Source organism: Haliotis rubra, unplaced genomic scaffold (genome assembly GCF_003918875.1).
Source record: "Haliotis rubra isolate DU_JTF1 unplaced genomic scaffold, ASM391887v1 Scf95, whole genome shotgun sequence".
Classification (NCBI taxonomy): domain Eukaryota; kingdom Metazoa; phylum Mollusca; class Gastropoda; order Lepetellida; family Haliotidae; genus Haliotis; species Haliotis rubra.
Window position 1 is genome coordinate 2058820 of NW_025767690.1, and position 72089 is coordinate 2130908.

The window sequence follows — 72089 nt, forward strand, 5'->3', positions numbered from 1 at the left end:
CTAGTGGTTAAAGCGTTCGCTCGTCACGCGGAAGACTCAGGTTCGATTCCCCACATAGGTACAATGTGTGAAGCCCATTTCTGGTGTCCCGCGCCCTGATATTTCTGTAAAATTGCTAAAGGCGCCGTACAACCATACTCACTCACTCACTCGATTATTTACAGCCAGAGCAAACTCAATGGGCGTACCATTTCTGGAAACACGTGTAATGTTTTTCTATTTAGCAATAATTCAACGGACGTAATTAGCAATGACCTTGACGGGACACAGGATTAGCTGTAGAAAGAAGATCTTACTTGTTACTTCTATCAATGGTCATATAATCAAGGCGGTGCCGTTCGACCAGAGGATCAAAGTCGTAGTCTTCATCATTCCTCATGGACAGGGAAGTACGCTCAATCGTCTGCACTGTCATCCAAATAACCTCATTTCTCTCAATATCTAGCTCAAAGTGGTCGATCTTATTGCCTGTGAACATGCAGAGCGATATCAAAGTGTAGAAAGAGTTCGGTAAACGGTGGTGGAGGGTGGGAACGAAATAACCTCCTATCTCCCCAGATCTTGTTCAAAGTGGTCGATCTTATTGCCTGTGAACATACAGAGCGATATCAAGGTGTACAAAGTTTTCAGTAAACGTTGGAGTATAGTGGTGGAGGATAGAAACGAAATAACCTTATATCTCCCCAGATCTTGTTCAAAGTGGTCGACCTTAACTTAACGCCTGTGAACATACAGAGCGATATCAAGGTGTACAAAGTTTTCAGTAAACATTGGAGTATAATGGTGGTGGGTGGGAACCCCGACAAATTCAGGATTAGAAATTGTCACCAGTGGCACCTAAGTGGATGTGAGTGAGTGAGTTTAGTTTTACGCCGCTCTCAGCAATATTCCAGCTATATGACGGCGGTCTGTAAATAATCGGATTTGGAACAGACTATCCAGGGATCAAGAGCATGAGCATCGATCTACGCAACTGGTAAGTGGATGAGAGGGACAGGTAACATGGTTGACTGAATGTCATCGTGACCCAGCAAGGGTCAATGCCCATTACATCAATCTCTGATTTTACAAGCTAGTTTTACAAAGTTTTGTTGACGAACACACAAATACAGATGTAGGGAAACTAAATAACGACATCTCAGATTCATGCATAATAAAATGTTGGAAGTGATGCAAGAATATGGTATTTGGGAACCCCATGAACATGAAAACGTAAGCTAACGCCTTAGGTGAGGTGAGGTGAAATTGGGTTTTACGTCGTGCTTGAGAATATTTCGCTCATATGACGACGTGCATGCGTGTGTATGTGTATGTGCGGCTGCTTGTACTAGCCCAGATTTAAGCTGGTTTTATAGTGCTAGCCCACTGAGATACCATGCCGCAGTGAAGCATGAATACGCCACTCAGACACATTATACTGACTCCGAGCCGACCAGTCCTTGTTGTACCCATTAATGCCGAGCGCCAGACAGAGACCAACAAGTACCATATTTTAACGTCTTTTGGTATGACGCGGTCGGGGATCGAACCCGCGACCTTCCGCTCTCCGGGCGGACGCTCTAACCACTACACCACGAAGGCGGTCGCTAACACCTTAGACCCAGGTTCGAGACCCAGGTTCGAGACCACACATGGATACAGGGGCGTTGGGCTGACCTAATGGCTAACGCGTCCGCTCGTCAAGCCGAAGACCCGGGTTCGATTCCCCGCATGGTACAATGTTTGAAGTCGATATCTAGTGTCCCCTGTCGAGATAACGGTTGAATATTGCTAGAAGCGGCGTAAAAATAGACGCTCGCTATTCTGTTCAGAAAATCTTAGTGGTTAGCAGTACCTTTAAGCATTGTATGTTTTTCAGGGCCGATCTTTCCGAGCGATAGTTGAGTAGAGTGAAGGCCTTCAAGGCGATTTGTAACCCAGTACAGTGTTTCTGTTGACCGTATGTATCCAATGTCCACGACTAGTGAGCCAAGGAATCGTTGTTTTGCCACGTATTTCCTTGTATCTTTATCGTACCAATACAATACATTCCCATTACAGATCACAAATGACCCTGAAACAGAATACGATTGGTACATTGTTCCAAGAACCTCAAAATTATAAACAAACACAGAAATGTGTTTACATTTTTTGCGAACACCTAGTATCATCACTATTTCATAGTGATTCATAAACACATGCTCTGTCGTCGTATTGCATGGTGCCAATCACTGGATTGTCTGGTTCAGACTCGATTTGTTTACGATCAACATCGTACAGAGGTAATATTGCTAAAACATATACATGGTCATTTTTAGTCACAATTGTACAATCGACTATCGATGAGAGATGTCTTATGAATGTGGAAAGGGTTTTGTCGCTCTATTTACATTACTTGGCAAAATTAACCTGTGAAGATCCGGGTTGGAATTGATCTTCGGCAACCCAAGCTTGTCGTAAGAGGCGACTAATGGGATCAGGTGGTCAGGCTCGCTGACTTGGCTGACACATGTCATCATATCCCAGTTATGGATTGTCTGGTCCAGACTCGATTATTTACAGACCTACGCCATATAGCTGGAATATTGCTGAGTGCGGCGTAAAACAACAGACACAGAAACACAAACTTGTCAAAATGACATGTTAGCAACAAAAAACAAATTAATATTGATCATATCCAAGCTTGTTCCATACGTTACCGACTTGCCTTGTGGAGTTACCGACATGAGTCTACGCCGCTTTTAGAATCTGAGTCTTGTGGATCTGTTAAATATATACCAAGAACTGTTGGCATATTTCAGGATTTCACAGTTGTGATTTGGAATGGTAAACATCATGCTTTGGGAATAGACATTGTATTTAGAGAAGAGATAGGGTATTCACCAGTCACCATACTATTGGTGGCGTGTTGTCTCGTGCGCAGAGCCAAAATAACAAAACAGTTGAACTGAAGCAGCGTTTGTCACGGAGAGTCCTAAAATGGATGACCGTCTTTAGCAGCTTGACTCTTGAGAGGTTCTAGGACTTCTGTGACATGTGCCACATATGGTCTCACCTTAGGCAAGTGAGTTTGTTCAAAATTGTCCTGTTCACCCAGCAGATGGGTACCCGGTGGGATAATCAATATGACTATTTACCTTATAGCGCTTCACAGGCAGCTTGGGTTATCCTGGGCTAAAAAGGTCTGTTATGTGCGCCTTTGAGGCGTCGATTCCAGGGCCATATGAGTGGCCTTACTATTATGTTTACAGATTAGACTGGAAATGCAGGTGAGAGGATTCGGGTGATCCTCTCACAATCTAGCTGGCAAGGCTCATCATCAGCTCAGGGACCTTGCCCCCTCTACACGCAGCCCAGACAGCGAATGGTACTTCTTCCAGGCACCACTGCCTAGTCGAACCCACCAAGAGCTCCAGAATATGGAAACTCCCCAGCACTGCAGCCTTCTGCATTACCCAGAGTGTCAGAAGGGCTCTGCTCCCGGTGGAGAACCCAGGCACACGCCATTATTTCTCTACTCACAGGCGTGATAACCACTTTATCAATAATTTATTTCTTACAGGCACTATATCACATCAAACTTCTTTAAAAATAAATAATGCATTCCTCTCAATAATACCAGCCAACTATCAGCCCTCAGGGAAGCTACCGTATAATTTATTTCCCTCAAAATTACGTATTTAGATTTCAATATTAAATTAAAAAGTTCGAATGAATTAATGAACGTTATTTCAAGCGAAACCTATAGAGTCCCTTGGAGCGCCCTTTAGGAATATCCCACGCTAACTTGTGATTGAAACCAGTTTCTGCAAACACCGACAACACGGCGTGCGACAGTTTTCGGGTTAAGGCGCAATTGTTTACATTCCATATATGGCAAGTGTTCTCTGTTTGGAAGCTATTCTCTCGAAGTTTCAATTATCGTTTTCAGGCAAGTCGTAAGGTATAATAAGTCTTTAATTGCACGAATAGGAAGTTAAAGTGAGTACATATGCCCCAAAATGTATAATATAGGCCAACTTATTGTCGAAAATGTGTGACAATGTGCCTTTAATTGCTATTGTCAAACAAAAGTATCTGTTACGTCAAAAGGCCAGTGACAAGTCCACCGACAAGCTGTCAAAATAATTCAAACTAAAATTTGTTTTGCATACCTGTGTGGTCCTTTCTAGAGAATCCATCATGCTGCCCACTAGAGTGATTGCCTTTCGTCAAGTGGAAGCTACTTCTGATTTGTATCTTCCATAACTCGAAGGTTCCCTTCTCCAGAAATGCAATATCTACATCAGTTAAACACTGACAGCGTCCATGTTCAACATACAGTAACCCGTGATGGCTCTTGTTACCGCAGACCACAGCACACTCCAGCCTGCCGTTTACAGCAAAGTGTACTGCGCCTTTAAGTTGAACGTTGCCTCGAAGTTTCTCCAAGTGGATCTGATCAAACGTAGAAGCCACTACACAGACTATACTGAGAGCAACACACGTGGCGCTATTCATTATTCTGTCTGAGGTGGTCCCACGACGTTTATGAAAAACCTGAAGGTGATATGCTCTCAACTATACTTTGTGTTGAGCACATCGTTATTTGTGGAACTATAAATAATGTATGTGCACATGATAGATAGTTCATGGAAACCCGTAAATAGTGGTAAGTGTCAAGCATATTCATACATTATTCATGATAATAGATGTCTATTTGTGAGGAACAGTCATGGTTACTGAACACTGATATTTTAACATATATATGTACATATATGACTAAAACATACTACAGACTATTGTACGAGCTGAAAAGACAAACGGGGATTTGTAAAAAATGTACGTAAGTAAAATATATTTTGTTTGATACCGTCGTTTCAATCGACTCTCTTCAAGTCTAAATTCAGAGACCCAGTTTTAGGGTTACCCTTTGTCCGTTAAACAAATCGTTGCTGGTTTCTTTTTATGGCAAAGCTTTTATTCTATATTTGTTTCCATAGAAAAGATGTAATTTCGCAGTGAATATCTGCTTAATTGCTCATGCGGCTTAAAACAACATTTGCTCAAACCCTTTGGTATAGACTAACATCACCGAATTGTGTAACGCGATTTACAATTGATATATAATTGTATATGTGATTGATATATAATTTGAAATGAAAGTTCTTGCTCACCTGCTCTGTTGTATAACAACATATGGTCCGACTAAATAGCTTTACAGCACATGTGTGGGGGACATTTCAGTGTGTGGCACGTCATTGGATGTTGGGGCGCTAGGTTGATGGCGGTTGCGGCCTTTTGCATTAGATTACCGAACTGGACTCTGAGTCACAGAACGTTTGACGTCATGGCTATATTCATAACACAATGCCTGGTCATACTCACTCATTTGGTTGACAAATGTTATCGTATCCCAACTACGTAGATCGATACCCATGTTGTTGATCACTGGTCTGTCTAGACCGGTGATCTAGTCATCACGGACATGTCTCCGAAAATAACAGACACTTTGTTTACATGGGTACAACAGACCCGTTTACATCCATTTTGGGATTTCTGGTTAGTTCTGATCCAGAGGGGGCGGTGGGGTAGCGTAGATGTCTCTTCGTTCGTTCGTCTCGCCGAAGGCCTCCCAGCGGGCACACAACGTTGAATCAACGTTGAATCAACGTTGAATTTTGGTTGTTTGGTTGATCAACCTTTCATAAACGTTGATTCAACGTTTATCATGCGACCAAAGAAAGTTAGTCGAGATTCGTTTAGTTGTCAACGTTGTTTCAACGTAAGGAACCAACAAAAATGTCAACTAATTGTTTCCTTGGCAAATTTGATACATAAATCATATTGGAAATAGGTATCCAACTTAGCAACTATCATTTCGGAACATTATTTTCATAAAAGATCAAGATCGGGCTAGTGACAGATATAATCTTATATATTATTTGATTGTGCATCGATCAACGGACGGAAATATTACGAAAATCGCAGTTTTAGGTATAAAGTCATCAGTTATCAAATTGCATTACATTTGATATTTTCCCACAAAACTGTGAAAATTGTATAATTCCCGACTTTTTCTTTCAAACACAAGCCAGATGTTGACCTTTCGATCGCCTCGTTTGGCCATATCCGGACATGCGCACAATTATCGCGCGCGCAAAGGCAGCTGATCGTTGTCATTTCACTTTGGCGAAGTTCAACGCAATATCGTTCTATTTTCACCATCTTCACGGCATGCTGGTGTTTATTTGGTAAGTATGTCCTTAATGTATGATGAAAACGTAGGAATGCCGTTTAAATCTAGCAGTAGCAAGAAACTCCGAATTAGGGCTCATGTTTTATCTCACAAGGTTACCGGTATGTCACAGGTACATGTTTCTCAAAATTTAGTGGAAGCCCGTGATTTCCATGAACTTGTTTTGTTATTTTTCAATATATTTGCATGCACATATTTGGCATTTTATTATATAATCGAATAAGATTTCCTTTCGTACCCATCACCTGATTTGAATTTTGCAAATATACATTTTCAAATAATCAATGAATTACATCAATATAAGGAACCGTTCATAATTAAATATATGGCTGCGGGTGGGGGTGTTGATTGTAAGGGTTGGAGGGGTGGGGTGGGGTGTCACCCATTTTGTTCAGGGGAGCTAAGGGGTCAGCATTTTTCTACAAACGCACTATGTTTAGAAATTATGGGAAGGGGAGAGGGCGTCATAGATAATGTACATGACATGCAGGGTGGGCCGTCTCTTATTCTGTACATACTCATACACTTTTGGGTGGGGGTGGGGTGTAATTCACATTGTGCATAAAAATCAACACCACCCCAAAGCCATACATTATGAACGATCCCTAAGGGCAGCTATACAAAGTCGGATAGGATTAATCAACATTTTATATTGCATCCCATTATTATGAACATTTGTTCGGATGCATTGAGCACGCCCTGAACCCTGTCAACATATGTATATTGTTGGGGGGAGGGGGTGGTGGAGAATGGCGTAAGGAAATGCAACGAAAATTTTCACTTTAAAATGTCTTGTGAAAGTCTTTGTTAAGGATGAAATTGTATATAATTTATTTGAACTTTTATTTATTTACAAAAAGTGTAACTTCACTAATGATTCTTTGATGGGACAATTAACAAAACTGCACCCACAGACTTTCATTCTTACACTTGTTTGGAAGGGATATGATAATTCATGTCTCTTAAAGGTTAAAATCTTACATACAAAAGTAATTTTAATGTAAGGAACATTTAATTATGAAATAAGATTATTTTAATGGAATTTGCAGAAATCTCATCTTCGAAGACTGGGTGGCAGCAATTTTGTGGATCACATAAAAGGAGCAAGGCTAAGGTAACACGTTTTAACATTTCACTTGTTTCCAGTATATCCACCACAAAGTTTAAGAGAAAGATGATAATGCTCTTTCATTACCACCTGTTTTGAATATTTGTGATAATGTTTGGTCTTTTTGGTGATAATAGTTGGTCTTTATTTTCATTTATATATTAAGGTTGATCATTTAAGAGAAAAAATTGACAATGATTTCTCCCGGAGATGTTTAGTTTAATGAGCACTCCCTTGCTTGGCGCCATATTGTTTTCGCCGTAAACAGCTGGATGCAAGATAGCACGCGAGAGGACAGAAGTCATACATTTATAGATATATAGAGATGTTTATTGCTGGGAAACACACTCTTCAGGTATTTGGTCAGCTGTAGAATTTGAATATGATGTTTTTATTATTGTCAAAGGGTAGGTTTTCATTATTTGCAATCTAATATGTGTGCAATGAAACATACTGAGATTTGGAAGAGTCCATTATTTAAAGTACAGGTGTTGTTAGATATCAGCATTTTATGTACATGTTCCCTCGTTAAGATCATCTATCGAGTATATTAGAGAGAAGGTGTATATTTGTAGTGTTTTAAATCAGAGTTATTTTCAGTGTATGACCTACATTTCAATATGTTTTGGCCACCTGTCACCCCTTTAGTCAAATAGAGTAGGACTTCCATTTCTTGGAATTGAGAGTCAGAGATGCACTGTTTCCAAGAATTTGCGTGTGCCAGCGATGTTTGTTTACGAGTACATTTACGTCTTTTTGAGTGTAGATTGGAGCTGTAAGAGATGTTATTCAATGTCTTATTATTCATGGTATGATAGATTATTTCTGGCAATGTAGAGTTTAATCTCATTATTTTATTGTTCATGATTCAGAGAATCATAGTTATGACGTCGCAGATAATACGCACACATAATTCATTATATGAGAGATTTTCTAAGCGTTCCTATAAGAGATTAAGTGTAAACATTTATGAATTATAAAAAAGTTATTTATCTGAGTTTTATGGGTGTACAAATGACAAAGAGAGAGAGAGAGAGTAGATAATAGAGAATATATTGTATACTTATGAGAGCTCATTATTGTTTTCAGAACTCCATGATCCATACTTCCTTGTGTTTGGGAACAAATGGTGTTGGGAGACCTCCCACAATAGACTTGTTCTTTGACCTGTGAACCACCACCCATTTTGTTTTCTTATCATTTAATGTAAAATGGCTTTTGTTACAATTTATGACTCCTGGTAGCAAAATTGCTACATCAGTTCAACTCCTATTAATTTGAAATAATCATTTCCGAGAATCTCTAAAGAAAACTAAATCTGACAGAATAACAACAATCTTCCATTGTTTTGCAGGACAATGTCAAACAATTTGATGTCAAGAATGAATGTTGATGGGCAAAACGGCAAGTTTTCTTTTAAGAATACAAAGGTTGTATTCAATCATCTCTGGTAAGTTAATTACCAAGTGCAGCATTTTCATCATGACCATAGCAAATAATATATGACAGTAAAGCATCGTCTAATTCATCCTACCGGTAATTCATAGTCTAATTATATAATCAACTTGCAATTGAGGATTTTCTTTGAAAATGTTTAAGAAAACTTCCATTCCTTCGGTTGAAAATATAAATTGTTTACACTTTTAGGTCATATTTTGTATTGATGCTGTTCATATGTTCACATGCCAAGTTACAGCAGTGAAATGAACCTTTCAAGTGATTGATTAAACAAATACTTGAATCATATAAGACAATATATCTTCCATATGACTTATTCATGTATTTAAATATAAAATTTCAGAATGTGTCCTATCTCAAGGGAATGAGATGGGAATGCATCCGAAGCAAATTTCAAGAAAGAGTTAGGAACGTTTCTGAAGTATCCACCTGACCGCCAGGCAGGGAGTGGCAGAAAGAAGAGGAGCTGATAATTGTTTTTGGAGTTGTAATTGTGTTGAAAAATCTGAACTGTGGTATTGAAATTGGTAGTGTAAATGTCACTTTGATGCTATATGCAGATGATATTGTGTTATTAGCACAACAGAGATCACCTACAGACTATGTCATGTGTGATGTTTTACATTATGCATTAAACCACGTTTTCTGTGTGCGTGTGTGTTCATAAAGATTTCATGAAAAGTGACTTGTTTTATGTGCTGTCTTCAGGTATAGTTCCTGGTCATCTTGGATCCCTTTCATGGTGAAAGTAATTGCATTGTGTTTATTCAGGGGTCTGTCTTAGAGCTGAAATTCAGACAAAATGTCTTCTCGGGACAATTTTCACCTTTTCAAGGTAACAATACAACAGTAAATAGTTAATCCTAATTTGGAATACTCTTTTCTTCTAACTGGAATTATACGTCCAACTGACATAAAACTTAAATGAACATTATATTGAATGTGGAATTTTAACCAAGTATTTTATCAGGTAAATATTTTTACTGCAATTTTCTGTTTGAATACTGTTTATTGCAGGTAGCTTTTGGGTATTTTAGCTGGATGCAGGAGTTTGGTGCTACTTTATTGTAGTTTAAAGATGAAGTGCGAGTCTATTTACAGGAAAGCGTAATACCTCCCAGACACAACCACGGAACAACCCATTTTCAACGTTAATAATATGTCAGACTTCAACATTGATTCCACGTCGGATATCTACGTCAAAAAAACTTTCATATACAACCTATTTTCAATCTATTTTCAACGTTGAGGATCAACCTATTCTCAACGTTGATAATCGGTCAAAGTTCAACGTTGATTCCACGTCAGATATCTACGTCAAAAAAACTTTCATATACAACCTATTTTCAATCTATTTTCAACGTTGAGGATCAACCTTTTTTCAGCGTTGATAATCGGTCAAACTTCAACGTTGATTCCACGTCGGATATCTACGTCAAAAAAACTTTCATATACAACCTATTTTCAATCTATTTTCAACGTTGAGGATCAACCTATTCTCAACGTTGAAACAACGTTGATGTGCCTGCTGGGCTGGTTCGATCCCCCAAATAGATACAATGCGTGAAGCATTCTGGTATCCTCCGCCGTGATATTGTTGGAATATTGCTAAAAGCGGCTAAACCTCACTCACACATTCACCTTGGATGAATCGTTAGGTCGTGACTCACTCATTCACTCACTCATTGACTTGCCTTGCATGTGTTTGTGACAGGTGCCACCGGTGGGACAAGATACGCTCAATTCTTGGCGATTATCTGGTATTGTTACGTGATAGTTATGCATATTCACATGCTTATCCTAGTAGGATATAATGACTGGCTAGCTATTCTCGAAACGTTCGTAGCCCTACGAACTTCTTAAGCCCATTCTTAACACATTGGCTACGATCAAACTTTAAGATAAGAATTCTTAGGGCTACGAACGTTTCGAGAATAAGGGCCCTGTTTCTTAGGGCAACATGTTTTATTTCTGTGTTTCTCATTGCCTTACCGACTGAAAATTGGCCTTCGACCCGGTAATAAAAACAAAATGTATATCCTCCGGCTCGAACTCAGGCCCCACCGACTGCTCATTCAATTGATTCATTCCTATGTCAGTGCTGGGGTGAAGACTACAGGTAGCTTAGCGCTAGGTATTAACATTATTCTGTCTTACATTTAATTTATCAATACACTATCACGTATTAAATAATAAAGACTTTATGATGACCGAGGTAAAAGTCACATTTGGTTCAATCTATACTGAGACAAAAAAGAAACTTCACAAAATGTGATTTGAAAAATAATGAATAATTTTTCTCTGATGATACATCTATGTATCCGAAATGGGATCCCTATCTTTCGACTCTAGAAAACGTTAGCAAAACCCACTCAAACCCATCCATTCGTCGTGCAAATGACGTTAGTGCCAAATCAGGTTTTGCACGTGCAGTCGATCACGTGATCTTCGCATCGAAGTTTTCTTCATATGCACGTGTTTGCATTGGCCTCAAGAATTGAAAAAACACTTTTAAACCACAGTTCTAGCGGTACTTGAAATGCCACGATTGTCAAATGTGCAACGTGAACGTGCCGTTGGCATGTTGCAAGCGGGAAGATCAGATATTGACGTCGCAAGAGCAATGGGATGCAGCCGTCGTACTGTGTATGACTTGCGAGGTCGTCTACAACAAACTGGCACCACTTCTGATCACCCAAGGTCACGAGCAGAAGACCGTCAAATCGTCCTACGTCACCTACGTGACAGATTTCTGCCGGCTACACGAACCAGGGCTGAGATGTTTAGAGGTCGACTGACCATTCGAAATCGGTTGCGGGCTGCCAATCTCCATTCTCGACGTCCATATCGTGGGCCAGTATTGACGCCGTTTCATCAACGTCAACGTCTGCTGTTGGCCCAACGTCACCTCCGATGGACCCAGAGAGACTGGAATCGAGTCGTCTTTAGCGATGAATCCAGGTTTACCCTCAGATTCGCGGACGGCAGGCATAGAGTCTGGAGACGACGTCGTGAACGGTATGCCCAATGTTGTGTACAGGAAGTCGACAGATTCGGGGGCGGAAGTTGCATGGTGTGGGGTGCTTTCTGTGGGAACAACCGTTCCCGACTTCTGGTCATCCGTGGAAACCTCACAGCTGCTGCTTACCGCGACCAGGTGCTGACCCCTGAACTCGTTCCTTTCATAGCGGCTCATGGTCCAGTTCTACAGTTCCAGCATGACAATGCTCTGCCGCATACCGCGATGTTGACACGAAATTTCCTTCAAAACGCCTGACCTTAATCCAATATAGCACGTTTGGGATGCACTTGGGAGAAGGCTGCGTGGTCTTAGGAACCAACCTCAGAATTTGCAGGAACTTGGCGCTGCCTTGCAAGAGCAATGGCGCAGAATCCCCAACCACGTGTTCACAAGCATCAGGCAGTCGATGAGGAGACGGTGTTTGGCAGTGGTGAATGCGCGGGGCGGCCATACACGATATTGAACTGAGAAATTTCGCATTTTTATTCTTGTGACTTGACATTCTGTATACCCATGTTTTGGAACGGCGGTGTAGCCTAATGGAACTGATTATGGCACTGTCAGTGTATCGAGTACATCACAGCAATGAAATAATAACAATTTAACCATCTTACCATCTCTTGTTCTTTTATAGTGCCCTGAAGAAAGAATGTGAAGTTTCTTTTTTGACTCAGTATATCTTGATGTTCTCTGCTACAGTTGCTTGAAGTGCAATCTGTGTTATGGATTCAAAATCTGCAAATCTTGCTATGTATATTTCATATTTCCTGAATACTAAGAAACCCAGAATACATTAGTTTTTAAGACAGGTCTTTTGTTTTTTCCACCCGCAGATTTCCCATAGTCACTCCTAAACAGTCAAAACAAAGCAGAATCAAAGTTACAGATGGTTTATCGTCTTTTCAGAGGCAGATATGAACAAATCTAAGTTTTTAATATAATTGTTTTTATTGTAAACCGACCGACCGACCCAACTTTAGATCAGAGTTGCAACGTGAAACACAAAACCAAAAAATGAATAATATGCCCTGAAGAAGGAAGTTCAACACACGCTGGGCAATGACATTGTTCAGCCGAGTCATTGTGAATGGAGTTCAAACTGAATTCTTATTCCGATGTCTGATGTAGGTGCAGATGCATACAGACAAAACGAGTGAATGCTGTTAAAACCTATTCTCAACCAATACCATGAATCGCTGATAGTCATATCTATTGATATGTTCGCCTTTGGCAACACCACAAACCTATTATATTAACAAGTAGGCTTTGTATGGCAGCTGACTGGACAGAATGTGTTATTTCAATGACGTGTCCTCTTTTCAGGGGCGGTGGGGTAGCCTCGTGGTTAAAGCGTTGGCTCGTCACGCCGAAGACCCGGGTTCGATTCCCCACATGGGCACATTGTGTTAAGCCCATTTCTGGTATCCCCCGCCGTGATGTTGCTGGAATATTGCTAAAAGCAGCGTAAAACTAAAACTCAGTCAGTCAGTCAGTCCTCTTTTCAGTTTGTGTATTCCACCAATGACAATATCAGTCATTGACCTAACCAAATCCTGAACACATTCAATAAGAATGTAAATATACTTTAATATAAACAGAATAAAACATTAAGGTCGCTGCAATCTCAGTTAAATATCAGTTCAAAGGTTACACAATCTTAGTTTAAATTAGGATCTATATTTCACCATAGGCTCTGACTTCTCTTATGTGTGCTAAAATCTTCAACATAACACGTTCTGAAACTGTGACCTGCTGACACACACAGAGGACCAATATTGTTCTGAACATTTATGTGTTGGACTGGTCATGATTTGAGGCCTCGTGCTGAAAGCGTTTACACCACCATTACGAGATTTCGATAACTCTGAATGAGACTTACAAGTCTGTGCAAGATGTCTGCAAAACGCCAGTGCATGATATTATGAGGGGGAGTTGGGTTTTACGCCGCTTTTAGCAATATTCCAGCAATATCACGGCGGTGAACACCAGAAATGGGCTCCACACATTATACCCATGTGGGGAATCGAACCCGGGCCTTCAGCGTGACAAGCGGTCGCTTTAACTACTAGGCTACCCCAATGCCCCACTTTATATTACTCCAGGGCAGGGGGTAACCAGTGCATTTTCCTGGGTATGTTAAGCATCAACTGGTGCTTAACATGTGCTGCACAAGTGTATCCAAGTGTTAAATGCGTTCACACGCCGTGTCGTATGTTTCATAATCGCTTACCATGCTGACGATTACGTAAGTCAAGTTGACCAAGCCGCATGCAACAGCTGCTAACCAAAATCATATGCATTATTATATTGTATGTGTTAAGTATACCGGTGGCTTGTATATACTCTTGTCGACACTGTGCATGCAGAATTAGACCACAAACATAATTTAACATATCAGATTGTTATTCCCTTCTCTTTGTGAAGGTTCCAGAAAGACACCAGTATGTACGGGACGACTCTACATGTATCAAAGTAAGTATCTGTTCAATGTATGTATAACATATTAGATTGTTATTCCCGTCTCTTTGTATGTTATTCCCTACTCTTTGTGAAGGTTCCAGAACGACACCGATATGTACGAGACGATTTTACATATACCAAAGTAAGTGTGTGTTCAATATACAGCATATTAGATTGCTATTCCCTTCTCTGTGTCAAGGTTCCAGAACAACACAAATTTCAGAGGAACAGGACGACTCTACATATACCAAAGTACTTGTCTGTTAAATATATAACATATCTGATTGGTATTTCCTTCTCTGTGTGAAGGTTCTGTTATAGAGCAATTGTTTTTTTACAATTTTATACATTTTTATACTGTTAAAAAAAAGACAATTCATACATTTCATATGTTTGTATATCAAATGTTATTTTATAAAAGTCATTTGTTACATGGATATCTGGCAAAGGTAAACACAAAACTTACCTCAATACACACAAAACTTACCTCAAAACACACAACACCCCATGACCCAACACAACACAGGATGACACACATGGCACGTACCACTTTGACAAAATACTCAAGCGAAGAAGAAGACAACAGATAACCCAGTACAAGATGAAATGGTCTGATGGCTCAACATCACGTGAACCATCAGACAACATACCAGAACAGCATCGACACAACTTCAATGCAAACTACAATGCAAATGGACGCAAGAAGAAAAAGAGATTTTTTAGACCTTAAGATACAATACTCATATCACATGAACCACTCTTTATTCATTCCTATGTTGCACTACTGTTTATCGTTCTTTCATCTGCCATCTTTGTCCTCAACAATAACATGGCAACAGGTTGAGATAAGTCTCTCTACACACTGTGTATTCTTAGTGCTAGAAGGTTGAGTAGGGCCCACTCACTTTCATATTCCCCAGACTTATCTCAACCTAAACCATGTTCTGGACATTCTTATTCTCATGGTTCATGCTGATATCCAGTGCACTTGCCTCCTCACTCAATGCTGACGTCATACAACGCATCAATTATAACGTCATATTCCAGCCTATTGCTAAGGCACGCTTCTCAAACGAGTATTGGTTACACACATACCACATCTCCATCCCAACACCTTTCAAGCTGAAGACAGTTTCAGGCTGTCCCAACTACAATGACACATGTCAGCTTGCTAGAAAATTACACACTCAACTCAACTCGTTGAAAACACGAATTCAACAACTACTAAACAACACAATGCAACAAATCAACAACTTACTACCTACCCCAAGCCCCATTTCAGGAAGACATTCCAAACGGGCAATACTAGGGTTCATTGGCGATTTCTCAAAAAGCTTATTCGGCACAGCTACTACGGAGGATGTCAATGTTCTTGCTAAACACATTAACTCATTAACAAAGCATGCTATTTCTATTGCTAACACGGTAATAGAGCATGAACACAAACTTTCATCTTTGATGAAAAACACTGATACTAGGCTAACTAACGCCATTAATGGTATCAAACTTAACCATGAAGCACACATTAAGCATTACGTCTAATTTCAAAAGCTTTCAAATGGCATTTGCTTCTTTAACTTCAACTATGTTCTATCAAATAGAAAATGCTTCAACTTTGGAACATAAAATTGAATAATTTAGGCAAGGTGTTCTGGACATATTGAAGGGTAGACTGTCACCACTACTAATCCCTTCCCAAATTCTTAGGCAAACTATTCACCATATTCAAACTGTTTCTTTGTCTAAGTATCATGGCTTTACTCTCGTCCAAACGGACCCAAGTTTTTATTACAGCCATGGCAAATTTATTTTTACAAAAAAATCCAACCATCTATATTTTACACTGAAGTTTCCCATTGCATCCTACAAAACCGCTTTTAACCTTTACAAGATTATTTCACTACCCGTACCTATTAACGAAACTGTTCCACATGCTACACAACTCCTTAACATTGCACAATACCTAGCTGTAGACAACACTACTACTCTCTATTTAACCCTCACTTCTCAGCAAATATCTCAACGCTCTGGTTACAACAATTTGCATTGTTATCTGCATCCTACTTTAGCATCTACTGAGCTCTCTTCCTGTGAATTATCTCTCTTAAAAAATAACAAGCATGCTATTCTTTCTAACTTTGACTTTCGTGTTTTACTTAATAAACTAATCCCAACTAACTACACTCTCCCCCTTTAGGTACTTGTTCACAGCACACCTCTTATAACACTAAACTGTTTGTCAGGACGAAAGATGGTAACAGGATGCATATTTTACATCATTCAGGTACCCTGCCTTTCTTCTCTCAGCACTCAAACATTAGCTGTGCCAGCACATTTAGGCACCTGCCAACGCAACTCTACTGATAAAGTCACTTATCTCCACCCTGTCAACCTTTCACTTATAACACACTTTTTAAAAAGTTCTTTCCAGATGCTATTTCTGGAGACGCTCTGTACCAAAATGCTATTCAAGTCAAAATTCCAAAGTTCCATGTGTACTCACACCAGTTCCAGGCAATACTTGCTAATGATCAGAATGATCACTTAAGTCTCAAACGTATTGTACGAAGTGTCAGGAATTAACAGCACGATCTTCAAAACACTAACAGAATCACTCTTAGATGGCCAAATTGAGATTAAGACTAACCTTTTTGATGTTAAAACCATTCTTGTAATTGTTTCCTTAACCCTATCTACCTTATCCTTCTTTATCATCATCTGGCTAATCTGTAAACTTAAAACAATAACAGCAACCCTGCTACTATTTCAAAACCCTGTAAAAGCTGCGACTCTACCATCTTTTGAGTATCATTTCCCCACACCTCCAACTACTACTACCTTGAGTACCAACTTCCTAACCTAGCTGTACGAATATTTCCCAATTATCATATGTGCAGTGTTTCTCATTTTCTTTCTCATAATATATTTCAACTTGTGTAAATCAACTAGGGCAAATACGGTCATACAGTTGGAACTTAGTTCTGGGACAGAATGTCTGCTTGTGCCTGTTTTATACTTGAACCAATGTCCATCTTGTTTCCTAATAAAAACGTCTCAATCAATCAATCATGTATCTGTTGCTGGATGGTTATTTCCATGTTTAACAGTTGATTGGGCGGATCTCAAAATTATAAGCAAATTCACTGAAAAAACTGTTAAAATCCCTACGACTGTAAAAATTTCTGCTATTACTGCCAAACGTATCACCTCTGTGATATCACAACCCTTCAATGTCAACATTAAAATACATCACCACAATTTGTATTAAATGATTGAGCTTTCTGAAGCCACTGTTGTATGAAAATGTCCTTGTAGCTAATTGCCTAGTTACATACTTACCTAGTTACTCAAACCTTGTATATATCAATGTACTGAACAATTTATTTATTTCGAGGACGAAATATCTTTTTTTCAAAATGGAGGGGTATTGTTATAGAGCAACAACGTGGACTATGTTTTATACAATTTTATACATTTTTATACTGTTTCAAATAAAGACAATTCATACATTTAATATATTTGTATATTAAACGTTATTTTATAAAGTCATTTGTTACATGGATATCTGGCCAAGGTAAACACACCTCACAAACATAACATATATCCCATCACTTCTCTCTGTTTGTTAGAACTACCGCTGCATAAGCAGATAATTAGCATATCCGGCCATCACTTCATTGTCAGCATCCCGTTATCTTCCGGTTAGGCTTGTGAGATCACTGCTCACTTCATTGTTTGGGGTTTTTCCAAATTACCTTTGTCAGTCTCTGTGACGTTACACATGCCTACGGCGTAAATATGCCATGCTACTGTATTGTCTCAATTTTGCTGTTACCAAAGCGTCATTGTGAAACATTGCCGCGGGTCTTACCCCAACAGGTTTGACTGCATGTCCCTTGCTTATAAATACTGCGGTAGCATCCCAATAGCTTCACTCTTGAACTGCAGTCAGTCTTGTTGGTCATATTTTGTTATTGTTTAGTTAAGACCTTGCATTTTATTTTTCATGTATTACTTGACTTGTATTTAATGTATGAAAGGTTACTAAATTGATGTTGGACTTGTACCTTGATTATTTTGAACTTTCTATCACCATACTTACTCACTCTACATGAAAGCACAGGTCTCAAGCAGTTATAATCTAGTTTAGGTGTGTATGTATGCTTGAAGTGATGGTGGATCGAGATGAAAGAAAGAGCTAGTTTCACTTCCATACAGGCAGGTGTGGCAGTTTGTAAGGATAGCAGCAACTTTGTAGTATTTACCAACTGGCTGCAAATACAGTTTTTGGTTCTTCTTGAAATCTAGAAATGCAAATAGTGTGAGCAACTTGCCAAAAGTCCACTCAACACAGACTCTGACGGCTGACATCTTCTTGTTGAATAGAGCTTGATTAGCTGTTATCACGCCTCCCCTGTATGGCGCTATTATGTAAGGTGAAATTGGATACGCTGGGTCACCATATACACAAAACTCATCATTGTTTCGAGGTGTCATATTCTCTGACATGTCCTTTTCAACCCCGCTTTCTCTCAACATACCAGCATCATGGCGTCGGCCTTCAATGGGGCCATAAAAATTGGCTATCATTCTATTGGGTGTTACTATACTCTGGTACTTCAAACCATGTACACGTTTATGTCCATTGAAAACGATTTTTTGGTTTTGTTGAGGCCGCACAGTACCATCAATAAACTCCCAGCAGTTAGTGAGAGGTGAACCTTGGTTATGAATGGATCGAGACATATCTTCCAGATGATCATGTGATAGTCAAGGTTTGTCCAGATTGTCTAGTAAATGACTGTGCATGTCATAAATGTAATTTAAAACAGTATTACAAATGTGCCGCAATTCTGAAGTCGATCTGCCCAAAAGTGCTTTAAGTCTTCAAGCCGATTTGGATAAGAGAGTCTTCTAACGAGCATGCACAGACCATCAATGCCTGAACAAGTTGTACGATTCGAGCAATGGCATTGGTCAGTTAGCAGTAGGGTGTCTTTAAGTTTGAGTAAATCTTCTCTAGTAAATCTGAAGCACTTACGGCACTGATCGTCATGGAGTTCATGTAATTTGATATATCTGTCGGACAAAGTATCATCTTCTTTCAAAGCAGAAACAACAAAAGATCATCGTTATCTTCCACGGCAGCCAAAAGATTTATATTTATATTTATATTTATAGTTTTTTAGTCGGAAAATTTGACCAATCAAAAGTCGTTTTACATATACCAGCACATGTACCCGTACACATAAGATTTACTCACGGTCACTAAAGTTTGGTAGCGTGTACGTGTACGTGTACGTGTAAGCTACACGTAGGCGTACATGTACTCGTAGCGCTGCTCAACCTCTCAATTGTTTAGTTTTAAATAACTTGTGAGATACAGGGAAACGACCCGATCTCAGTTCCAGAGCTACACTATTATGAACGGGTCGACTCTATATATACCAAAGTAAGTGTCTGTTCAATTGTTTTACAAATGCAATGAATATTTCAGCTGTAACGGTTGAATAGGGCCCGTAAGTCTCGCGAGGCGCTACTTCCGCTACTAGATTTCCGGTGACAAGCGAGTTCTGGTGCCAAATTGCGCGACCGCCAAATATCACCTTACTAGACCGGACCAAGTGTACTACCAAGCTTGGCTGTCACAGCTGGCGACAGTCGGAATAACTGGATCATTTTGGGAAGATAAGATCGAAAAATTATTATTCCTTCAAGGTTTATCGGTTCCTTACTGACAACCGACAACCATGAGTCAATTCGAAACATATGAGTACCTTTCTTTAGCTATAATATATTTTTGACAACCAGTGCAGTTCTATCGCTAAACGTGTTTCTTTTCAGTATCGCGGACAGTGTTTGTCAGAAAATATATTTCGGGAATCAATGACATGGTTAACGTAAAATGTATTTGAGTAAACATTATTTATTGAATTAATAAAACTATTAATTAATACACTGCTATTCATAAAAGAGTCATATGTTACCAACTTTATCGAGTTGATGTTCTATTCATATTTGGCCACATTGACTCTGTCATTTCCATTTTCACTTAAAGTATGTAATTTCCAAATTAGAATATTTTTGTTTGTTTTATTTGTTATTTATTTTCGAAATACATTTGTTATGCTGCAGCAATATTTTCAGTAACTATTTCAAATTAAAAACTATTTTCTACATATCAATATTTATATTAGTTAGGAACTATTTAATAGATTTAATCAATGGAGACAATTGGCTTTTATATGCAATGTAAAATGCATGTGTAAACTAGTTGGTAGGCTTAACATACAATTTTACTCTCTTCCAAGTCTAAGGGATGACTGTATGCAAGTTCAGGTGACAGAATGACTCAAAGATACAAGAAATAAATTGTTTCTTGCTTTGCAAATGTGAAAGAAAATGCATTATAAATTTTACTTTGGATAGATGACAGGGATCTGCATGTGCCAAATTGTTTCTTTGCCATGCTGTAAATATATTGATAATGATATATTGAATAAATAACATTATTTAAAAAAAATATAAATATATGAAATATATGAATTATGTAAACATTATTTTAGTGGGGTGATATATAAAAACTGGTGGTTGGACAATAATAATTACACTTTGTACTAGATGTCTTGGATGTTGTGAATTATGTACTATGATCTACAGTACATGCGTGTTACTTAGTTCTTGGTTATGCGGGGGTGAGGTTATGCTGTGCTGTAAGCAAATTATGAAGCAGCACACAGCACCTTCAAGTCACAATTGGCCAAAATGCAAGACCAAACATACTCAAATATGGAGTAATCACTCAAAGACATTTCCTGTATTGTAACATATACTGACCAATACATGGGGAAACTAAATGTGCATATATACTATGTCATGACTGCAGATTCTGCAGACACTGGCTGATAGCAACATGATTACTTGTCATGAAACATAGGGTTTTTCACCCATTTTACGTAACTTATATATTCCAAATATTCTGCCAATGAGGTTGGTAACCCGGGTTCCATTCCCCACATGGGCACATTGTGTGAAGCTCATTTCTGGTGTCCCCCGCAGTGATATTGCTGGAATATTGCTAAAAGCGGCGTAAAACCCAACTTACTCACTCACTCACTCACTAACTTCTCACGGAATTATCTGAGAGTCCCAAGATGTCACAAGAAGTTCCACAACACCTTGCTGGTGACAAGCATTCCCTGTTCACGAAAGTGTCCAAAGGATGATGTGTAGGGCTTTAATATGTTTTATAACTGTACATACAACACTTCAATGACTTGATGTTTCTTCATTGGCAATGTATTCCTTGAACACCAGATGTTAAAGAAATCTGAAGATCTGTTTCAGTTTGTGTTGCTCTTGATGTCAATGGTAATTGTGGTGAGGTATTCCTCCTTCTTTCTCCCCTTAAAGATGTGCATCTGTTGCAACTGAAAAAATACATAACACATGTGAGACCAAGTATGATATACTTAAAAAAACAGTTCCTTACAGTGTTGACATCAAGATATTATTGATGAATAAAGCATGTGAATGTTATGTTTACCTGCAAATGCTGCACCATAAACAAATACTAAATAGGTTTGTAATAATCAAGCTCATATTACAGAATACATTTGTGAGAGACACCTATTGAGAGCTATTGGCATTAATCAAAGTGTGGATATAATCATCATTGTTTACACGCTATTAAATTATTATTTAATTCATTACATTTTTTTTTTAGAATTACACCTGGAATTTCATTGCGCATAAAGTTATCTCCTGGATAATTCCAACTGCAAGATACTTTATGTATTAACACAGTTCCCGATAAAATGTTTTATGCACAACTTTACAAAGATTAATGTCATTTTTTAATCAGTAGGACTTTCCTTTCCAAGAAAGGAGTATAATGGTATAAAAAGTTGGTTGTTGTTGAACTGAAAAACTCGAAGCAGATTTACTTTAGAATTACAGACCAGTGTCCAACTTGTCATTCATTTCAAAGGTGCTTGAAAGGATTGTTGCTGCACGACTACGTGATCATGTTCTTACGAGTGGAAATGCTGAAATCACGCAGTCTCCGTACAGGCGCTTTCATAGCACAGAGACTGCTTTTGTACGAGTTCCAAATGATATTTTGCATTCCGTACACAAAGGAGGAGCAGCGATTTTAGTGTTACTTGACCTCTCACCGGCATTTCACACTGTCGACCAGTCAATTCTAATGGCGCGACTGAAGCACAGGTTTGGTGTAACTTCAAGTGCTTATTCCTGGCTGCAATCGGAAGATATCAAGCAGAAGAAATCAATAACTGTCTTTCACAAAACGTGCAATTCAAATACGGCGTCCCTCAAGGTTCTCTTTTCGGACCGCTGCTATTTACAATATACACCTCACCTCTGGGTTATATTGCTAGATGCCATGAGTTATCTGCCCATTTCTACGTAGATGATACGCTGTTATATCTGGCATTCCAAGACAAGACTGAACTACTTGTGATACGTGCAAAATCAGTACAACACAAACTCAGTCTCCCAACCCTGAATATTGGATGAAATCCCATCAAGCCAAGTAAAGACGTGAGGGAACTTGGAGTTATTGTTTGATTCAACCTTCAGCTATGAGCTGCCAGAAACCTTACATAAGTATCAGAAATATCACCAGATCAGATGCATTGATAACAAAACTGCAGCAACGTTAGTCAAGTCCTGTGTCCTATCACACCTGCACTATTGCAGTCTCCCTAAATGTCTCCTCAACAAGCAACAGCATGCTCCTAATTCAGCCGCAAGACCCATTACAAGGACAAGAAAACTTGATAACATAAGCCCAATTCTCCGTCAACTCCATTGGTTGCCTGTATCCAGCAGGATTCGGTACATGATCCTCCTTGTGTTCAAAGCAAAGCGTGGTCTTGCACCACAGTATTTGCAAGGCCTTATAACCAGTTACATACAAGCAAGAACTCTTCGTTCGGGGGATCATAATCTTCTCTGTGTGCCAGCAACTACTCACAAAGCATTGTTTTGGAGACTGGTCCTTTGCAGCAGCAGCTAATCTTTGGAACAGTCTCCCCCATGACATCAGAGACATTCAAGATGTGGCCACTTTCCAGAAACATCTCAAGACATATATGTTCACCACAGATGGATACAGGACGTCACAGGTCAGAAAGGTACACAACCCATGTTTGTTCTAGTGCACTCATTAAGGAAACCTTTCATAAAATGAAAACCAAAGCACAGTTGATATAATGCGTGCAATGACGACATAGTCATGTGACCTGAATTGTATATAATGCTGAATGAACCCACATTTAAAAAAGACAGCGGTTGCCAGGGTGCGCGACCAACTTTGTTGAATAAAGAGAACTTTCTATACAAAATATCAATACAAGGTGCGACTCGAAAGTTCATAATCGCACAATGTTGACTAAAGTCTGCTGTATAAGGTTAGACATGACTTATCACAGTTCATGAATATGCCAATATGTCCTGGCTTTGGAATGTACAGGAAAGGACATGTGCAGCAGTTACACAAATAACAAGGGGAGATTTGGTCAGGTTAGGCATGTAATTACTTACAGTACAGTTTAGGTAAATGCCTTAATTGAATAGTGGTCTTGCCTAGCCAATTCATTCAAGTCACAACATCTGTTCAATCTATTTGTGACACACGCCTTTGCTTCACCGGTGAAGCGATACATTTACTGTATATATTACATTATAGGTAAGAATAGATGTTTTGTACATGTTTATCTTGTAGGTGGTTAAATCAAAGAGGTCATGGAACAGAAAGCATAAAGATGAAATCGTTCATAATATATTTATTAGAAACTAATGGGGTGGGTGAAATAAGCTGGCATAATGAGCATTCAAAGCAATGTCTCTCGATTCTTTGCCTCTCGGAAACAGGTTTTGTAGCAGAAGAAAGATCAGTACATTTTTGTGATGGCTAGTTTGAGTAAACAGCTGTGAGGTACGCTTGTCATGCTTTGCATCGGCCAGGAAATCATTCAACACCAACACAACGTAATCCTCGTCAAAGTAATCCTCGTCAAATAATTCCTTTCACAAATGTCACCTGAGGCAGCTGCTCGCTTATGTGCTGATATACTGGCTGCCACTGAGTAAAACACCAAACAATGTGGTTCGGTATAGGCTGGATCATCCATGTCATAGCAGATGAAAGGTAAACACAGACTTTCTACAGCCACTAAGTCCAACAACAAGGATATTGGAGGGAATAAGGAATTGGATTCATTCATGCTGCTGGTGTTCCGTAGGAGTGTGTTGATCCTCATGAGGAGGTTGTCTCTCTCCTCAGGTGGAGGAGGATGGTGTTGATCCTCATGATGAAGGTGTCAGTCCTCAGGAAGAGGAGGAGGGGGTGAGTGTTGCGTTGATCCGTGCATCTGCTTCTGATGTGTCTGTAGATTATCATTTCACGTAAAACTCTTTCCACAATCTGGACAGCTGCTCACCCTCATCGTGATGCAATGCCGTATGCGATTAGAGCGTCTGAAGCTTTCTTTTATATGCTTTACTCTGTTACTCTGTTTACATGCTTTAGCGAGCGTGGGCTCTTTAAATGCAGGTGCATTATATTCAGAGTGACATGAATACCTCACCATTGGCGCATCATATCACCTGTACTTTGTTTTGTTTCATGAAAGGTTACCTTAATGAGTGCCCTAGAACAACCATGGGTTGGTTTACTTTCTGACCTGTGACGTCCTGCATCCATGAGCCTATGAATGCGTTATCGTTGCATTTTCATCTCCCTTAACCTTTCTTTAACCAAAGGCAGGTCCTGCTGACCCGTTCTATACTACTTTTGTTGCATAACATCAGACTTAACAGTATTCGACCTAAATGACAGCTGTCTGTAAACAATCGAATCTTGATCAGACAAGCAAACATTTTACGTCATAGCTCTCGACCACTAATGTACTCTAGGATACAAGATGATATTCAAATGAGATACGATGACATGCAATAACCATCAGACAAACCGTTGCACCCGTGAAGGTCCGTGTTAGAATGTGCCTTCAGTAAGAGGCGACTAACGGGATCGGGTGGTCAGGCTCGCTGACGTGGTTAACATATGTCATCGGTTCCCTATTGCGCAGATCGATTCTTATGCTGTGAATCACTGGATTGTCTGGTCCAGACTCGATTATTTACAGACCACCGCCATATAGCTGGAATATTGCTGAGTGCGGCGTAAAACTAGACTCACTCACAAACCGTTGCCGTTAGCCGACTCTTATAACAAGGGTTGGTTGTTTCAAGTTCCATGACCAGTTCTAATCCAGATCTTCACAAGAAGTATTAAAAACCCATACCAGCACTATGAACCCCACAAAATAGTAAATGTTTATCATCCAAACCGCTGTTACATTTGAATCCTTTTAAGAAATACAAACAATCCCACTTCTCATATTTTTATAGCTGTATATATTTTCTGGCAATTGTTTACGTTTTAAGAATGTTTTTGCGAAAAGTACCTATGACTGTAAAAATAATTTATTAGCATTTATTTTTCATACAATAAGAGGCGATTCTATTTATCGTCTTCTTCTTATGTAACAACATGTACCCACTACAGGTTGCATTATATTGTGATAATTTAATATATAAGACTATGATCCAACAAACATTTTCAATGTCAGCATTGCGTTTTTTTTGTTGTGATGACCTTTGTAGAGGGTTTTGGCTGATGCTGTAGCTGGAATCAAGCAAAATCCCCTGCCTGTTCAACAATATTTTTGTTGTGTATTTTAGGGTGATATTTTTATTTAGCATTTTCTAATTCAGGTAACTTAGACCCAATTAAACTCTGTTTCACGTGCGTGTTTTAATCCAGGGATGTGTTCCTCAATAAATAAGAAGTGTGAGTGTGTATGGTTTTACGCGGCTTTTAACCATATTCCAGCAATATCACAGCGGGGTTCACAAGAAATAGGCTTCACACATTGTTCCCATGTGGAGAATTAAACCCGGCTCTTCAGCGTGACGAAGAGTACTAGACTACCCCACCACACCTACATACATCGACAGGTACAGCCCATGCATTACTCAGTGGGTCGGGATTTCCATATGGCGGTGACAAGCCTTTCCTGATTACCAAATAACATCTAGTGACAGGTATATTCAGTCAAAGACAACTGTTGAGACTGAGGAACGCGGCCAGGTAGGTTATCACGTGAGGGGTGAGGTGAAATGGGATTGAACTTCAGGTTCAATATTTGTTCATGTTCGTGTATTTGAAGCTTCTAGTCGGAGTCCGTCTCCTTCTTGATCCTTCGCCACTAAGTAACATCACTAAAGCATACTGTGGTGATGTGTGTTCCTGTGCAAACAGCTCAGTCACAAATCAGTTCAAGTTAAGCAACGTTGAACGAAGAGAATCCTTCGATGGGTGACCATGTTTGGTAGCTTGACTCCAGAGGGTTTCTAGGATTTGAGTCCTGCCCCACAAAGAAAGCACATGTGATACATGTGGTCTCACCTTAGGTAAGTGAGTTTGTTCAAATTTGCCTCTGTTCACCCAGCTGAAAATGGGTACCCGGTGGGATAAGTCATGTAACTACTGTCCTTCTAACGCCTCACAGGCAGCTTGGGTTATCCAGGGTAATGTTATTATTCACGTACTGATACAAATAAAGGGAAATATCCTCCTAATAAAATTACGTGATGTGCATGAAACTGGTGCATAATATACTTTAGCGTAAGTAATAAAAGTGGGATAGACAGACTAATGGTTGACAGCATGAACCACACTGGCTCACAACTAGCACCATTACGCACTGTACCCACCTGACCTGGCCTCCTTCCTGTCTCCTAGATCCATGATTTCAACCTGTATGTATAACATGTGTATATGACCTATGTCTACGTCCTGTGTCCATACCTGTTTGTCCACACCTGTGTATACAACCTGTCAAAATCCTGTGTACATTAGCTATGCGTATAACATATCTATATATCCTATATACGACCTTGCTGTATGTGCCTGTGTGACCTATCTATACGACCTGTATACGATGTGCCTGTGTGACCTATCTATATGACCTGTATACGATGTGCCTGTATGACCTATCTATATGACCTGTATACGATGTCCCTGTATGACCTATCTATATGACCTGTATACGATGTGCCTGTGTGACCTATCTATATGACCTGTTTACGATGTGCCTGTATGACCTATCTATATGACCTGTATTCGATGTGCCTGTGTGACCTATCTATATGACCTGTATACGATGTGCCTGTGTGACCTATCTATATGACCTGTATACGATGTGCCTGTGTGACCTATCTATATGACCTGTTTACGATGTGCCTGTATGACCTATCTATATGACCTGTATACGATGTGCCTGTGTGACCTATCTATATGACCTGTATATGATGTGCCTGTGTGACCTATCTATATGACCTGTATACGATGTGCCTGTGTGACCTATCTATATGACCTGTATACGATGTGCCTGTATGACCTATCTATATGACCTGTATACGATGTGCCTGTGTGACCTATCTATATGACCTGTATACGATGTGCCTGTATGACCTATCTATATGACCTGTATACGATGTGCCTGTGTGACCTATCTATATGACCTGTATACGATGTGCCTGTGTGACCTATCTAAATGACCTGTATACGATATGCCTATCTATATGACCTGTATGTGTGACCTATACCTGTATACGATGTGCCTGTATGACCTGTGTGACCTGTATCTTCGGCCTACGGCCTTCGTGTGACTACGATCTGTATCTACGACGTGTATCTTCGACCTGTGTCCACGACCCGTATCTACAACATGTATCTACGACCTGTATCTGCGATCGGTATCTACGACCTGTGGCCACGACCCGTATCTACGACTTGTATCTACGACCTGTATCTACGATCGGTATCTACGACCTGTGTCCACGACCTGTAGCTACGACGTGTGTCTACGACCGGTATCTACGACCTGTGTCTACGACCTGTAGCTACGACGTGTGGCTACACCTTGTATCTATGACCTGTATCTACGATCTGTGTCCTCGACCTGTGTCCACGACTTGTGGCTACGACCTGTATCTACGACATGTGACTATGACATATATCTACGACTTGTTGGTACGACCCATATCTACGACCTGTATCTACGGCCTGTGTCCACGACTTGTGGCTACGACCTGTATCTACGAACGGTATCTACGACCTGTGTCCACGACCTGTATCTACGACCTGTATTTACGAACGGTATCTACGATCTGTCTGTGTCCACGACCTGTATCTACGACATGTGACCACGACCTGTATCTACGACCTGTTGTCTACCCACTTGTATCTACGACCTGTGTCTACGACCTGTAGCTACGACCTGTATCTACGACGTGACTATGACATATATCTACGACTTGTTGGTACGACCCATGTCTACGACTTGTGGCTACGGAATGTGTGCATGATGCTACTGAACAGAGATTTGGGCTTTTCTCAAACATCAGTTTTAAATGTTCATCTTAGGTGACAGATATTTATATTGATTAAGTTTACTTTTACATGTAATTTTCGTAGTCACCATGGAAGCGACGTTCAACCAAACTCACTGTTTCACTCATATGGTGGTTAAAGCGTTCGCTAGTCACGCCGGAGACCTAGATTCGATGTAAGCAATGTATGAAGCCCATTTCTGGTGTCCTCCACCGTGATATTGCTAATATTGGAATGCTGAGTAAAACTAACCCCACTCACTCACTGTTTCACTCAGGGGCGGTGGGGTAGCCTAGTGGTTACAGCGTACGCTCGTCACGCCGAAGACCCGGGTTCGATTCCCCACATGGGTACAATGAGTGAAGCCCATTTCTGGTGTCCCCCGCCGTGATATTGCTGGAATATTGCTAAAAAGCGGCGTAAAACCATACTCAATCACTCACTGTTTCACTCACTTCTAGGTACGCACCTTGCATCATGACAGACATACAAAGTGCAAATGATCCAGGGGGTGACATCACACATGTAGCTGTGGACGATGTTGACATTGAAAAGGCCGTCGATGACGACGACATGGTCTTTGTTGACAACTGCTGGAGCTCTGCCGTCATGCATGTGGAGAATTCAGTAAGAAGACTCATGGACAAACACAAGGGTAAAGTTGTTGCTGGTGTCAAGGGTCTGTTGTTCCTCCTCTACCTGACCTACTTTGGGTATTGTATGTACCACAAGTAAGTTTTGGTTTGTTTGTTTGTTTGTTTCTAAATGAGGCACTTAACAACATTGAAGTTTGTAAATAATCGACACTGATGGTTTGTGTACTCAAATATGTGACGTAATTTTTTCACTTACAAATCTGACCCGTGAAGGTCCGGGTTAGAATTGATCTTCAGTAGCCCATGCTTGTCCTGAGAGGCGACTAACGGGGTCGGGTGGTCAGGCTCGCTGACGTGGTTGACGTATTTCATCGTATCCCAGTTACGTAGAAAAGTGCTGAGTGTGGCGTAAAACTGAACTCACTCACTTACAAATCATGATAAAATTTAGATTTGAAAAAGGAAAGGGATTTTGCAATAGGTTCACAGAAAGGCAACCATCTGAAAGTCAACGACTGTATGTTTATTGCGGGAAATAACGGACCTTGCTGTAAATGGTCTTTATAAATGGGAAGAAATCCAAACCCATTCCCTGCCACTCGATCAACAGCATTCTTTTAGACAAAGGTACACTTTGGTAGTTGTTTATACAGCAAATAATTCGTTTCTGTCTTGCGTTCAGCCATTTGTCGTTATCTACATATTGAGAAACGCCCAGCGTCATTGGTTGGATGATATACCGTGAGGATAAGCTCATACAAAACCGCTCCCACCTCATGCAAAGGCCATATGTTACTGGGGAGTAACTGTTACCCAGAACCACCTCCTCATTGTGGACTGACCACATGATATTCTGGTGTAATGTTCCCCATGACGTGGTTGCTCGTTCAGGACAATTTGTCCAGTTCGATACAGGGTGGTTGTTGTCGACACCCAATCTTGAAATGGATTTCTTTTCTTACTACTATGTATCGCTAGATTATGTTAGTGTAAACTTCACGCTGTTGCAAATGCAACGACACGTCTACCATCAACTTACCTAACATATATGTGTTGAAACTGTTTCGATTGTTGTTTGCAGATTTGGAGATGAAGGGTCTATTCGTCTCCTGGTTGGAACACTAATTGGAGTTCTGTACCTGCTGAAGAAAGTGACAAAAGGCTTGTGCAAGTTCACCCATCTCAAAAGATGTGCCTCACTTTGTGGACCAAGTAAGAAGACACTGGCAATGCGACGGTGGATCAGGAGGTACATTTTGTCCAAATGTTGGTTGGATATAAAATTATATTATATCAAATATTACTAGATACATGGAATTGCTAATGCTATTAACTGGTCAGACTGTCCACCCTGATCACAGTGTAATACATTTTGTTCGAAGGAGTATTTGTAGTTAGTCAGAACATGAACTTCAACCTCCATCGCTCTGTGTTTCCAGGGGCCTGTACCTGTTAGGAAGTGCCGGTATGGCTGTCTACATAGGACTTGATGTGGTCAGGTACAACCCCCAGAATATCCAGTCACTTCTGGGGTTAGTCCTATTTGTGGTTCTAGGATTTGTCTTCTCTACAAGTCCAGCCAGGGTAAGTAGTAACATGGCCAGATGTATATTGATAGTGACTGATTGACGGGCGTTTGGTAGCAGCTAGTTATTCTGCTCCTACCTTTTCTACCTTTTTCATGACTTATAGTCCTTTTCATATGCTAAACTGTGGCATGGTTGTGGCTAAGTGGCTTTGGAATACATTGATGAAGTTACGAAAGTCAACTTGGAGAAATGTCGATGTTATAGACAGTTTTATGCTGTTTGTGTTTTAAAATCACTGTGATCTCAAATGTCTTGCTAATCAGTACCCAAGCTCTGATGGTAAGACAGGACTGTGAGAGGAGCGGAACAATGGGGACCAAGTAGCCACCTGTGTACTCTAGAGACATGCTATTGTCAATCAGACAATCAGTGCACCCACTTCATTGTCCTCCAATCAGTATAGACACACTATATGTGAAGGGGAAAATAAGAAAAGTTGCAGATCTAGACGGAAAGTGAAAACTCTAAGTACAATCCATGTGACTAACCATGAACTTTTACAAAACAAAGCCATGAATAGTTCAAACTGTTTACTCAATGCTGTCCTCTGGAATGTGCAATCTTCCAAAGCTAAATCCATTGAAATATCTGGCTTACTCATGGAATACGACATTGATGTTTTATTCTTAACTGAAACTTGGCTTCAAGAGGCAGGGGATGAAGCAGTTATTGCTGAAATGACACCACCAGGATTCCGTCATGTGCGTGTCCCTCGAGAAGGACGAGGAGGTGGAGTTGCGATGATTCACAAGGACTGTCTTATTGTTGAGCGGATGAAACCAAAGACATCCTTCTCCTCGTTTGAACACATGGAAGCAACTTTTACATCCTTTAATAGAACACTCAAGGTTGTCTGTATATACAGGCCGCCACCTTCATCTAAAAATAAACTTACGCTCGGAGAGTTCTATGATGACTTATCAAAACTGTTCACTTCTCATCAGAAGACACTTACCATATATATCGGATACTTTAATGTTCACTTCGACGACACAACCAAACCGAAAGTTAAGAAAATACTGAATTTGCTTTCTTCCCATTCTCTCAAGCAGCATGTGGTGGTACCGACTCACAGATCTGGTCATATACTGGATTGGGTTGTCACATCACTGGATGATGAAGATCTAATTCAAAACATATCTGTTGAGGACAAACAAATTTCAGGGTCAATAAGATGATTAAACACTCCAAACGTCAATTTTGCAAAGAAGAAATTATGAAATTTTCAAGCAAACCACGAAATCTTCATAATTTTATGAATACTCTCTTAGGCATAAATAGAGAATTGTATCCTCCCAGATTCAGATGATTTCTCTAAATTAGCAAATGACTTTAACAGCTATTTTGAATCCAAAGTCCGAAACATTAAAACTCTCTTTCATGGAAACAGTCCAGTCAAAAGACAAGGCACTCAGTCTGAGTTCACTGGAACAACCCTGTTCAAGTTTGAACCATTCTCGCAGCACGAAGTTAGACTTATCATCAGATCATCAAATATAACAACCTGTTTGAGTGACCCAATCCCAAGCAAAATGATTGTTGATCACATGACATCTATGCTGCCCGTCATCACAGACATCATCAACAAGAGTCTATCGGAGGGTGTGTTTCCGCATAACATGAAGACTGCTATCATCAAACCACACATATAAAACTTGAACCATGACTCAACGGTCCTTAAAAATTACCGCCCAGTCTCTAACTTGCCCAACCTGTCCAAATTGATTGAACGAGCAGTTACGAAGGGACTCAAGGCTCATCTGTCTGAAAATAACATTCTGAGTAAATTCCAGTCTGCATATAGACCACATCACTCAACCGAAACTCTGCTACTAAGAGTCGTGAATGACCTCAGATGGGCAGTTGACTCAGGCAATGCTGCATATTTGGTCCTACTAGAGTTAAGTGCAGCATTTGATACTGTGGTTCATGAGATACTGCTGCACATTCTGGATCATCACGGAATTCATGGTGTAGCCTTGACATGGTTTCAGTCCTATCTGACAGACAGGAGTAAACTTGCATGAGTTGCAGATAAACTCTCCAGCAAGACCTTTCTCTCGTGTGGTGTACCTCAGGGCTCCGTCCTAGGTCCAGTCCTCTTTCTCATCTATACAAACCAACTTCAATCCGTCATCGACAGCTTCAAAATCTAGAACTATTCGTATGCAGATGATACCCAACTCTTGAAGCCTTTCACACCTGCGTTACATTCACCAGCCGTCCAACAACTAGAACTCTGCACTGCCGGAATAAAATCATGGATGAACGGTCAAACACTAAAGCTCAATGATGAAAAAACAGAGGTTCTGCTTGTTGGCAGAAAGCATCACCTAACTGATCTCAGAATTGAAGTCACAATTGGTTCAGCACAAGTGTCTACATCGAGACTTGTGAAAGACCTCGGAGTTCGGATTGACGCAGACCTTTCACTGCAGGAGCAAGTCAACAGAATATGCAAATCATGTTACTTTCATCTTAAATCCATAGGACACATCAGGAAGTACATCACAGCGGAATGTGCCCACATCCTAGTCAGATGTCTAGTGCTATCCAGACTAGACTACTGCAATGGACTGTTGATTGGCCTCAGCAAATACAATATCTCCAGACTACAGAAAGTACAGAATACAGCTGCAAGAATTATTTCTTTGAAGACTAAATCTGATCAAATCTCTCCTGTTCTCAAATCCTTACACTGGCTGCCTATTCAACAGAGAATCAACTTCAAACTTCTCTGCATCACTTTCAGCTGTCTCCACAATCAAGCTCCAGAATATCTCACTGAACTCATCACAGAATACATTCCATCAAGATCACTCCGGTCCCAGAATCAGCACAAGGTTCATTCTCCACTAAACTTGCACATTAACATTATCTGACGTCTTTGTGAAGTTATAAGAATATTTAAACGATCTGTCAACATATTTTTACATTGGAACTACAACAAAGGTGGATGGGTACAAAAAATGTATGCTGATCCTACGCAATGCTGTTATGTGATTTTTCTTTTGTCTTCGGCAGTGTGTATTTCAGTCAGTACACATTTTGTTGATCAATTTGTCTATTTACAACTGTCTGAAATGCTCTAAGTTGGCACAATACTTCAATAAACATTTATGTGTAACCCTGAACATCAGATTTTGTGTTGTATTTTGTTTTTTTTACACCAAATCATATGTCTTAAAATTTGTCACAAGATACGTTACACACTTTCAAGCGCTCATAAAAATCCTCTTAACAGCAATAGGACAGTTAATTCTGAAGCTCTTGGTTGGTCAAAACAACAGCTACATGTCCGCAAAGACACAATTACTTCACTTAATTACGAAAGTAACAATCATGCTAAGATCTTTTGAAATATAGTTTGTCACTTTAGATTTTGATACGTTACCAAGTAATCGATTATAAGTCCCCTCAACTGACTGTTCCAGGTGAGAAGACAACATGAGATACTCCCCTAAGACCTTCGCTCAAGTGAGAGCACAAACTTTTACGTGACTGCCCTGAATGGTTGCATTGAAATGGATTATAAAATTAAGTTAACCAGATACGTTACAACCAGATACGTTACCATGTTTGAAAAAGTAACTACTACGCCTGCCTAACTTCAGGAGCATTTTAATTGGATGATAACATCGTCTGCTAGTCCACTTCCGGCTGTCATGAGAGCAGAGGAACCCGTCTTGTAAACGTTTGGTATGTATCCACACAAATAAATTTTTTTTTCAATAAATCGTTAAATCGTAAGGTCAACAAAGCACCTTTTTTTAACCTTTTGTGTTAATTTTGAATGTAATTTGATGTATTTTCTTAGTAAACAATCAATTTTTATATAGCAGTCGGATGAAGGGAATCTAACGGTAACGTATCTGGGTTTTTTGGTCACGTATCTGGTAACGTATTTGGTTGAGTGAGAATAACGTAAAAAGTATAATGTTTCATATCAAAATGATAAATACCATAATGTAATACGACACATTATGTATTTTAATCACACTGACATAAGTACACATGATAGTTATTACAAGTTTGAAGGTAACGTATTTGGTTTTTCACAGTAACGTATCTTGTAAAATAATTTCAACTTTAATGTAAACATTCTAATAATGCGAAATGATTTCATTGTCAATAAAGAATAACTACGTTTTGCATATGCAGAAAATACTTAGACATAGTTATAGTAACACAGTAATTATGAGAAAAGAATGGTAACGTATCTGGTTTTTATGGTAACGTATCTGGTTTTTATGGAATTATGGTTGGTTGAATCAAATGAAAAGCTATCAATCAGGCAGAACTAAATAAACATTATATATTGTATTATTATATTCCAGGGCCATAATGGGCAAGACACGTGCTGAAATTCAGCGTGTCTACAGAGAAAGAAAAAAGCTAAATGATGCTGGATTTTTATAGAAAAAGAGAGAATAAGGCAAGCCAAATATATAGTTCCAGTCGCAATGCTGTCAAGATCAAAGCTGACTTATTGATAACGAAAACTCTTCAAAGTACAGACAGAAAAAAGTAATGCAAGGAACGCATTGTTTTCTAGTTATTTGTTTCGATGTTAATGTTTTAAATGTTAGAAATGCTTTGTTCATAGCCAGATACGTTACCATATTCGATAACAATGTTGATTATGCAAGGGCATCAGTTAGAACGATATACATTGACATTTTAAGAAAGTTATGATAACAAAAGACATAACTGATTTTAATTTAATTGTTCGTTGTTTGACTTGCTAGTTCTTCATAAAAGGGGTATGATTTACTTTCACCAGATACGTTATCTTTTTCATAAAATTTTGTATGGTAGAACAATATCTACACAATGTACGTATTTTACTCAAGACAACATTCATGTTACTAAAAAGTCTGTTGCACCTCAAATTGTTGTATAAAGATTACAATATAATGTTCAGTTTTGGACTAAACATTACTTTCAGACATGACTAGTGCATATATATAAACTCTTTTTGTGTACTTGGAACAGTGAGAACATATTGTTTTATAATATCGAGCTAAGTTTGAACTTAATTTGTCGTTAGGCATACAATCTAGTGTACTGTTTTAAAGAAAACTTAACAACAACAACAACTTAATTTATGTTTCACATTTTCAAGAAGCAATGTTTCAAAATCACTAGGTAACGTATCTGGTTGGTCTCAAATGGGAGAGGTCATCTTTGTAATGTTGTAACTTTGAACATATCAAACCTAGCGATCATTTTTTCGGTTTTATTACCTTCACATATCAAAGTTTGAGTTTGTGTTATAAAAACTGATATATTCCAAAAATACTTTTTATTTATTTTTAATCTCAAATGTGCAAGTTTAGTGGAGAATGAACCACCTACTACAAGTTCCCAAATTCCACCTAGTTTCGTATGGGAAAAGGGCTTTCTCCTATGTTGCACCAACTCTTTGGAATTCTTTACCTTTAGAAATCAAATTATGTGAATCTCTCTGAACCTTCAAGTCAAAAGTTAAAACTTACCTATTTCAAAGTGCCTATGACTGACTCTTTTACTCAATTCTTTTCAGCGCTTTGAGCGTTCATAAGTGTGTGGACATTTGCGTTTTATAAGTGACATTATTATTATTATTATTGAATAGGACTGTATTGGCAAATATATTGTATTGCAATATATTGCGATTCAGGTACCTGTATTGCGATATATTGGGAACTTCAGTGTTTGACAGTAAGTGACACTAATTGTACATGTCGATCTTATTTTCTACATTCTAATTCCCTAAACATACATCCCTGTATATGTCATGGTTCTGATAAAAGCAATCTCAAAATTAGGTTGCATAGTCATGGATTATATTTTATGTTATACAATTTATTGTATTACAATATGCCGTTTTGTAATTGAATAACACAGGAAATATTTGTTGTGAATGAAAGTGTGTAGATTTTAATTTAAACCATAAAGAAAATCACAAAAACTTCATATATTTTCCTCTACCCGATATACCGGTTCTCAGAAAAGATATTGCAATACGTATCGCTTGAAAAGCGTATTGCGATATTCCGGTATACCGGTAATACCGTGCAGTCCTAACATTGAAGTCGGGGTGTGTGAGACCCCAACCCTATTTTCTAATTGTCCGGGGTGATGATATCAACGGAGTTTTGATTTAGGTAGCGTTGTTAAGAGAATGAACGGAGATAGACGTGTGGGCGAGAATAGAAATAGGATTGAATGGTGAGGTGAGGTGAGATCAGGTGCAATTGGGTTTAACGTCGTGCTTGAGAATATTTCGCTCATATGACGACGTGCATGCGTGTGTATGTGCGGCTGCGTGTACTAGCCCAGACTTAAGCTGGTTTTATAGTGCTAGCCCACTGAGATACCATGCCGCAGTGAAGCATGAATACCCCACTCAGACACATTATACTGACTCCAAGCCGACCAGTCCTTGTTGTACCCATTAATGCCGAGCGCCAGGCAGGGACCAACAAGTACCATATTTTAACGTCTTTTGGTATGACGCGGTCGGGGATCGAACCCGCGACCTTCCGCTCTCCGGGCGGACGCTCTAACCACTACACCACGGAGGCGGTCTGGGTCGAATGGAATATGACGAACGAACTTAGAACTGAACATAAGGTGTGAGACATATCAGATGCCAACATTAAAACTGGTATGGTTCCTTTTCCAAAGCATGTGGTAACTGTACATAAGAAGCAAGTTTCGATAAAGTGAAGAATATTAACGAGTTGTTTGTAACGCAGTCATTGTGAACGTGATAAGTATTAACAAACAATTTCTGATCAGTCCCCATCCAAATATTGTATTGTACAACATCAAATGGATTTACCATTCTCAATTGTGTTTCCTATACGTTATGTACTTAATGCAAACATTTTGTACCATACATATCCCTCATCAGGTGAACTGGCACCCGGTGTTCTGGGGAATCGTGATGCAGTTTGCATTTGCCGTGATTATCTTGCGGACACCCTGGGGATACGCCATATTTGACTGGAGTGGACATCGGGTCGAAGCGTTCCTCAAATACGGTAATGCTGGATCCGAGTTTGTGTTTGGGAAGAATTACCGGGATCACAGGATAGCGTTTGCCGTGAGTAGAAGAAACAGAACAGTGACATCGTGATATGATAACATGGGGATCCTGTTCCTTCCTGTTGAAGGAGAATCGTGAAGATCCGGGGTAGAATAGGTCTTCAGCAACCCATGCTTGTCTCAACCCGTGAAGATCCGGGGTAGAATAGGTCTTCAGCAACCCATGCTTGTCTCAACCCGTGAAGATCCGGGGTAGAATAGGTCTTCAGCAACCCATGCTTGTCTCAACCCGTGAAGATCCGGGGTAGAATAGGTCTTCAGCAACCCATGCTTGTCTCAACCCGTGAAGATCCGGGGTAGAATAGGTCTTCAGCAACCCATGCTTGTCTCAACCCGTGAAGATCCGGGGTAGAATAGGTCTTCAGCAACCCATGCTTGTCTCAACCCGTGAAGATCCGGGGTAGAATAGGTCTTCAGCAACCCATGCTTGTCTCAACCCGTGACGATCCGGGGTAGAATAGGTCTTCAGCAACCCATGCTTGTCTCAACCCGTGAAGATCCGGGGTAGAATAGGTCTTCAGCAACCCATGCTTGTCTCAACCCGTGAAGATCCGGGGTAGAATAGGTCTTCAGCAACCCATGCTTGTCTCAACACGTGACGATCCGGGGTAGAACAGGTCTTCAGCAACCCATGCTTGTCTCAACCCGTGAAGATCCGAGGTAGAATAGGTCTTTAGCAACCCATGCTTGCCACAAAAGGCGACTATGCTTGTCGTAAGAGGCGACTAACGGGATCGGGTGGTAAGGCTCGCTGACTTGGTTGACACATGTCACCGGTTCCAAATTGCGCAGATCGATGCTCATGCTGTTGATAACTGGATTGTTTGGTCCAGACTCGATTTGTTACAGACCGCTGTCGTATAGCTGGAATATTGCTGAGTGCGGCGTAAACTAAACTCACTCACTCCTTCCTGTTGAAGGAACTCGTGATTCCAGTGATGATGTTGCAAAGCTGCATCATCTTCCCGTTGTGTGATGCAAATTAAACTGTTCTTCACTCCAAGCATTTTTCCATCACAAGGTATAAATATTTTAATGTCCAAACAATTAAGAATCTTTTTGATAATGTAAATTATCATTTAATAATTGATTTTTAAAGGAAATGGAACTATTAGATAAATTTTGAATAATATGTTTTGTAAATAGATAAATGGCATTTTAAACATGGTTGTATAAATTAGCAACTGTGATTGTTAGTAGCTGTATCGTAAAATTATTGTCCTCCTGAAAGTCCCAAAACTTTCAAAGTTAAATTTAAACTTACGGGATTTTTAAACGTAGTATTTTTGTTATTTTATACTTCAGCCAAACTTTTCCTACATTCGCCAGCAGCTTAAGGGATTTTGTAAATGTCCATGATGTCCATGCAGGTAGAAAAGTACTATAAGTCCCAATGCGCCCTGGTATGGTGATCTACCATTCAGTTGTTGGCGAGCTATAGCCTATTTTATATTGTATTGTCTTCGTAAATAAAATAGTTTTAGATTTCCATGCTAGTTTTAGACACCATCTGTGATACTCTAGTTATTTTGTAGTCCATCGATGACTGAATATTTAACAACCTATATTCATTGTGTATGCAAAGCCTTTCTCGTCACTATATAGCTGCAATATTGCCGAGGTGACGTTAAATCTTAACTCACTCACTCACTCACTCACTCACTCAATTATTGTCTTGCTGTATAATGCCACTGGTGCTGCATCGTTCTGTTGTGTGATGCCACGGATGCCGTCCTTCGATTCCAGCATTTTCATGTTGCAGTGGATACCTGGGGATGCTTTTTCAACTGCGTTGTCTTCCTGTTGTGTGATGCCAGTGATGCTGTTCTTCAATTCCAGCGTATTCATGTTGCAGTGGATACCTGGGGATGCCTTTTTCAACTGCGTTGTCTTCCTGTTGTGTGATGCCAGTGATGCTGTTCTTCAATTCTAGCGTATTCATGTTGCAGTGGATACCTGGGGATAGTTTTTTTAAACTGCGTTGTCTTCCTGTTGTGTGATGCTGTTCTTCAATTCCAGCGTATTCATGTTGCAGTGGATACCTGGGGATGCTCTTTTCAACTGCGTTGTCTTCCTGTTGTAGGTTATGCCAGTGATGCTGTTCTTCAATTCCTTCATCTTCATCTTGTACCACATAGGGGTAATCCAGGTAATCATGGAGAAACTCGGGTCGTTCCTGTCCTTCTGCCTGGATAGTGGGCCCATCGAGTCTGTGGTAGCCTCTGCGAACATCTTCATAGGGCTGGTAGGTATTCAGAATCGAGATTCTCTCGCAGACTGTTGATTGGGAACGTATGTCACTGTAGAGTGCTCAAAACAAGCGTTCATATTGAATATGTATAGGGGTCATTCCCGGTGGAGGCACCTAGGTTTAGGTTCCGAGGTGTGCACATTTGCGTAGTGCCCTTGGACAAATAGGTACCCGTGAGGATGTGCTGGCAATGTGCGTGCCTAGTTCATTGCGCCTACCAGGCAGCATGGCTGTATGATCCCCAGGGAGTTGAAAAATTATCGGCAAAAAGTACGATAGTGTCCTATGACCGGGGATAGTAATGTACGTAGCAGGCAATGTGCCTGGATATGAGCGCCATATAAGCGGACTATTACTATTACTTGAACTTCATCTACATACTTTGCTCTGCATACATGTGTGGGGGAAATATGTAAAAACCACTAGAGTATTTCGAAATAATGGCTCAAATTACAGGACATTTTGGAAAAAACTACTGAATATTCCAACCGCGTTTTGGGGGCGGTGGTTAAAGCGTTCGCTCGTCACGCCGAAGTCCCGGGTTCGAATCCCCACACGGGTTGAATGTGTGAAGCCCATTTCTGGTGTCCCCCGCAGTGATATTGCTAAAAGCGGCGTAAAACCAAACTCAGTCAGTCAGTCAGTCCAACTGCGTTTGAGTGGATGACACCGACGGCCAAGACGGGTGTAACTGATGTAAAAACACATATATTGAGAATTTGTATACTTGGCGAAAGTTTACATTGAATGATCGCATGTGTGGTGCTATTTTGGGATGTCGTCCAGTCAAGAAATTGATGATAATACAATGTTTTCATGATTGATAATGCAAACGCACTTTCTCCTCCCTCTGTCAAGTCAAATGTCACGATAATTCACGCATTTTAAGACTTGAGTACAATGGAGTCCACAGTGGATACCTACTATGTTGCAACCAAACTCAGCATAGTTACAGTTACACACACCTTTCGAAAATGTTAAAATGTCGACTCGGCATCAGATCAGATCTGAAAAATGTCACGCTAATACCACAACTGTGTGACATGCACCTGTTGGAATATTTTAGACGGAAGCACCCCTCTTTGTTCGGCCATATTTGAAGCATGTCACAGCTTCGGAACTTCATGCTATCATGGCTTGTGGTTTCGCTAGCGTCAGTGGCGCCGTAATGGGCACCTACATACACTTCGGGGTGAGTACTTATTCATCTGACAATAACACCTTCTGTTCGAATATCTAAGTCGGAGATATTTGTGGGCTCTTTATGTACATCTACCTATCACTTATATTCGTACTATCCAAGATGGCTGCCATTGGGTCACATTTCAACTCAGCTTCACATGTAACAACGAAAATCTCTTAGTCTACATCAGTACTTTGTCAGCTGCCCCATCATGAGAAAAACAAGTATATGAAAAACTGATAAATAAATAAAGAAGGACGCTAGATGTGTATACATATATTATGTCATCCGTCCCATATTCAAGCCTTAATAATTCAGTATGATACGAATATCAGGCGAGAACATCACGCAGTCTACTCTGATGAATCCAACGCGATGCCAAATATCATCCGTAACCTACAAGAAGACTCGTACCCCTATCGTACGCCATTATTGCCAAGAATCGTGGCAAACCAATCATGAAAATGGCGGCACCGTCGAACTTTGAAACTTCGCTAAACTATGCAAAGAACAATTTACAGATATACTTTGAGGTAAAGGATCAGCAATTTTCAACACTGAAACATATTTACAAAGGGAATGACTCTATTGCTGTTTGCCCAAGGGATATAGGATAGTCTAGGAGTAGCCATGATTGGAAATTCAGAGTTATCTTTCCTTGGTAATAGTACTAGACTATTTATATGTCCATGCCCGTTTGCGCTTAGACAGGGCCCAGTCGTAACATGGCAACGAGGGGGGGTACGAGCATGCAGGACTAACTCGTGTTATTCCGGGACAAGCTGAATAGCGAGGTTTATGGAAAGGGGCGAGTGGTGACGAATGGGGTACAAAACGCCATCCGGCGCGCCGGAATGACACGAGTAGTTCCGAATGTGCTAAATATAAGAGGGAAGCAAGGCCTGTTAACCTGATGAGACAGCTAACACGAAATACTTGAGCAGTATGAATCAAACGAAACTAACCGTGCATCTATGTCTTGGAATGGAAAGGAATATTTACGCGGCGGATATAATTTGACTGGAAAAGGTAACAGCGTTTCCTTAAAACTCTTCGGGAGCTTCGTACAACAAGGTAATAATATATGCTGGCATAAAAAAGAGTTTATAGTTAGGGTACACGTGTCCCTCGTGTAGGTTCCCGCCAACCATCTGTTGTCCGCTGCCGTGATGTCTGCACCCGCCGCCCTCGCCATCACCAAACTCATGTGTCCAGAAACCAAGAAGTCCTACTTCAGAGATGGAGTGAAGATGGAACTTGGACTTGAGTGAGTCATTGGAGTGATTGCGTGGAACAAGTAAATTGGAACATTTTGTAGGGACTGATGTAATGGGGGTACTGTGACTCGAATGTTTGCTTAAAGAAAGTGAACTGGCTCCGGGATTGATTGGGTTTGTTGTGATTTAAGATGCTGTTGAGTGGCTGTGATGGGTTGGGCATATGGTTCGTTTATACGTTGGGCCTGAATGAGTAGTGTGAGATGTGAGAGTTAATTCTTTGAACTGTGGAGTGAGCAAAAGGAATCAATATAAAATGTAATGGGTTTGAACGAATCGTTGGTGCTGTGTAGTGAGCTGATACCAGACTGAGCTTGTTCAGTGGAGCTCAAAACTCCAACAAAATGTCTGTTTTCACATTGCAATAAGAATTGAAAGTTTCCTTCCAGAAAGCATCGCAACGTCCTCTCGGCATTATCAAGCGGTGCCGTTGCTGCCGTCAAGATCGCCTCCAACACAATCGCCAACCAGATCGCCTTCGTGTCCTTGGCGAAGTTTGTTAACGTGACACTAGAATGGTTCGGGGACCAGGCGGGCGTCCCTGGCATTTCGTTTGGGGTGAATAAGTACTAATCACAGTCGACTATCAGAGGATTGTACTCAATTGTTGAGTACCAGGTTTTGCAAACATTGTGACTGTCCTTGCCATCAGTTACAAATACACGCAAGGCAAGGCAACTGTTCCTATGAAATATCAACCTCTTGAGTACATATAGTAGATGTAAAAATAAGGATTTAGAATTTCAAATTTAGAAATGACTTCCTCGGAAAAGAACAGTGAAAGAAATTTTGCATATTATCATCGACATATAGCCCCCTCCAAAAGAAATTTGATACCTGACAAAGTACTGACTGTGTGCAGAATTTCAGTCCCATGTCACTAAAACCTATTGTAATATGAACATAAATCTATTGAGAAGCACATCACAAAATTTTATCAAGATTGATTGAACATTAAATGATGTATTGACGTGCCATTTACAGAAGGGGTGAAATTTGAAATTTGCATAGCCAAAAGATAAAGACTTTACACTTTCATAGACTTTCAGAGTGGTCAAAAAGCTTTGTCAATAACGGGTGTGTCCTCCTTGGACCTGGATACATGCAAACACACATCTGCGCATTGATAACGTCAGCCGTCTGATGACGTTGTTGGGTATTCTCTGCCACTCCTCCCTCAGCTCTTGGATCAACTGCCGACGTGTTTGTGGAGGTGGTTGTCGTTGTCTGATACGGCGATCGAGGTGGTTCCCGAGGTGCTCGATCGGTGACACATCAGGAGACCTTGGGGGCCATGGCAGAACGTTGACGTTGTTGCGATTAAGAAAGTCATGGGGCTCGGCGTTGTCATGTTGGAAGAGAGTCCCTCGCTGCTGTTGCTGCAGGAAAGGGAGAACTACTGGCCTCAAAACATGGTTGATGTAGCGTTGACCAGTCAGTGTCTAGAGGTCCGGTCTCCAAAAATTAATCCCCACATCATTACACCCCTTCGGCGAAAGGCACCGTCTCCTGACTGCAACAAGGAGCCATTCGTTCGCCCACTCTCCGGTAAACTCGTGTCCTTCCGTCATTATGGATCAGAAAAATAATAGGGTCAAATTACTTTTGGACGTGAGTATTTATCAAGTTGAGTGAAAGTGTTTATTGTAAGGTGAATCCTTGAGACTTTGTATGTAGTAGCCAAGATGAAACACTTTTCGGACACGAGTCACTTAACGCCCTTTGAAGAATTAGTATGCTTGCTTCTATTTCATTTCAGCTGGTGTGTTCCTATCTGTTCTACCCTCTCTCGTACTCGATGGGCGTGGCCTCCCAGGATTGTGGGAAGATTGCGGAAATGTTGGGCATCAAGATCTTTGGAACCCCCATCTTAGGCTACACTGAGCTATCCAGACTGAGGAGAAACCGTTTCCAGCTTCTTGACTACGTGGCCAAGAATAATCATACGTGGCACTGGCAGGGTAGTGACGTCATACTCGAGGCGACCAATCAGACTCTCATTGGTGGTATCATGGATGTAAGTGATAATATCACCTTAAGAAGGGGAACATCATGAATGCCATATTATGGTATGAGTTCATTCATGATGTCCCCCTTCTTAAGGGCTTTACGCCGTCATAATATAAAATATATCATTAAATGGATATTTATATAGCGCTATAATATTATGACATAACCATCGACCCTTCCAGCAGACAATGAAGGTGATATAACAGAAAACAATCCTCATAGGGAAGATCCTGAAATTCAAATCCACGACCACGAGAGGAAGGAACGCATCCAGCTCATTGCATAATCGCCATGTCACCATTAGGGATCTGAAACAAGAAATATATTTTGTTTTTTTCCCAGGAGCGGAGTGAAGTTATAGGTACCTACGCTCTCTGTGGATTTTCCACAGTCACCGCTATCGGGGTTACACTCGGGACACTGGTTCCTCTGGCACCAGAACGGAAGCAGGACATTGTCAGACTCATCATCCGGGCTTTTATAGCAGGGAACGTAGCCTCGTTCCTGACCGGTGCCATTGCGGGTCTGTATTGAAAAGAAACTTCTTGATACAGATATCTTTTTCATAAACCAAGCCGATTTGCAATCTGAGAATTTGCTATACTTGTTTGAATACATTTTAACGATTAAACTTAGAAAAAGTGTCCTTTTGTAACCTATTTTCACAATTTGATATAATTAGTTGAATAATTATAAATGGTTAAACTTGGACTGTGGAGTAGCCTAGTGGTTAAAGCGTTCGCTCGTCACGGCGAAGACCCGGGTTCGATCCCTCACATGGGTACAATGTGTGAAACCTATTTCTGTTGTCCCCCGTCGTGATATTGCTGGAATATTTCTAAAAGCGGCGTAAAACTAAACTCAATCACTCATTAAATGATTAAACTAAGAAGACTGTTCTTTTGTAACCTGTTTGTTTCATGCAGGGGAGACATGATCTAAGTTCCATGCAGAGAATGGGATGGTTTCAATGTGGACATTAAGATACTGACTGAGACGACCGGCTTCCAGTGACATGTTTGATACTATGAAAATACAAATATCTGTGTCAGTAATATGAATATCATTTCACCCCTGAATATCATGTTTCAGGGTTGCTGTTCAACGGACAGAGTTTCCAGTGACCTTTCTTACAATGCCCAGCCAGTTACTCATTCAATACACTCCGTTGGCGACATCAACCCTGAAGTCGACATTGTCATTTATAGAGGATATAAAGTCAAGATTTTTTCGGGTCATTGCAAGTGAATTGTGAAAACGAAATGTTAGAATAGTATACATGTTGAAGGGTGTTACCAACTGACTCTCTCTCTCTCTCTTGCTCGCCCTCTCCGTTAACACACCGACCATAAATGATACTTTATTGGTCTTTTGGACATGAGCCATGACGTCAAAGATCTGACATAGTTTATTTCCAAAATAGTATTGGCGGGCAGGACCGAAAACGGGAATATTCAGTCATACAGACGCAGAGACTGAGCTTTGAGCAAACAGAAATTGCACAGTATCTGTCTGACTGATTTCACTACTCACACCCCTACCTCTCCACCCCCTCCGAAAACAAAACAAAATCAAAATCTAAAAAAACTCACCAAAGGACAACAAGCAAAAAACCTCCCCCCCAAAAACCAACAACACACACACAAAAAAAACAACTAAAAAAACCCTAAAAATAAAAAATAAATAAATAAATAAATATCATAAACAAAACTGACTGACTGAGTTTGGTTTTACGCCGCTTTTAGCAATATTCCAGCAACATCACGGCGGGGGACACCAGAAATGGGCTTCACACATTGTGCCCATGTGGGGATTCGAACCCGGGTCTTCGGCGTGACGAGCCAACGCTTTAACCATTAGGCTACCCCACCGCCCCTCATAAACAAAAAACAGAACAAAACAATAAAGTCAACAAAACAAAACAACAAAATAAACAACAACAACAAAAACAATAAAAGAAAACAATACAAAAGCCCCCAAACCAACAACACACACACACACACACACACACACACAACATCAACATCCCCCAAAAATCCCAAATAACAACAAAAAACTCCCCAATATTTATTCATTAGGTTCAGTTAACCAACATATATAACACAACATAAACCAGATGCTGCAGAAGATGCTGCTTAACAAACATTTCGTTATGCCCCCTCTGTTAGGTTGAAAATCATGCTTTGATCATATTGACGTAATCACATGGAACCGCCTGGCAGTACTAGTCCTTGGGCAATAACGTGTATAAAAGAAGGAACTTTCCCAACTAATGAACAAAAAACGTATTGTTACGCCCAAAAGGATATATGCATGTATTTTCAATTTACTTGATGGTATGTTTCGAAAATAGCTATGGTTAACACGCACGAGCAAAAAATGTGGTTTATCGTCACAATTTTAGCGGGTTGCACGCAGTGGTTACAAAGGGGGGTAACTGCCGGGCAGTGACATGTTTTGAGATCAGAAGTGGGTCACCCGCTTGCCATGTGAGCGGTTTTTCAAAGAACTGCAAACGGTAATACTTAATTGGCATTTTTTTTATAGGAAGCACTTTGTTGTTTATGTTTAATGTGACAGACGTATCAACAGAATTTCTGCACCATTCAGTAATTGGTAATGTTTCCTGTGTTCCAAACCCCGTCCGTTTACAGGGGCGAATACATTTTTGAGAAAGGTGTGTAGTGATAGGGTGGGGGTGGCACAGTTCATTACCATCCATGACCACGAAAAGTTCAATGGTGATTTAACCATAGACGGAGAGACAGAGAGAGAGAGAGAGTCCGCCTGTAACATTTTTCAACTCCTCAGGCATTTACAAATGTTGTCTTTGTCTGGAGTGTATCTTTATTGATAAAATATAATACTTTTAATATTGTGACAGGGTTATACCGAACCCTGGATTCTCTTATTGATTGCAGTCAATCAACCGCAAGAAAGGCCAAAGTTAGCTTGTATCGAACTGAATTTCGACCTGACTGTAAATGTGGTAGAATTTGTAAATGTGACAATACTGATAATACAATTTCTTACATCACTCCATCAATCATGTTCACTGATGTTTCTTTACGAAGTGACCCGTGAAGATCCGGATTAGAATAGATCTTCAGTAACCAATGCATGTCGTAAGAGGCGACTAACGGGATCGGGTGGTCAGGCTCGCTGACTTTTTGACCAATTTGCGTAGATCGATGTTCATGCCGTTGATCACTGGATTGTCTGGTCCAGACTCGATTATTTATAGGACGCCGAAATATAGCTGGAATGTTGCTGAGTGCTGCGTTAAACAACAAACCAACCAACCAACATTTACGAAGTTTATAAAAGCAATGCCGGTTAGTCCTTTATCCTAAAAGAGGTCGCGTGACCTGTACAGAGCACTGTGAGTAACGTTTTGCATAAATTGTGACCCAAGCCATCTCCGGAGTGTCTTGTATAATGATTAGAATTCTATAATCGTATTTCCAGATATCTCTGATTATGATCTTCAATTTGTCACCACCATTTGTTCGATATTCCGTTCTATGTATATCCCTCAGTACGAAGTACTACATCTATCATTTGTACCATGTTACATACATATATTTACAACTTTGTAAATCGATAGCGTGAGCTTTAACGACCAATCCGTATGCTGTAGCTTCACTTTCATGATATTTCCAGGACATTCTTGTACAGACAATCTAAACATGGAAATATTTAAACATGTCTGAAACAGGAACACAAATGAAATCGTATCGTTAAGATAGGAAATGTAGATTTATATTTGCAACTTTGTGAATCGACTGACATCTCCAGTATGAATAGAACTGCAGTATCAGATACTGAGCTATGAATTGTCATTTTACTTAGTATGTATATTAAAGTTTTTCAACTATTCCATAAATTTTTATTAATGCACACAATACCACCCGTTTCTGCACACAAAATCGTAATAAAGTCCATGTCACTGCCAATGTCATTGGTGTTTGTTATATCCAGAGTATCTTAAGCGACATGAGGGTGTTGCTAACTCTTGGTTATCGAGGCGGTGGGGCACGGTAGCCTAGAGGGTAAAACGTTCGCTCGTCACGCGGAAGGCTCGGGTACAATGTTGATCCGGTTAAAATGGGAAATTTCACTGTTATACCCCTATTTGACAAAAATGTATTTCTTCAACAAAAGATAATGTGTTAGAGATTATGAATTGGGGATCTGAGGGAGTTTTTCAGCGCCTTACCGCGTTCAGCTGGCGCGGTTGGCTAGCCTAGTGGTTACAGCACGCTTTTCACGCTGAAGACCCGGGTTTGATTCCCTACATGGGTACAATGTGTGAAGACCGCTTCTAATGTCCCCCGCCGTGATATTGCTGGAACATTGCTAAACTCACTCACTCTTGTTTATTACCGTCTTCGCCATGTTTGAAGGTTCGACTCAGAGGTCCGTCCATCCACGGTACCACCCAGATTATGTAGAGGTATAGAGAGCGTCAAGGACAGTGACGGGTTAGGGGGCGGTAAATTCAGTGAAGATACATATATTGGATATTCTGTCGTTTTGACACAAAATGTGATGGAAAGCCAAAATGCCGTCATCGCTTACCAAATGCCACGCTTGCATCCGCAGTACAAATTTGTATGACTCTCTTTACTGGCGTTGGGATGGTACACGGATTTGCTGCAAGGAACACAGCCCTTATGACACTCTGGGTAACGCAGAAGATTGTATTGTAGTGAAGTCGCCACACATTCGTCTACGACTAGGAAGCGTATATAATAGTCCACTTACATAGCGCCATTCCAGGATGAATATCTTGCTCAAAGCGCTAAGAAGGAAAAGGAGTGTTCAGGCAATTGAATGCTTGACGGAACAGGTGAGTCTTGAGAGATGTTCGGAAGGAAGAATAGGTTGGAGAAGTTCGTAGTTCTTGAGGGAGAATGTTCCACTTTTTTTTGTAAGCTGTTGAATGGGAAAACGCCCGTTGTCCATAACTGCACAGTTTGACTTCAGGCACAATGAATAGCTGTTGAGATTCTGAGCGGAGCGATCTGGATGGAATTTAGGGCTGGAGGAGGTCACAGAGATAGGATGGAGCAATATGAGAATGACACTGAAAAGCTAGACAGAAGTTTGAAAATGACTCTCTGTTGAACAGGAGGCCAATGAAGCCCTTTGAGGATCGGGGTGATATGGTCTGATTTTGGGAAGAGTGAAACAAGTCTGGCTGCTTTGTTCTGGATGGATTGTAATCTTCTGATGACAGTTTTTTGAGAACCGGCTAGGAGGCTGTTGCAATAATCTATCCTTGAAATTATTAATGAAAGGGTCAGTGTTTTTGTAGCATCCTTGGTCAGACATGCTCTAATTTTCCTAATGTTTCTTAGCTGTGGGTGACAAGATCGAGACAACTGGCTAACTTGTTTGTTCAAGTCAAGGTTTGAGTCTATAACTAACGCCTCTCCAATTTGGATGGTATCAAGGTGACATTTTCTGCGCCTACTAGCAGGGCCTATCAGCACCGACTCAGTCTTCTCATCGTTGAGGTGAAGTTTGTTCTGAGTCATCCATGACTTGGTATCTTGACAAGTAGAGGTTTGTTTGGCTGATTCATGGGCAACAAAGGGGCTTGGTTTGAATGACTTCACAACCTGTACATATACTTGCCTTCCTCAGGTAAATATCAGTCGTTAATAATCTATTACTCACAGACTGGGTTTGCGAGATAATACGACCCACATCTTGCTATGACCTCCTTATACGACGTCTCTAGCTGGGAAACAGAAAACTGCGACAAGGTGATATTTCACTCAGATGAACGGCTGACCAAGCACATACACTTACCCCATGTAGGTCATCATAAGAAGTCGCTATGCTAATATAGAGGTTGAGATTAGAGTGCCTAAAGTTGCTTTATCATTGGTAACTGGCAAAAACAGTTTGTACATCGATGGGAAAACCGTCTGGGGGTAACACAACCGCCTGATTACTGGCATACATCTACTCTTGCTTCTTGTTAATTGTCTTCTAAAAAATATCCCCTGTTTGCCTCAGTATAAATGCATTTTTTAAAAGAAACCTTAACATGAAGACAAAGTCATCAATATCCCCCGCAATGGCAAAATATGGCGAATATGTCTACTAGTTATGATTATGTCAAATGTTTTGGTGTGTATATGACAAAATGGAAAGAGAGTATTGAAAGTGTTGAAAGTTCTGCTCCAGAAAGGAACACTGCCACAAAATTCAGTCGAAGCCAAACTTGTAATGATATATTATATATTTTATTCAGAAATACGAAACTGCCAAAAGGCACCAGTTAACCACCAGACCAATCTATGTGCCATGTTTGGTGAAGAAGTATTGAACGGTTTTGAAGTTCTGCTCCGGAAAAGACGAATATGCACCGACGCACGGATGCACGCACGGACGGACGGAGCGCATTTTAATACCCCCCGCAAAACGCGTTCCGGAGGATAAAAAAGGAGATAATCAGTGGACACCAAGCAGTACTGTAATCCCACTGTTTCAATTCCCCCCACCCCACCCCACAACGCACACACACACACACACACACACACACACACACACACACACACACACACACACACACACACACACACACACACACACACACACACACACACACACACACACACACACACACACACACACACACACACACACACACACACACACACACACACACTCCTGTGTACACATGTGTATAGTGTCCTTATCTTAACGTTCAAAACGATTTTTTTCTAAACATCGGAACGGAAACTTCGGAAATTCTAAACAGTCATTTGAAATTTTTCGTGAAGTGAAATTGATGAAGAAGAACAAGCTTTATGAATTAACAACTTCTTTATTGCAATGGATGCGTCGTTTCGGTGTAGATGCTAACACCGTTATCTCATGGCTAGCTTGTTCCTCTTAATCATTGAATACTACTTGTTGCAAAACGATTAATAGATACGACAATTTACCGATAACCTAAATCTCTGACAACAATTGTATGCGCCAAAATTCTCCTGAAAACCTTTGAGGTACCATGTTTAGGATGCATATTTCAAGATGCATGGACACTATCTTGCAAGTATAAGCAAGAGGAAACACTTTCTCTAACGTCTATTTGTAGAAAATGGTCTAAGGTATTTTCTTCTATTTTTTTCTTAATCACAGCACTCATGTTCATGAAATAATATAGGCATTGAAAACAAACGGGTGATTAACACACGTCTCCTAAATATAAGGGGAATGGATTATCTTGTAACTGTGTATTTTGGGCAATACACTAATGGGTTGTCTTATACAGAAAGTGAGAGAGTTTACTTTTACACCGCACTCAGCAATATTCCAGCTACAATGCAGCCCTTCTACAGAGAGAAGTTATGGGTTATTCAGTTTCAGTTTGGTATTAGTTTGTGTATTTGTTGGTTATATTTGACTGCCAAAGTTATGTCCATTTTCTATACATTGTCGCACATGACGTTTTTTAATGAGATGTGCACGTAACGCTTGCAGTCGTTGCGACGTGTTACATTAAACACGTGCTGTGAGCAAGTTGCGGAATCGTGCGTGCATTGATATGCAAATTGGATCAAGAAATTTAAACACTTTGCATGCATAGTACGGCATTCTCTTTCCACAGAGGTTACTCCTGTCATATCTTCCTACGTAACCTCTGTTCTAATACGGCACTTTCATGGTGTGAGCGTTCAAGACTCGTGATTGGAGACAATCAGATTTAGTTGTGCAATCAGCGACGTTGTTTCAAAAGTGATCATTCGCAAGGCCTCGGTAATTTCCGTATGCTTCGAGAAAACTAAACTTCTTCCCCTGCGCGATGCGCAAACGTTTCTTCTAGACAGAACTCAGTCATGTTATGGCGGATCAGTGGCGTCTCCAACGCCCTCGTTGACAACGGACAAGCTAGCCATTAAACGTCTTGTTTGTAACATCAACACAAGTCCCCGGCAGATGGGGGGATATTTGTGGCCCCACATTTGCTTGAGTTAGTTAAGTTGAATCTAAGTCGATGTAACACGTGTTCTGATTGGATAGAAAGAAGGGAGATAATTCGTGTTGCGATCTTTTGCCGCTAGGGGATTTTACGAGAACCGGGAAATATGGCCGTATTAGAACAGAGGTTACGTAGGAAGATATGACAGGAGTAACCTCTGTGGGAAGAGAATGATAGTACGGTAGAATTCAGCACTTCCGCTAAGAGCTACGGGTACTGCGTCAAACTGCCTGTAATCTGATACCCAACAGCTGACCAATAAAACCTACCGGTGACATCGCTTGGTGACAAGGGCCTTCGCAGAAAATACTGAGGTCATCAGTATGGAAACCGATGGGATGGATAGAAAGCATAAACAGCAATATTACATTTGAAACATTTTACTCGTGTTTCTAAAATATTGACATTTCCGGGTCATGTATATCCTAATTGTCTTATTTAGAAAACATTTTAGTTACTACATGCTGAAACTTGTCATTTATATTCTTCTCAAAACAATTCCAGACGCTTAAATTTCAGAATGTGATACCATGGAGGTGCTGGTTTTTGTGAATATTCTTAAATAATTGTAAGCAGTGAAGAATAGCCCTTTCGTGAATGTTGAAGTCTGCGGAATGAACTCTTTGGTACATGTATGTCATATCTTTTGAAGACAAGCAAGCCACTTACACACACTTCCCATCCTATGTCCTTCACCTATGCCTATCGCCACCTCATCAACCTACTGGCCTCTTATTTGCTTTGCATACTTGATGATGATGATTATAAGTTTTACGTCGGCTTCTGGCTGTAGCCAATGTCGCCGATGGCGTGGCTTAGCATACTGACCTCCCTTCCTCTGTTTATACAATTACCATGTTGTTTTAGTGTATCACTGGCCTCTTCATGTTTGTATTATATCCCTCACATCTATTACCATGTTGTTTTAGTGAACCACTGGCCTCATGTTTGTATTACATATTCATTCCTCATCATTAATAAACATGTTTTCTTTGTAGTGCCTCATGTATGCATATATACCCTCCACTCATACTCCCAACCATTCACCTGATGAAGGAGCAAGCATACGCTCCGAAACGTCGCGTCATTCACAATATAGAAGTTGACATCCATAAATCTTGCCTTTCTTATGCATTCCACTTCTAAATGCCGTTCAAAGATTTGATCTCTATTGATCTGTTTTTATTAAGATATATGACATAGTATCTGCACTCATCATACACCTTATCTTAAGGGGGTCAAGTAACCTACACTTCATGTCCTACATGAGTATGATTCCTATACTACATTACATATACAGACAATGTTTCACAGATGATACCACGCGGGCACGTACAGCTTGTACTGACCTTGACTCGCTTAGCAACAGGAAATTGCAAGACGGCATTCTGCTGAGATGAAAGGGTGAGCTAGAGATAGATTAAGATCATCGAACCCTATTGGTTAACTTCCATAAAATGTAGGTTGAGATTGTAGTGTCGAGACTGCCTTATCATTGTTAACAGACAAAAATACTGTGTACATCGCCGGGGAATACTGCCCACGGGAACACTGACCGGCTAACTGCTCGTCCATGCCAAACTCCTGCTGTTTCTTGTTGTAATCTATCATTACTAAAAGTGTACAGGTGAGTTTTACATTTTACTTTAAAATTCCATAATTACTTGTCTGGTTTATTGACACTTCACTCTTCATATCTTCTTTATAAACATCTAAAGACAGAAAATTCATGTTGTTACTTTTTAGGGCTGCGCAATATAACCGGTTTACCGGTATTTACCGGTTCAGACATGAAAACGATACGTATTGCGATACGCTGATCGAAAACCGGTATTTTAACTTGCATTCAGAAAACTTCGTAACTCTCGGAAATCTTCGGATATTTCCTTGTTTCATTTGTGCCAAATATTATTTACATTTATATTTTGTCATGATTAAAAGTTTCTAATAAAGCTTAATCAAGCATAGTGATTTTTTGTGTTCATGCTTTATAAATCAAGCATTAACTCGATTATAAGTAGCTTTTTGTTTAAAAATACTTCTTGCAATATATCGCAATATGAAAATTCTCTGCAATACCCACCCCTATTACTTTTAATACATATATTCTCCACAATGGACATCAAATAGGAGACAATCAGTGAACACTGGCAATTCCAGGGTCACAGCAGCAGTGAATGTCTCACTTCACCTCCACGCTTGTGTTCAACTGTAAATTTATTTCGAAATATCATGCTTTAAAGCATCAATGAAAGTGTGGTAACTCTAAACAATCACTTAAATATCAGCCTTAAATGAAAACGTTTACAAAAGCAAGACAATTTGCAGAACAATGTTAAACACTATCTTTTTGACAACCATCTGATGTGTCGACCATGCCCTTAAATCATTTTCATACGACGTCGTGTGTTGGATAAATAATTCTAAATGCAAAGCAACTATCTTGCAAGTACAAGATCAAATCACTCTTCTCCTCAAACCTGTATTTATACAAAAATAGAACGTTTTTGCATTTGCCACTTTTGTATATCGGCACTCTCGGTACGCCCATAACCTAAGCATTTAAAACGAACAGGAGAGCACAGCCTATCTCTAATGCATGGTTAACTGGGTTTATTTTCTGTTTCACTCTACGACAGCGTTTTATTCTTGCAGTCACTGTAGGCTCATAGCCTATGGGTTGAATGCGGGAATGGTTGCTGGCGATATATAGCACATGGGAGTTGTGAGATTCGTCCATGACGCTTGGACTCCCTTCCCATTCATACTTTTCAGAAAAACCTTATTTCCAGTCACAGCTAGCCAATTGCCCCATAACTTCATGCACGATGATTACCGTTCCCAGTACCTGCTTCCTAGTCGCTTGTCATCTTTTATGCCTTTGAACGTCAGAATGTCAAAATACAGATCGTGCCTTCTTCATCTCACAACAATCATTGCACGAGAAAGGTATTGCTAGGTTCAATATGTATAGCCACAATCCTTATGTCTATCAGTAAGTATCTGAGACAAGTGGAATCAATACAATGTAGATATTAAACATTCAAAGCATTTGCTGGAATTGTCACCACAACGACAAACTCAAGGACAAACGTCATTCCCTGTAAGGCATTTGCAAAAACGTGGTGTGCACAGAATGTTACATATCTATTTTTAGGAGAATTATGCAGGGTTCAGGATTGTGTCATTTATTCAGGACAATTATCAGAGTGAGTGAGTGAGTTTAGTTTTACGCCGCACTCAGCAATATTCCAGCTATATGGCGGCGGTCTGTAAAATAGTCTGGACCAGACGATCCAGCATGAACATCGGCCTGCGCAGTTGGGAACCGATGACATGTGTCAACCAAGTCAGCGAGCCTGACCACCAGATCCCTTTAGTCGCCTCTTACGACACGCATAGTCGCCTTTTGTGGCAAACATGGGTTGCTGAAGACCTATTCTACCCCGGATCTTCACGGGTCGACAATTATCAGAAATGACAGCAAATGTCATCCAGAGTTTACTATGAAATGCTGACCACAGCGAGACAGCCTCATTTGTTTTATATTTAGATCTATTCGTAGACATTCACAGTCACAGTCCTTTCAAACTTTCATTAAGACAGTACGGCAATAGCCATTATTCCACAAGTCACTTTTGTGACTATTTCACAACTACACAACAAGATATGTATAACTTAATTGACATTATTCATATGGCGTAAATTTCCAATTGAAAACCTCATTTTCAATACATGTCAGCCAATGGGTGCCAATGTCAGTTTAATTAATCCCTGTTGTTTGTTGTGACATTTATAACCTTCATTATCTATCCTCTCATTTATATCTCAACCTGGAACTCCGTTCACTGATGCCCTGTGTATGTGTTTATTGTATAACCAACTAAAAGATTTGGACTCTTCCTAGTTCTTCGTCTTTATTCGGAGCTAGTTCCCCTGACGACCTGTTCGCGTTGACACTTTTAAGGAAGATGTAAAGCCTTTCTCAGTTGTGTCGAACATTCAAGGCTTCAGTAAAATCTTCAAAAAGAAATGTGGAGGCCTTTAGAAAGATGAGACATCAGTTACCAAACTTATGTCTGTTGTTTGATTGAAGACTGATTCCCTATTTTTACCCTTTCTATGTTTCTGATGTTTAGTATTTGCTCAGTTAACGCTATTGCCTCTGTTTGACACTGATTTGTAATCACATGCATATAACCTGCCGTGAATCATACGATGGACAACTCAGAAATTTTAAAACATGTGGAAATTGTTTATTTGCATTGATTTGTATTTGCATCTGTCTGATCTATTTTGTGTATGTGCATTATTGTTCATAGCAACTGTAAGTCTCGCGAGGCGTTACTTCCGGTATTAAGCTGGTTTCCGGCTCCCTTTGCGCGCGCCAACTTGCGATATGCGAGACGGGGCCCAGCTTACTTCCGGTACCACATTTCCGGTGACAAGCGTATATTCAAGAACCAGTTCTGGTTCCAAATTGCACTATCGGCAGATATGACTTTACTAGACCGAACCAAGTGTACAACCATGCTTGGCTGTCACAGCTGTTAATAGTTGGCTAGTTTGGAGATGGTTAGATCTGAAATGTGTTATTCCTGAATGGATTATCGGTTCCTTACTGTCTACTGACAAGCATGAGACCATTCGAAAGGAATGAAACATTGTTTGTCACCGGAAGTACTAAGGTTTCGCGAAGTACCGTGACCTACTTACGGATCCTATTAATCCAAACTCAGTGACTATTTCCACATAGATACTCACTTTGAAACAAGATGGACCCCAAGGATGCGGACAATGGACTTGTAGCAGTGAAGGATGTTGGGATCAAAATGGACACAGTTGACACAACGGACCTTGATGACAACTGCTGTAGCTCTTGGATCACGCGTCTTCAGAATTCAGTCAGCAGATTCTATGAACATCACAAGGGTAAAGTGGCTGCTGGTGTCAAGGGTCTGCTTTTGCTGCTTTACCTGGCCTACTTCGGTTATTGTATGTACCACAAGTAAGCTGTTAGGCATATTTGTTTGTCGTGTAATCCCCACTAATGTCACAGCAATATTCCAGCCAAACCATCGTGGCCCATAAAGATCACGTCTGAACAACTAAAAATGTGACCTTCAAACTCAGCCTGTTCTTCCCTCGCATATTATTCCATGGGATAAATACGTTGCTTTGTTTATTGGTTGGAGGCGCAAACGCTGCCAACCTTATAATCAGGTTGAATTTGTCTCTCAGGTGAAAGTTGTTTAACAAACTATCATTAACATTTTGACACAGTCCACTAATTGTTACGAGGGAGGTGTGCAAAGAGAGGAACTTACCTGAAATTTTCTCAATTTTTGACAAAACACAGATTTGGAGATGAAGGGTCTATTCGTCTCATGGTTGTGACAATACTTGGAGGTCTGTACCTAGTAAACAAAACAATCAAAGGTCACTGCAAGTTCACCTGCCTTGACAGTTTGGCATCCTTTTGGGAAGGGAATGAGAAAGTGCTGCTTGTGCGACGATGGATCAGAAGGTATTAGTTTTGGTAGAGTATCGGAAAATTCTCAATTATTCCCGTATACACGGATACACAATAATATACGGAAATGCACTGGTCATTGTGACAGACAGCCCTTGACCATACGCATTAAACTCTTTACTTCTAATTGCATCTGTGAGCTGGTGTACGTTTTCTTTGTTAACAGACACCCTCAGGTTATCTCAATTCACAGAAGAATCATCTCTGTTACCATGAGGATTTAGTGCGTAGGTGAGAGCACTTACCCTCTAACTGTGTCTTCACAGGAGCCTGTACCTGCTGGTGAGTGTTGCTATCGCTGTGTACATTGGCCTGGACGTGGTCAGGTACAACCCCGAGAATATCCAGTCACTTTTGGGGGTGGGCGTCTTTGTGGTTTTTGGATTTGTCTTCTCCACCAGTCCGGCCAAGGTAAGTAACAGCCCTGTATTTTCCCATTGCAATGTGTGATTTGAGTAATTTTGCAGGCGTTGTTAATTCAAAGGAAGGAGACTGTACCTATGGACTTGAAGTGTATCTGTAAATACTATTTTATATCTGCATAATCAAAGATGCGACATGGGGGATGAACGTTATTAACGATCGTGACCCTTTTGGAGCCTGACAACTGCCTGACACAATGTGGACATGTTCCGATGAAAACGTTTCTTTTCTACCGTTGGGCCAAGATAAATTCACCCTTTGGCGAACATTTGGTTATAATCACTATGTTATTGTGACACAAAAAGGCATGATACAGTCAGGATCAAACTATTTTTATTTCAGCAGAGAATTCTTATAAATATCAAAAGGCTTTTGTCGCTTTCATTTTTTATCATTGAATGTAACAGTTAATAGCATATGATCAGTTTCAACTATATATTACATTGTATTATTTTCTATAACTGCCATTATCAAGTCAGAAGGTCCAAATGGTCACATCCTTGCGTGTATAGCCAACCCAATGCACCCGTGCAGATCCTGGTAAGAATTGGTCTTCAGCCACCAATGCTTGTCTGAGGGATCAGGTGGTCAGGCTCACTGACCTTGTTGACACTTCATCGTATCCCACTTGCAAAGATCGATGCTGTTGATCACAGTCTGGTCCAGACTCGATTATTTTCAGACATCCATCATTTAGCTGGATTATTGCTGAGTGCAACGTTAAACAACAAACAAATAAACAAAACTCCATGCACAATTACCGGACCACTCATTTTCGTCATCAGGTGAACTGGCACCCGGTGTACTGGGGCATTGTGGTACAGTTTGCGTTCTCCCCTACTCATCTTGAGGACGCCGTGGGGGTTTGGAATATTTCAGTGGTGTGGAAAACGGGTGGAAGAATTCATAGCACACGCAGACGCTGGAGCCGAGTTTGTGTTCGGGAAGTCCTTCCGGGAGCACTATATCGCCTTTGCCGTGAGTAGAAGAATCACATCCTTGAATCTATATACAATGTTCAGTAAGTCATAGAACAAAACGTGTGAACTAGACTTTTGTGTCTCGATCGCAGTGCTAGATTGGACAGTTTCGAAACTATTCGTTTCCAGTGGTCCAGAGGGTCGATGGGGTAGCCATGTGGTTAAAGCATCCGCTCGTCACGCTGAAGATCCAAGTTCGATTCCCCACATGGGTGCAATGTGTGAAGCCCATTTCTGGTATCCACAGCCGTGATATTGCTTGACTATTGCTAAACGCGGTGTAAAACTAAACTCACTCACTCTCTCCAATGGTCCAGAGAACCCTGAAACTGGTGTATGCCATACATTGCTATACACTGCTGCATGTGACATATAGTCACATTGTCTTCCATTAAAGCGTTATCAAACATTATACTTCCAGTCAGACCCGTGATGATCTGGGTTAGCATTGGTCCTCAGCATTCCATGCTTGTGGACACTACTCAAGAGACGATCGGGTGGGGTGATCAGGTTTGCTGACTTGGTTGACACGTTCCATCGTATCCCATTTGCGTAGATCGATGCTTACGCTGTTGATCACTGGATTATCTGATCCTGACTTGATTATTTACAGACTGCAGCTCTAGAGCTGAAATCACATGCATGGCAGATGTAAACGTATATATTTATTTCCTTGGGAGTTGAAATGTCCAAAGCGAGGAAGCAATGGAGTGAGTGAGTGAGTTTGGTTTTAGCGCCGCTTTCAGCAATATTCCTGCAATATCACAGCGGGGGACACCAGAAATGGGCTTCACACATTGCACCCATGTGAAGAATCGAACCGGGTCTTCGGCTTGCCGAGCAAACGCATTAACCACAAAGCTACCCCACCGGCCCAGGAAGCAATGGAAAGATGAGGGAATGTTAGGTGTCATGTCAATATTGCCCATTGAATGTTTGACATGTGCGACTGGTTAGCTACATACATAACATAAATATTTGTTCACTTGACATTTTATGTGATGCTTGTTAATTCAATCGTGTTAATGTTGTAGGTGATGCCAGGGGTGCTATTCTTCAACTCCATGATATCCGTGTTGTACCACATGGGCGTACTCCAAGCGGTCATGGAGAAACTGGGATCTTTCCTGTCGTTCTGCCTAGAAGCTGGGCCAATCGAGTCTGTGGTGGCCTCAGCGAACATCTTCGTAGGACTGGTAGGAGAACACAACTGTATCATTATTTCATTTATGGGTCAAGTGGTCCGTCATCCTTTGGGTTCAAAGCAGCATTCCACCAAACACGCGCTTATACGTTTTTTTGTGTAATGGGAACATTAACTTCCACATGAACGTTTATATTACATTCACATGTGACTCACAGCTTAGATTCTATACAATTCGAAATCATGCAACTGTCCAGCACATCAGCGGCAAGAAAAATCGGAAGTGCGTTAATATTTTTATACGCAGAACCGCGTGTGTTTTTTTTATAATCGAACTTTTTGAGGGAAGGAATACATCCATGAAAACGGCAAAATAATAGATCACAAAAGTAGCATGTCCAGAATTCCATAGAGAGAGTGAGGGATTTACAGTCACATCGGCAATATTTCAGCCATCTCGTGACTAAAACCAGTTTAGAATTCACCATAAATACATGTAACTCATACAAACCTGTCATCGAAGGACAGTAAAACCAACTAGAATATCACAGTATCAAGAAATAAAACTAGCATCTCCCTCTAAAATTGCATTTCAAATAAGGACAATGCAATATAAAATGGGCTATAGTTCGCCAACAACTGAAGGTAGATCACCATACTAGGACCATGGGAACTTACAGTGCCTTTGCTACCAGCATGAACCCTAGCTAGATTTACACCATACCTTCAGTCCGCTAAAAATGCTACGTTTTAAAAAGCTGGTAAGTTTAAATTTAATTTTGGGACTTACGTATCCTCTCAGGAGGACAATAATTTTACGATACTTTAACCCCCTTCGAGGATACAGCCTCTAACAATCGCAGTTGCTAATTTATACTACCATGTTTAAAATACCATTTATCTATTTACAAACCATATTATTCAAAATTTATCAAGTACATGTAATTCTATTTCCTTTAAAAATTCAATTATTAAATGATAATTAATGTTATAAAAAAATTCCATAACTGTTTTGACATTGAAATATTTATCCCCTGTGATGGAAAAATCAATGTAGTCAAGCATCCATAGGGTGATGTCTCGCTCTGGAATTACATGGTTGTGTAACTACATTTTGAAGGCTGAAGTACCCCTCTTGGTTCGGCCATATTTGAAGCATGTGACGGCATCAGAACTTCACGCCATTATGACGTGTGGTTTCGCCAGCGTCAGTGGCGGCATGCTGGGGTCATACATACAGCTCGGAGTGAGTACTAGTTTATAATGCAATAAATAGTTTCATTTGTCAGTGATATTATGTCCAACAATCTTTCCTGTCAGTGATATTATGTCCAACAACATCTTTCCTCTTTCAGTGATTTTACGTCCAACAATATCTTTCCTCTGTCAGTGATATTACGTCCAACAATATCTTTGCTTTCGATTTCAGAATTCGTGATAGAAAGTATGCCCTTTTGTAACTTTGACTTGTAACATAGAGTGTATTCAACAATTGACCTGCCTTTGCATGTGTTTATTACGCTCCACCCATGACGCAGGCTTTCATAAAAAAACCTTGCGTCACTACTTGCTCATAGTGATTCGTTAACACATGGTTGTGATACCATCGTACAATGGACTTATGATTAAGATGAGTGGAATTTGTCCCCTATGCAACTCCCTAATTTCACCTGTATCGTATAGTACCGTATTTGTTCAGGTAAGTAGTCTCATTGACTGCCTTTCCATGAGTGAACGAGTGAGTGCGTTTAGTTTTACTCCGCACTCAGCAATATTTCCGCTATATGGCGGCGGTCTGTAAATAATCGAGTCAATCCAGTGATCAACAGCATGATCATCGATCTGATTACTTGGGAACCGATGACATGTGTCAACCAAGTCAGCGTGCCTGACCACCAGATCCCGTTAGTCGCCTCTTACAAGCATGGGTTACTGAAGATCTATATTCTAACCCGGACCTTCACGCGTCCTTTTCCATGAGACTGATACAGGGTTCACTCTTTTGCATATACCTGTTGTCATTACTGGTACCATACAATTAATGGATGGTATATAATGTATTGGATGTTTTGCCACTGACTTGCATGGATTGTTTTTCTGGATCTGCTGTATAATACAACCAGTGAATGAGGAAAGCATTACATTACCCTTAAACAACTTCTTGAGAGCTTGATCGTGAGGGCAGTGTAACTATGTATGTAGTTGTGGAGCGCAAAAGTGCAGTGGTAAGGCGTCTGCCTATCACGCTGGAGGCACCTAGGTTCGGGTTCCGAGGTGGGCACATTTGCGTAGTATCCTTGGACAAGATACTTAGATCCACATTGTCTCAGTTCACCCAGCTGTAAAATGGGTACCCGTTAGGATGTGCTGGCAATGTGAGTGTTTGGTTTAGCAATGTGAGTGTTAACAGGCAGCATAGCTGTATGATCCCCAGGGAGTTGAAAGAGTATCAGAAGGTACGATAGTGTCCTATGACCGGGGATAGTAATGTATGTAGCGCCGTGAGCGCCTGCAGATGAGCGCCTATAAGCGGACTATTACTAATTACTATTACTAGTTAGAATACACATGTGCCACGTGCAGATTCCCGCCAACCATCTGTTGTCCGCCGCCGTGATGTCTGCCCCCGCCTCTCTCGCCATCACCAAACTCATGTGTCCAGAAACAAAGAAGTCTCATAGTCGCAATGAAGTAAAGATGGAACTTGGACTTGAGTGAGTTGTGATGAAATTATATAGATCTCGTAATTGGGACGGATTGAGTGATCAATTGGTTTGAGATCCATAGGGCGGTAGTGAGTTGATTGGGGAATCAGATAGTTCCCCGATGTTTGTTTGTTTTTGTTAACCGCCCTCGGAGACAAAGAAATGGTTGGTTGGTTGGTTGGTTGTTATTTAACGCCGTACACTGCAATAATCCAGCTACATCGCAGCGATCTGTAAATAATCGAGACTGGCCCAGACAATCCAGTGATCAACATGCGAGACTGGGGCCAGTTACAGCAGGTACGACATTTATTTCCGGCGATATTCAAGAACCAGTTCTGGTTCCAAATTGCGCGACCGCCAAATATGACTTTACAAGACCGGACCAAGTGTACAACCATACTTGGCTGTCACAGATGTTACTATGGGATGATTAGATCGGAAATGTGTTATTCCTGCAAGTATTATAGGTTCCTAACTGTCTACTGACAACCATGAGACCATTGAAAAGGTATGAAACGCCGTTCGTCACCGGAAGTACTAAGGTCTCGCGAAGTGCCATGACCTACTTACGGGCCCTGTGACATTCGATGACAGCAGGTAATTCAAGCGTTTTAAAAGTGCACGGATTACGTATGCACATTTCCGAATACGTGTACATATTTACATGTGAAGGTACAATGTAAAGATTGTACCTGAGTCTATTGCGTGGCTTTTTAAAAACGTTCTGTTGGATCCATACACCACGCTCACTGTATCAGGTGATTATCTGATTCACGAAATTAGTATTCCTCCCGAACAAAGTATTTCCTCCAAACACATATCGTTTTATACAAATGATACGACCGTGGAGTACCCCAGTGAAACTATCCCCTTTCATTGTGATCACTATATATAGTTCCGGAATGGTCATGGAGACGGGGGGCGGTGGGGTAGCCTAGTGGTTAAAGCGTTGGCTCGTCACGCCGAAGACCCGGGTTCGATTTCCCACATGGGCACAATGTGTGAAGCCCATTTCTGGTGTCCCCGCCGTGATATTTCTGGAATATTGCTAAAAGCGGCGTAAAACTAAACTTATTCAGTCAGTCAGTCATGGAGACGGGGTTTGTACCTAACATTGAATTTTGAGCGGTTGTCTTCCAGGAAGCATCGAAACATCCTTTCTGCACTGTCCAGCGGTGCTGTGGCTGCCGTCAAAATCATCGCCAACATCATTGCCACCATGATCGCCTTCATGGCTGCCGTGAGGTTCGTTGACCGGACGCTGCAGTGGTTCGGGACCCAGGCAGGGTATTCTGACCTTTCTTTTGGGGTGAGTATATATCTACTAGGGCTGAACAATGCATCGAACTATCAATGGATTGCAATTGTTTGTGTCTCCGATAGCAATTAATTGATGGGAGAAACGAAAAGCTGTCGATGTGACTATCGATAGTTTAGTAATTGACTTCTGTTGATAAATGCGCAGCGCAAAATACAAGAAGTACCAGAATCGTTCACTTTTATTAAACATTTATGTTGTGCAGACTTGCAGCTTGAGTTTATGTTTTAACTGTTTACTTGATCTGGGTTTCAAGCTTCTTGTCATATATTATAAGAGACTGAAACACTTCAAATTGGTTTTTTATTTCACATAATCTATGCGCTATACATTCATTCATTTGCGAAATGACTTCAAATGAGACAATTCAAGGAGAGAACATGCTATTGCAATAGTATTACAATAATTGGTCACAATAGACTATCGGTATCGCAATAGTATGTTTCAATATACTATCGCTATCGCAATAGTTGTTTGCCCCTCAATAATCATCCCTAATATCTACCCTTTTCAAACTTCGAGCTCAGAGCAGTGAATGAGGCTAGGTGTAAATTCAGATAGGGTCCTTGAAGGTAGCAAACTACTGTAAGTAATGGTCCCAAGTTTGGTGATCTTCAGTTATTGGCGGTCTATAGCCAATTTATATAATTATTATGTTGTTAATTAAACAATTATTCTTTTATTAAATGATGATAACCCTTTAAAGTATGCCTGTTATAATCTAGTTCTGCTACTGTCCATCGATGACAGGATATTTAGTATTTATATTTAGATTCTTGTCACGATATGGCTGACTCATTGCCGATGTGACGTTAAATGTTTACTCACTCACTCGAATTCATTCGAAAGCATTATTATTTAAATTAAAATCTCGGTTGATGGAGACATCCAAGTTTATTATTCATTAGAGCCAAACACGATTTTGAATTTGCATAGAACTTGTGTTTGTTGTACCTGGATGAAAACTATTAATGATAACAAATTTAATGTATCTCAGATTAGTTGGACACAGTGGCATTATCAAATCACAGGAACTTTTGCCTGCCCCTGAGGATCTGCTCGTGAATGTTCACCGCGTCCACTGTGACGACATTTAGCGGACAAGTAGTTTTAATGGTCACTTTAAGAAGCGGTTGCGTCTTCGTCCACGACGTCGGGAGATGTTGACATCGTCGTAGTCAAGTTCATTTGCTTGCTGTATGGTGTAGCAGTGGGGTCGTCATGTAGTTAAAGGTTCCGATTCTCCTGATGGTTTGTGTGACGTCAATTTCTACCGGAATAGTGCCAAAAGCAGAGTAAAACCGTACTAAATCACTCACTCATTCATTATCGTGCATGGTGCCAATGTCACATACGTTTGAATCAGTATCTTTGGTCGTCTGCTCTGTTCCAAGATGAGAGTAGTTAAACTCCCTTCCAGTTCTTAGGCTTCTGTTATGTTATGGTATGGTTAAAAGAAAAGGGTTTTGTCTCATATACTTGTGTTCACACAAAATGCTGTTTGATACAACTCAGCATCGTTAATAATCTCATTTCAGCTTGTTTGTTCCTATCTATTCTACCCCATCGTTTATGTCATGGGCGTGGCCAGCCATGATTGCGGGAAGATGGGGGAAATGCTGGGCATCAAGGTTTTTGGCACTGCCACCATCAGTTTCACCAACCTTGCCAGACTCAGAGAAAACCGGAATCAACTCCTTGACTATGCGACCGCGCACAACAATACCTGGCACTGGCAGGGTAGTGACGTCATACTTGAGGCGACCAATCAGACCCTCATTGGTGGCGTCATGGATGTAAGTGAAATTTGGTGGATTTGAACGTGTGTGTGTGCGTGTGCGTGTATTGAGACATTTAATACAAACTAAGATGCAAATATGTCCCCGGAATCTATCAATGAATCTGCCAAGGAAGGACTGGGATACAGTGGTTGCAACGTCTTGTTAAAGAAAGTTTCCTAAAAATTATATGGTCCACCATTAACAGACTGCATGTATTAAATACCATTCTTCCCAGACTAAATTATTTACGCCACATAGCTGGAATATTGCTGAGTGCGGCGTTATAAACAAACAAACAAATCATTGGAACATTGTGTTAAAGTATTTCCCAGGGATCCGCTCTGCCACTAATTAATGACTGAGACACTTGACTTTTGTGATAAGGAGGAAGTGAGTGAGTTGGGTTTCACACCGCTTTTATCAATATTCCAGCAATATCACGGCGGGGGACACCAGAAATGGGCTTCACATATTGTACCCATGTGGGGAATCGAACCCGGGCCTTCGGCGTGACGAGCTAACGCTTTAACCACTAGGCTACCCCACCGCCCCGATAAGCAGGAAGAGTCTGTGTAACACATTGTTTAAGTCATGAACAAACAGTGTGAGGGTATTATTACTATCAGTTTTGTTGCAGAATTTTGTACGGTACAAAACACTTTGTTTCTGTCCAGGAGCGAACTGAAGTTATAGCCACCTACGCTCTCTGTGGGTTCTCCACTGTTACCGCTATTGGTATCGCACTGGGAACACTGATTCCTATGGCACCTGAAAGGAAACAGGATATTAGCAGACTCGTCGTCCGAGCCCTTATTGCTGGAAACATAGCCTCGTTCATGACAGGTTCAATATCAGGTTTGTGTGGGAAATGAAATTAATTTTTTTAATAATTTTTAATACATTTTCGTAAAAATTTGCATTATTGAGATGCAAATTCATTAAAAGATATTAATAGATAGAAAGTGTCATCATTTGTTCAGTATGGTTTATGAGGTTGTCGGGAGACCACCTCCGTGATGTATTGAATGCAGTGAACGACAGAGGTTCGAATCCCGGCCGCGTCATACCAAAAGGCGTTAAAACACGGTTATTCTTGTTACTAACTCTCCTCATGAAGAGCATGGACTCGTTGGATCGGAGTCAGCTTAGAGAGTCTGAGTTGGGTATTGATGTCCGACTGCAGCATGCTTGTTGTAAGAGGCGACTAACGGGATCCGGTGGTCAGGCTCGCTGGCTTGGTTGCCTTATGTCATCGGTTCCCAGTTGCGCAGATCGATGCTCATGCTGTTGATCAATGGATTGTCTGGTCCAGACTCGATTATTTACAGACCGCCGCTATATAGCTGGCATATTGCTGAGTGCGGCGTAAAACTAAACTCACTCCCACAGCAGCATGGTATCTCATGATCCTTAAACACGGCCTGAGACCGACAGGTACGAACGTCTCCATGTTAGTGCAATAATCTTGAACGCGGGGTTAAATGCTATTTCATATCGCCTTGAATGCAGGGGCTAATTGGTCTTGGCAATGATACAAAAGTGCATTAGTTTCTTAGTTTGTTGTTTAACGACGCACTCAGTAAATTACAGCTTTATGATAGCGGTCTGAAAATAATCGAGTCTGGACCAGTGAATCCAGTGATCAACAGCATGAGCATCGATCTACTCAACTGGGATGACATGTGTCAACCACATCAGCGAGCCTGACCACCCGATCCCGTCGGTCACCACTGACGACAAGCATGGGTTGCTGAAGACCAGAAAGAAATGCATTGCATTCAGTATCAACTTTGTACTATATGTAAACATTCATATTTAGAAACTGTTTCGATCTTAATTTGAATTTTGACGTTTATTTCTGGACCAGGGCTGCTATACAACGGGAAGAATTAGTGGTGACCTTGGTACAAGTGACCATCCAGTCGGCTGCTTCCTGTCACTCACCTACTCACTCTATTATTCACTATACTCACTCAAATAGCTGCAACTTTCTTGACTGTCTGTGCTGATATTATTTACACATGGTTAAGGTATTGCCATATTACTGAATGCCAATTGTGAGACATACACTTTTAAGTAAAGCTACAAACTAAGTATGAATTATGATTATGCCAATTGTGAGACTAAACACGTTTAAGAAAAGCTACAACCTAAGTATGAATTATGATTATGCCAATTGTGAGACTAAACACGTTTAAGAAAAGCTACAACCTAAGTATGAATTATGATTATGCCAATTGTGAGACATACACGTTTTAAGAAAAGCTACAACCTAAGTATGAATTATGATTATGCCAATGTGAGATTATGATTATGATTATGCCAATTGTGAGACAAAACACGTTTTAAGAAAAAACACCTTTAAGCTACAACCTAAGTATGAATTATGATTATGCCATGTGAGATTACCATTAAGTATACAGACATTGTGACAAGAAAAGCTACAACCTAAGTATGAATTACCATTGTCCACAAAACTGAACAAAGTTCACACAGATGGTTCGTGGTCGCTAATAATGAAATAAAGGTTAAATGGTCAGTCGATGGTGTACAAATATGGTATTTGACGAATGTTAAAAAGGACTTTACCGCATTTACCGTGTGAAGATATCAAGATAGTTTATTTTATACTTGATGCCGTACAGGATGTAAATAAATTTATCCACATTTTAAAATATTCTGTTACAGTAGGAATAATAAAATGTTCGTCAGTGTTGGGTTTTGTTGTTCATACCTAAGGCACATCGAATTGGATTCCCTCATAGTTATGTACATATTCATGTGCATATAAATATTATGTACATATTCATAACGCATCTGCGACAGTTAATGGATAACTCTGCATTGGAATTATATTCTGAGCTCCCATGAGAATACTCATACAAGGTTTGAACCTTTATGTTCCGAGGGTAAAGCGTTATTTATCATTGATACACAAATATAATAATGGATGTACCCACTTGCACAACAACAACAACAACAACAACAACAACAACAAAAGAGACACAAAGTCCGCGATCTTACCCACTCAGCCACCGTGACGTCCACAATCGCTAGCTGTGTATGTTGGCGATTGGGTGCCATTCTCTGAGCACGTGGCTTCGGATTCCGAATTGGGCTCAACCCCCACGAGCACGAGTACTAGCTTTAGAATATGTACTTTACTGAGAAAGTGTAATCCCAAATACAGCTTTCTTTAACACATCTTGTATTTAACATTCAATGCAAAATTGTGTAGCACCCGTTTCGCCATCAGTTGGACTGGGACAATACAACTATGTTCGAAGTAACACCCTACAACTATGTTCTAAGTAACACCGTGCAACTATGCTCCAAGTAACACCTTACAACTATATTCGAACTATGTTCGAAGTAACACCCTGCAACTGTGTTCTAAGTTACACCCTACATTATGTTCGAAGTAACACCCTACAACTATGTTCTAGCTAACACCGTGCACCCTACAACTATGTTCTAGATAAAACCCTACAACTATGTTCTTGATAAAACCCTACAACTATGTTCTTGATAAAACCCTGCAACTGTGTTTTAAGTAACATCCTACAACCATGTTCTAAGTAACACCCTACACTATGTTAGAAGTAACACCCTACAACTTTGAGGGGCGCGGTGGGCGAGCTGGCTAAGACGCCAGGCTAGTGATCCAGCGAGGTTGAGGTGCCGGGATCGAGCCCACCTGTGACCGGGTGTAAAAACCTTGGAGTCAACTTTCTGTGCAGACTCTTTCAGTGTTGTCACAACCCCTAGTGTACAGTACACATCCCTGTGCACTTAAAAGAACCCACGAATCCGTTGGTATATGACCAGATGGTGGAAACATGAATACGTGCAAACACCTAGTTGCGGGTACAGCAACGTGCAGTGAACTTGGACAAAGTACTGTGACTATGTGTCCCAGTCCACCCAGCTGTGAATGGGTACCTCGTTAGGATGAGAAAGCCACAATAACTCGGTGCGCCTAGTGGCTGCAAGAGTTGTATACTCCCCAGGGAGTTGAGATTGATAATACGATGTGCCGTTGAGATTGACATCCAATGATCGAGGGGAAAATACCAGCGCCTTGAGCATGCACTAGTTGCCTGGATATGTGCGCTATATAAATATCCTATAATAATAATAATAATAACTATGTTCCAGATAAAACCCTGCTACTGTGTTCTAAGTAACATCCTACAACCATGTTCTAAGTAACACCCTACACTATGTCCGAAGTAACACCCTACAACTATGTTCTAAGGAACACCGTAGAACTATGTTCTAGGTCACAGCCTGTTCTAAAATACTGCGGTATACAGCGTGTGTGCCCTGTCTATGCTGCGGAGTATTGAGTGTTTGAGTGGACTGAACCACTCATGGAGGAGAACATGTTTGTGTTCAGTGCGTCCTTTTGGACAAAGAGGATAGCGTTTTGCTATAAGAGTGTGAGTGAGTTTAGTTTTTAGCAATATTCCAGAAATATAGCGGCGGTCTGTAAATAATCGAGTCTGGACCAGACAATCCAGTGATCGACAACATGGACAGATCTACGCAACTGGGACATGATGACATGTGTCAACCAAGTCAGCAAGCCTGACCACCCGATCCTGGTAGTCGCCTCTTACGACAAACATGGGTTACTCAAGACAATTCTAACCCGGATCTTCACCGTCCTTTGTCAAAGGCTACAGTAAATCATTATCATTCTCGCCCCACCAAATTGCTGATCATGGAATGATGAACTCAGTATAAGCGTAAATGTAGAGCACTCCTTGTGTCTTGAATTGAATATAATATCCGTTCGGGATTTTTAAGTAATGTGTGTCATTATTCTCATCCAATTCTAATTATTTACGTATGGTTTATGAAGACATGGCGAAGGTATTTTAACTCGGCTTCAAGGGTCTTTCCTACCTTTTGTCCATCTGGCTTCATAACCATTATCCATGAACACAACAACTATCACTATCATCATCACTGTACATCAAAATATACAATTGTATAAACTCTAATATCCTTCATGTATATATTCTTCTTGTTTATAATGTTGAGTATCATTTGCTTCTTAACGGTGTCAGCATCTGCACAGAAACGTCGCCCAATGGCAAAAAAAAAAAAGGTTCCATAAATTAAATAAAATGTGATCCTCTTCTCATAAGTATGTTTAGTTTTAGCCATATTGTAATATTTACTAGCCTCGTTACCATGACTGTTCCTCAGAAATAAACACACACTATGTTCAATAGTATACCAAATATACTTGACACTGACGAGCATTAACGCTTCCATGCGCAATTTATCATATATGTGTACATAATTCATAGCCCTTGGTACATTGGTACATATCACATAACGCTGCGGAGGACACAATATACACGTCGAACTGAATTATTCCCAGTAAAGTGAAATGATTGCACAGCGTTTAAGTTTAAAGTTTATTAGTTATATG

General features: G+C 40.4%; 1 protein-coding gene across 1 annotated transcript; it reads left to right on the forward strand.

Moving 5' to 3' along the window:
- The first annotated feature begins 24395 nt into the window (after positions 1–24395).
- Positions 24396–45878, forward strand: LOC124264927 (solute carrier family 28 member 3-like). Its single transcript, XM_046699708.1, has 13 exons — positions 24396–24442; positions 24578–24640; positions 29215–29484; positions 30431–30598; positions 30789–30933; positions 37840–38031; positions 40117–40278; positions 41351–41476; positions 42604–42734; positions 43134–43302; positions 44504–44761; positions 45097–45277; positions 45847–45878. The coding sequence occupies exons 1-13, from the start codon at positions 24396–24398 to the stop codon at positions 45876–45878; spliced, it is 1944 nt and encodes a 647-aa protein (XP_046555664.1).
- Positions 45879–72089: the final 26211 nt, after the last annotated feature.

What these genes read in the sequence shown, in the direction of transcription:
- LOC124264927 (XM_046699708.1), top strand. Translation starts at nt 24,396, where the DNA reads ATGTGGTTCGGTATAGGCTGGATCATCCATGTCATAGCAGATGAAAG. An exon ending in CTCAGGAAGAGGAGGAGGGG is followed by an intron (nt 24,641 to 29,214) that starts GTGAGTGTTGCG and finishes ACTCACTTCTAG; the next exon opens with GTACGCACCTTGCATCATGA. An exon ending in GGGTATTGTATGTACCACAA is followed by an intron (nt 29,485 to 30,430) that starts GTAAGTTTTGGT and finishes TGTTGTTTGCAG; the next exon opens with ATTTGGAGATGAAGGGTCTA.